The 72,089-nt window shown below is 37.9% G+C and overlaps 3 protein-coding genes across 3 annotated transcripts; 1 reads left to right on the top strand and 2 right to left on the bottom strand.

Annotated features, from left to right (window-relative positions):
* Positions 1-36,621: 36,621 nt before the first annotated feature.
* LOC586101 (serine/threonine-protein kinase ULK3) lies at positions 36,622-48,708 on the bottom strand. The gene is made up of 13 exons (XM_030976935.1): positions 48,565-48,708; positions 46,995-47,135; positions 45,859-45,979; positions 45,044-45,148; positions 44,445-44,588; positions 43,078-43,160; positions 42,086-42,241; positions 41,311-41,416; positions 40,808-41,002; positions 39,864-39,931; positions 39,023-39,098; positions 37,829-37,917; positions 36,622-36,750 (listed from the first exon to the last, which is right to left on the bottom strand). Exons 1-13 carry the CDS (start codon positions 48,667-48,669, stop codon positions 36,637-36,639), a joined length of 1,503 nt encoding a protein of 500 aa, XP_030832795.1. The 5' UTR covers positions 48,670-48,708; the 3' UTR covers positions 36,622-36,636.
* Positions 48,709-50,361: 1,653 nt separating this feature from the next.
* LOC115920661 (uncharacterized protein K02A2.6-like) lies at positions 50,362-54,327 on the top strand. The gene has a single exon (XM_030976995.1). The coding sequence runs from the start codon at positions 50,362-50,364 to the stop codon at positions 54,325-54,327; it is 3,966 nt and encodes a 1,321-aa protein (XP_030832855.1).
* A 6,380-nt stretch (positions 54,328-60,707) lies between these two features.
* LOC115918405 (G-protein coupled receptor 54-like) lies at positions 60,708-65,420 on the bottom strand. The gene is made up of 2 exons (XM_030977258.1): positions 65,278-65,420; positions 60,708-63,253 (listed from the first exon to the last, which is right to left on the bottom strand). The coding sequence occupies exons 1-2, from the start codon at positions 65,375-65,377 to the stop codon at positions 62,658-62,660; spliced, it is 696 nt and encodes a 231-aa protein (XP_030833118.1). The 5' UTR covers positions 65,378-65,420; the 3' UTR covers positions 60,708-62,657.
* Positions 65,421-72,089: the final 6,669 nt, after the last annotated feature.

The raw sequence follows: 72,089 nt of genomic DNA, 5'->3' as shown, positions 1-72,089 counted from the left end.
TGCCCGGACGGGCCCCTCACGATTTTGGGGGTCAATTTCCCATGAAAATCTTTACGGGCGCCTTGCGGTGCTCAAGGGTTCCGTAGGTGTACCCTACGGCGTCCTCACGGGCCCCTCAAGAGCCCCGGGTGATATGCACAACAACAGGCGTCTGCCGTCCGGGGGATATTTAAAATTAATATTGCCCGTGCGGGTCCCTCACGGCGGCATACCAGAGGACACTTACAGAGTGAGTCAGAAAAAAAGTCTCACCTTTTAAAAGTTGTATTGTTTGAAGTATGAAAATGCTTAAGGTCATCATGATAGAGACCATCGGTATTATCAACACTTGTGAGCTGGCTGCACCACAAACCCGTTTTTGTTCTTTTGATTTGTTTTTTGTTTTTATATATTATGTAACAAACGTATTATGTAAAGGGAACCTTAATTACAAGCATAATGCTTCAAAGGTTTCCTCCTCATTACTGCGGATTATGTTAGCATCATTTGTATTTAATGACTTGCCATTATTTTTTTGTTTATTACTGTTGTATCGAATATTATGTACATGTTTTTGTTACCTTTTATATGCCTCACTTTGTAAATTCCTTTCATATGCAGTTAATGTGGAAATAAAACCTTTAAAAAAAAAGGATGAATATTTAATCATGAGTTTCATGACATGTCTTAATAACTCTATCACGATATATCATGAAACCCATGATTAAATATTCATACTTCAAACAATACAACTTTTAAAAAGTGGGACATTTTTTCTGACTCACTCTGTAGTTCAGTGCACCGCACGGCACCCGGCCGGGCCCCGACAGGGCACCTTCCGGGAGCCATCGGTTCACCTGATCATCGGACGGAACCCGTAAGGTAACCGGCAGGCACTCGGCCGGCACCCTGCCGGCACCCTTACGGGCGCCGTGCATTTCACTTGACCAATTTTCCCCGGGCACCTCCCGGGCGCCGCAGAATATGTGACCACACATGCCGTAGAAATGACAATCGGACGGTTCCCGTACGGTCTCTAAATCCACGGCAAGCCGCCGGGTAGGAAAAATCGTACGGGGCCCGGTTTATATGTGACCTAGGCATAAGGGTTAAGTTTTACAGATAGGACATACATGACATATTCATAATTCCTGCAAAGTTCTACAGAATTAGATGTTGGCTGCAAAAGGGACATAGTATATTCAAGTAAATGTGTATTGCAAGATATAAATCTGATAGTCCAACCAATATTGAATGAATCACCAAAAGATACACCATCCTCCCAAAGCCAAAAATGTACCATTTGACTACAAAATGAAATTGGCATATCATCTGTTTGGTGCCAAAAGGGTATTTAGTCACATGACATGTACACTAACAGAGGGTTAACAACTTTGTGAAGTCAAACAGGGGATATATTTTTCCCTTCCAATTTGAGCTGCATTCCATCTTAGTAAGGAAGAGATTAATCCTTCAGTATACTAAGATAATGATCCCATTCCTCCTAACCATTTGATTGTGTGTTCACTGCTAATGATCCTAAATTAGGTTGTCTTGGAAATGAGAATGTTTATTCACCATGCAAGACATGTAATGAACTGTAATTGCATGACATTTACAAGTTCACTGGACTCAAGATCAACATTGGAGTTGTAACGTTTTTTTTTCTGATTTTCCTTTGCTCTATCAAGTCTGCTGGAATTCTTCATCAACAGAAGATCCAATAAGCAGATACAAAACACAGAATTGTTGTTTAAAAATTATTGCTGGAATTATTAAATCAAAAACTGAAAATGAGAGACAATGACTGTGAAGAATTTAAGACAAATTTTATCACCCAGGAGAAATTATAACTTGATTCTATAAGGTAGTTGGATTGTAATGTAAAAGAACGTGCTAAAAAAAAAAAAACCTTGCACTTGAGAGCTCATATTTCTTTCTTTCTTTCTTTCTTTCTTTCTTTATTTCTTTATTTGTCATGCACAAAATAAAAGGATGGTTTAAATATCGTCTTACAACTCACATTTGACAAATATAACAATACATCAACATACCATGGACAAATAGCTACAAATAACATAATCTCTCTGTTGAGTTGAATGTAATATTCAAAGCATATTATAAGAAAGTGTGGCTGGGCACTGTAAAAAGACAGTTTTCTAGCTCCTAAATACAAAAATGTGTTTGCCTGTCATTATCAAACCAATCAAATTCAAGTTTTAAAGTAGATATTCATTGATTTTAAAAACTAACTTTATTTTCATTATTGCAAAGTTGAAACTTTGATTCAACAAGGTTATCAAAATTCAATGCTTGGAAACATTCGAAGTAATGATTATTATAAATTACAAAACGCTTAAATACAGCCCGGCATAGCAACTGAAGAGCTCTCCGAACGCTGCTGAGATGTGTGAGGTCACAGTATGGACATGACTTGCACAAGCAGATGATGTCCCATGACATCTCACACATTTTCAGTGCCTGTGTTTTCATCTTCTCTTGATTTTTTTCTCTTACTTCACTACCGTCAGGCTAAATGTACAATCTATTGCCTCACTCTAAACCTCACGCATGGTTTTATTTTGATGACAAATAAAGCGATACAACAATAGAGGAATCTGTCGCTTGTAAACGAAAAAAGACGCCATTGTATAGCTCCAGCTGCACACACTGGGGTATGTTCGGCGTTTCAAGAGGGGGTTTTCAATTTGAAAGTCTGGTTTCTTTGATTGTTAATTAACCCCTATCCTGTGTATTTACAAGCAAAAGATTTTACTTATCAGAATCGGGTCATATCCCCTTTTGAGTGGTTTGACATGTCATTACATTTATATACACTAAACTCATTATAATTTGAGAAATAATAGCTTTGCAATTATGTTCATTCTCTATGGGATGTCGTCTGCTTGGGCGGTGTTGGTCCATATAGGGAGTCATTAAAACATCGTTATTTTTCCCGGCGAATCTTTCGTATATCCCAGCTGCTATGGAGGTGGTTGTATTTGTATTTTTATAAATCACCCGATATGTAGTTGACCTAAAACTTGTCCGATGGCCATCTGTTAGCTTACCAGTTTCTAGTGATACATTAGTTGACATATTTGTGATCTTCTTGGAATTTCAACTTTAAGGTTTCATAGCTACATGAGCTATTTTTCAATCAAAAGATTTAGAGGAACATGGAAATATGACTAAACCGATAGATCCTTAGATCCGTTAAAAAAAAAAAAAAAAACATGATCAAAATGCAGCAAATATTGACACAAAATAAAATTTCCACAGAATTTCTACAAGAAAGTTTACAATAAATTGAAAATAAGAAGCATACACAATTCTCTTGTAATGAACGTAAAACTTAATTTGCATGTAAGAGATGACATTTCAGAACTTTTCTAATATCTATATGAGCCAATTTGATATTGAGTTTCCAATAAAAGCAGTTAGTCAATATATATGTGCTATAAATATCCATTCAAGCTATCCCCAAGCTCTTCGTTGGTATAAGTTCCAATTTCAGGAGATAAAATTATTTTAGTAAAGATAGAAAGTGGGATGAAAAAAATATTTACAGATACAGTTTTAGGCAAATTGGGCGAATATTTAGTGCCAAACACAAATTTGAGGAAAATCTTTTACAGAAGAAAAAAAAAATGCTCTGTTGAACCTACATGAAACTAGGTGAGGGAGGGACATTAAGGAACGTCCCCCCCCCCCCCCCACACACACACATATGCACACACTACCCTTTTTCACATAAGATAATTATGAGGAATGGGAAAGAGAGAGAGAGAGAGAGAGATAGAGGGGAGAGAGAGAGAGAGAGAGAGAGAGAGAGGAGAGAGAGAGAGAGAGAGAGATAGAGGAGGGAGAGAGAGAGATGGGGAGAGAGATAGTTGGGAGAAAGAGAGAGAGAGAGAGAGATAGAGAGAGAGAGAGAGAGAGGAGAGAGAGAGAGGGGGGGGGGGGAGAGAAGGGGAAAGTGAGGTGAAATGCTATCTTGCATTCATTCAACACAATAAGAAATGCTCCCATCCCACTCTCTCTTGTTAGCTCACTAATGATTGACAGATGATGTCACAAGATGAATGAGGTCTGGAACATTTTATTAGGGTGGAGCTTGGCAGGCCTGAGAAAATTATTTTTAGAAATATCAAACAAATCTATGAAATATATTTCGATGTTTGAATAACAAAATATGAGTTATATGCAGCCCTGCACATAAACAGGAATCAACTTATATTTGGATTTCACCCGACCTATAAAACAAAGCGAAAAAAGTGCCTGAAAGAAATTTTTAAAGCCAGCTCACTCATCAAATTGAATTTACTGGATCAAATTTCTATTCCTCTATCAGTGATGTATGTAGCCAATCTGAAGTATTCAGCCAATATCATGTTTCACCCCATATTGGATTGAACCTAAATAAGAAGCCGGACATGGGAAGAAAGGAAAAGGAAAAGTCTGATACTAAAAATAAAAGATAGAAGAAAAAAAAGAGAAAACGAAGATAGATAGTTACAAATCTGCATATTATATCAATATTTAAAAATAATATACATTATGTGTGTTGGATGTGCGTTTGAATTTGGTGCATGAGGGATAAAACACAGAAACAGTGGTAAACTTTTTGTAGTTTTGTGTCATTTTATCACATATTGAGTGTTTTTTGTTGTTGTTGTTAGGTGTGAATGATCAATATACAGAACTCAGTACATAGCAATATGTATGGAGAAGGACAAGGAATAAGTGCACGAAAGGACAAGGACGAAGAGCGACAGAGATAGAGAGAGAGAGAGAGAGAGAGAGAGAGAGAGAGAGGGAGAGAGAGAGAGAGAGAGGGAGGGAGAGAGAGAGGTGGCCTTACAGCAAGGACCTCTTTGTCCTATGGAAACACCCTTCACAAGAAGAGTTTTTTACATGTGGACTTTTCATTCTATCAAGAAATATCAAGTTTGATACGATGGATCAAATGTCAGTTTCTATTCCCTGTATGAAAACTTTTTGAATGGCAATTTCTCATCGTATTTGTACGAAAGGACGAAAGGACAAGGACGAAGAGCGACAGAGATAGAGAGAGAGAGAGAGAGAGAGAGAGAGAGAGAGAGAGGTGGCCTTACAGCAAGAACCTCTTTGGCCTACGGAAAATACCCTTCACAAGAAGAGTGAATAACAGCAGGTTTTTACATGTGGACTTTTCATTCTATCAAGAAGTATCAAGTCTGATACAATGGATCAAAAGTCAGTTTCTATTCCCTGTAAGAAAACATTTCGAATGGCAATTTCTCATCGTATTTATACATAAAGAAATACAGCCCAGTTTGTAGCAAGAAACTTATATCTCAATATCTATTTTCGTAGCATAACACAAAGAACAACCTAAATTGAGGTGATTACCTACATGTAAAACTCTTCGGATAATTTCCCAAAGGCAACAAATCAATAATAGGCGCGTCTTCATCATCTCGAGATTGCCAAATAGCCCGCTATTTGGGTAATAATCCCGAAGTAACAAATCGCGTCTTCACTATCTCGAGATTCGACCTCGAAACTCGAAACTCGACCTTGAGAAATTAACTCGAGATATTTTGCTCAGCGTTAGCGTGTATTGCGAATCTTCGGTCTAGTGAAGATGCACGGAACAAATAGCTGGATATTTTGCCAATAAAAAGGATATTTTGCAAACTATCCCAAGATATCTTGGGATATTATCCCGACCAACTATCCAGCTAATTTGCTACTTCGATCTAATGAAGACGCAAATTAGCTGGATAGTTTGCGATCGGGATAGTTCAAATAGCTGGATATTTGGCAATCTCGAGATAGTGAAGATGGGCCTAATCATTACACGGTCTGCATGTACGTGAAAATGCAAACAAATAAAAAGGGAATAGAGAAGAAAATAACAATAATGCAGGCAGACACAAAATTATTTCAAGAAAAAGGTATGCTTCCTTTTTTGTCAACACCAAAATGATTGTCAAAAGTTATGGGTTCATTGAACAAAATAAAGATATAGATCCCATGCGACATAGGATTTTTTTTCTCCACTTCTTTGATAAAAATAAAACTCTCTCAATATGACCGTTGGCAAATTAATTTCCCCGGTTTTACTACAAAAGGTGAATAGTAATGCCACAGAGAATTTCAATACTTGAATGAAGTGAAAGGAATAAAAGGTCTTATGGTACACAATTCAGGGAATAGGCCACTTTCATAATGTAATACAGTTTCAATGCATACATCTTTGTTACAAATTATTTCATTCAACTGGTAAAAATAATTATACTTCAATAGTAAAAATTAATATGGCATATATTGTATGTTACTAAGTTAGAGAAGTCATAGTGTCTGTCTTACTTAGCAACAATGACCATATTTGTATTTTCATTTTGACGATTGGGATACAAAACTTGTGGGTGAACAAGTATACATTTGAATACATTTTGAAGAAACCTTTCTATAGCTCAACCATCAACGACAATGATACAAATGCAGCTTGCACTTTGAAAGTCATCTTATGAATAACATCACCAGCTCAAATTACCCGAGTTCTGCCAACATCCAGGACTATAACCTTAGATACTAGAATCTAGGATGAAGTTGAATAACCATAATTGAGAACAATTACCACAATCATAATACTGGTAGTTCAACTATTAATCACATTCTAGTCTGCCCGAATCATCTTCTCAATCCTGCCTATATAAAACCTTGTTCATACATGGCATGGTAAGGCATCTTGACAGAAACCACTATGGCAAAGATGAGAGAAGCATAGTGTACTTCACATGTGTGTATCTTATTGAAGGCAGTTACAAGTAAGTATGTTTATTAATACTATTAGCTACATTTGTATTGTGCACATGATATTCATCCCAAGGTATGTTCAAAGTGCCCACAATGTAGTCGTATTACCCTGGCTTACACAAGCTGCCCCAAGGTGCTTAAAGCATTCAAGGAATAAATTCCTACCAGGTTCCCACGAACTACACCTGACTGGAGAGTGGCATATGTAGATTTACATCTTGCCAAAGGACATTAGTCCTGAGACAAAAACCACAAACCATGTGATCCGCAGCCCAGTAATGTACACACTAGACCATGACACAACACAACCTACACCTCTACAAGGGGCCTTTGTTGAGAAGAGCTACTTTTTTAAAACCTTCATCTGCGGTTCATTTAAAGCCCCACTGCACTACTTATGGCTACTTGTTCCCTCTATACAACAAACAATGCCTAATGGGTTCCCCACTGTCCCCCTTTTCTTATGTTAATTGAGAGCTGATTTGATGAGATAACTACCTGTCAGTAACCATGCAGGGAGGTCTAATCCATCCTGGCCCAACTAGTACAAACAGGCTTAAGATTCAAATGTTATTATCTTGCTGTGACAGTTTCTTTGAGGCAGTTTACAACCTCATAATATGAACACGGCTTTATGCATTGGTTTCACGTCCCAATTAAGTCCCTTACAAATGTACTCCTCCATCTTCTGTTAACCCCGACCCCCATTCCCAGGGGCCCCCTCTTAGTTCATTAAATGGCAAATGCTTTGAGATACATACATTCTATGGAATGACCTGGAATGATATCCATTTTATATTGTTCTGTAGTTTCTGGATTCCATGCTAGCATCATAAAATGTATTTCTAAAATATCAGCTTTGGTAGATTTTTTGATAGAAAAATGTATCGCATGTATGAATACATACAATTTTGAAATCTGAGAGCCAAAGGGTAATAACACTATGTTAAGTTGTATAAATGTACATTGTAAGTAAATGCCCTTCTGCTTCTAAACTGATGACTGCACTTTGTAATAAAAGTGACCTGTGACTTGATTGGATGACACATTTCAATAAACCATGCTTGCTTATAAATTTACTCCAAGTTAACTTCTATGCAAGCCTCTCATTATTCAAAGCACCCCTTCTGCATTCTGCATTTTCAGAACAAATTATGTTGAAAGTATGAACACAGCTAGGCTGCAAAGAAGATTGAGTGTACTTGATGCTTCAATAGTGGTTTTTAGCCTCATCCCTGGGTAGATGCCTAGCGATTAATCTGGTCTTTTAGAAAGCATGTTACCTCATCACCCCTTTTATTCTGCATATTCTGAATGACATCCAGATTTGTTTTTGGAAGTATGAACACAGCTAGGCTGCAAAGAAGATGGATTGTTCAGTGTACTTGTTGCTTCAATAGGGGTTTGTAGAGCCTCGTGCCTGGATGGATGCTTGGTGATTAGTCTAGTCTCTTTGAAAGCTTTTTACCTCTTCACCCCCTTTATGTTGCATAATCTGAATGACATCCCAATTATGTTGAAAGTATGAACACAGCTAGGCTGCAAAGAAGATGGAGTGTACCTGTTGCCTCGATACTGGTTTGTAGCCTCGTGCCTGGATGGATGCCTAGCGATTAGTCTGGTCTCTTAGAGTGTGTGGGTATATCTATCTCCTTGGATGAAATTTATTGAGTCACCTCAAGAGGCACCCCCGCTGACCTGGCTTTTAGACCATTTACACTGCACTTTTAAACTGATATTCTTCTTTCATAGATGATCTAGCCACAGAGACAGGCACTCTTCCCCTGCTTTGGCCAGAACGGATTATATTTCCCTGCATGATCACTGACTGGTGGTTTTCTCATCAAATCAGCTCTCGTAAGAAAAAGGGGATCATAGGGGACCAATGGTCACCGATTAGGCATTGTTTTCTATATAGAGGGAGCAAGTAGCTACAAGTAGGACAGTGTGGCTTTAAAGACTATTCACACTGTAATATTAAACCCACATTCATTCTTTCAATGAAAGTCTATCTAGTCTGCACTGCCATAAGTATTGGCTGCAGCCAGGACTAGTGACTCAAGAGAAGGAGGCACTTTTCCCTTTTCCTGGCTGCTCACATTTAAAGACTATTCACATATTTTAACTCCAGAATTATATTTTTTAAATCAAAAGTATACATAGAATCACCCACAAGAATCATCTATAAAAAAACAGAAGTTTTGGGTAAGCTCAAATGAGCATGTACCCCTCTTCAGCTATTAGACTGCTCAGTTCAAAATGCATTTAGAAATAGACCTACCAAATAATCAAACTTTTACTAGGGATATGAGAGTTAAACTCACATATCCCTGCTTTTACTAACAAACTTATCTGCTCAGACACAATTAAAGTTTTAGCCCCAAGACTGCAACCCTCTGTGATATTAACTCTTTCAAAAGGACATCCACACTGGACTTTAAAACCTGCTTATTAAACTTTGAATGAATGGCTTATCTGCTCAGACACAATTAAAGGTAAGTCCCAAGATCACATCCTCTGTTTTATCAACCTCTTGTAAATAACATTCACACTGAACTTCCACGCCAAAAATCACACACTGCTTCTTGTCATAATACCCTAGTCAAGCAGCGTTGGGCTTGATATGAACTTGGATGAAAGACTGCCTGAGACTTTTAGACCCACAATATTAAACTGTGAATCAGAGGCTCAAATGCTAAGGCACAATTCAATCAGATAGCTCTCGATGTGCTCCCTTCCTCTTTTATTAGCTTTTCAGAAAGGGGCATTCACACTCAACAATTAAACCCAAATGATTAAATGTTGGACATTTCATACCTTGGAAGAGGGCATAACAGATTCAGCCATTTTTTTTTTTTTTGGGGGGGGGGGTTGAATTAGCTTCACAAACCAAACCAACTGCTCATATGGTGATTTTCTGTAATACATTTACACCACATAAATCCATATATATTTTTTGAATAAATATTCATCTATGCATAAGAAATTGTAATTGCCCCATCTTGAAGGATACTATTTCAAATCAGTAAGTTACACTAACGAAAATCAATAAAAAGAATAAATTGTTATCACATGATTAAAATTAATGATTTCAATCAACTTCAATTTTTTGGCCAGCCCTGGTGCACAGAAAAGAAAAAAATATACAATTTAATATACAAATGATGCATGCGCATGAGTTCATTATACGATCTATCCGCACTCGAGTTGAGGCTGTGTGTATCTATCGTACGAAGCCGTTAAGCTGAGTGCGATAGATACACACAGCATCAACGAGGGCAAATATATCGTATAATAATCGAATGAAAAAATGCATCATTTGTTTTATACAACGAAACTCCTAGATCCTTGTTGTTTGATGTAAAAAGAATTAATTGCAATGACGAACCTTCGTCATTGCCTTGTTTTCGTTCACATTCTTCTTATTAATTGCAATGACGACCTTCGTCATTGCCTTGTTTTCGTTCACATTCTGCCCCATTAATATACTTATCCTTATCCTTATCCTTATCGTCCGGAAATCCCATTCGTTTTGCACGTAGTGTTTGTTATTCCTAGTAAGGTGCTTTCCTCATGTCCTTTTCATTTCAAATTTCATAGGCATAGTCTCTAGCATCCCATCAAGGTCACCTACTTTTTGATTTTCGAAATCACTCGTGCATAACCGTCCAGGCGCCATTTTGTCCGTTTCTGGTCCATTTTAAGGCCTTTCTTTCTTCCTTCCTATCTCCACTATCCTAGATCCTACAAACTTCTAACAAATTCCTCTAGATAGTCTAAGAGATGTTCTTTTATCTGCGACGCATAACCTGACCTTCAAAATGCCATCTTTGTACTCAAAATTCAAATCTGAAACCGACTTCGTCAAAAATTTATCAAGTTCTTGAAAAATGGACCCCTAAATAATCTAAAACTGCCATAACTTTCTTATATGAATTTCGTTTTGTATTTAAATCTCACAGTATCTTTATCTTATAATTGCACATAGCCATGCAAAATTTTACGCTCCAATGGCTTTGCAAAACATAAATAGCGCCCTCTAAAGTTCTGGGAATTGGCTGTCTTTCTGTGGCCGTATCTCCATTATGGCTTGGCAAATCCGTACCCTTTTTTGGATTTAGATACTTGAAGATATGTCCTTTCCAGCCATATACAAAATTATATACCCTAACACTGAATGACTTTGAGAAAAATGCCCTCCAAATTCGCCATTTTCAAGAAAATTCCAAAATAACTTCAACTTGCTCTAAAATGGCGATCTTTATACCTACATCAATGAAACTTGGCACACATATGTATCCATATACGTGACAACTGTCTGCCAAGTTAAATAAATTGTAATGCCCTCGTCGCAAAGTTATCACCAAAAATGATGAATTTACTATGCATTACGTAATAGCGCGTTTAATGCGTGCAATACATTGCGCGCAAATAACAATGGTGTCAAACTGACTGCAATGAAGTGCTCTTTCGAATGATACCAAGTATGGTATATGTTCACACAGAAGATTGTGAGTAAATTGCATTTGAACATAGGTCACTATACGAATTCCGCCGAGTTTCCGCCCGAATCTAACACGTATCGGCTATGACGTCATTTTTTCAGACTGCTTTTCGCCCCTTAAACGTCCTTTTTTTTCCTTGAAAATTTGCAGTGACATGCCGAGTTCCAATACGCAGGGCACCTCTTGGCCGGATTTTTGAAATTGGTCAAGGGGGCCATTTAAGACGCCATTTTGCCCTATAAATCTATTTTACATCACGTGTTTCGAAAGGATTATCATAGAAAAAAAAGAGTGGTTTACAATAACAACCATGAAATTTTCTTTCTAATGATACCAAATACGGCCCATAAAGAGACGTAAAGAGAGAGAGAAAAAACAATTTAACTCCGGTCATAATACAGATCCTGTACGTTTTCCGCCCATTTATTACACGCATTGTCTATGGGGCATATCGGGTTCACGCTTTTGGCCCCCAGAACGATGTTTATTGCAATGACGAACATGCACCAAATCCCCTTGGTTTTTGCACGCAGTGCTTGCGAGCCCTTTCTAGGTTCTTTCCCCTATCCCAATTTCTTTCAAACTTCGTAGGCATAGTACCATCCCATCAAGGTCACTGTTGAGGCCTTTCTTTCGGCCACCCATCTCCAATATCACAGAAGCTATACAGACTTCGTGCAAATTGCTCTGGATAGTCCGAGAGAAGCTCTTTCGTTTGACACGTAGAAACATGGCGTCATTGCACGCACATCGTTGTGACACGATTGCATTTCTAGTTGCAATGACGACCTTCGTCATTGCCTTGTTTTCGTTCACATTCTGCCCCATTAATATTCTCCTTTTCCTCCTTTTCCTTATCCTTATCGTCAGGAAATCGCATTCGTTTTGCACGTAGTGTTTGTGATTCCTAGTTAGGTGCTTTTCTCATGTCCTTTTCCTTTCAAATTTCATAGGCATAGTCTCTACCATCTCATCAAGGTCACTACATTCTTCGATTTTGGAAATCACTCATGCATGACCGTCCAGGCGCCATTTTGTCCGTTTCTGGTCCATTTTAAGGCCTTTATATCTTCCTTCCTATCTCCACTATCCTAGATCCTACAAACTTCTAACAAATTCCTCTAGATAGTCTGAGAGATGTTCTTTCATCTGCGACATATGACTTGACCTTCAAAATGCCATCCTCATACTCGAAATTCAAATCTAAAACCGACTCCGTCAAAAATCTCTCAAGTTCTTGAAAAATGGACCCCTAAATAATCTAAAACTGCCATAACTTTCTCATATAAATTCCGTTTTGTATTTAAATCTCACAGTATCTTTATCTCATAATTGCACATAGCCATGCCAAATTTCACGCTCCAATGGCTTTGCACAACATAAATAGCGCCCTCTAAAGTTCTGGGAATTGGCTTTCTCTCTGTGGCCGTATCTCCATAATGGCTTAGCAAACCCGTACCCTTTTTTGGATTTAGATACTTGAAGATATGCCCTTTCCAGCCATATACAAAATTATATACCCTATCACTGACCAAATTTGAGAAAATTGCCCTCCAAATTCGCCATTTTCAAGAAAATTCCGAAATAACTTCAACTTGCTCTAAAATGGCGATCTTTATACCTACATCAATGAAACTTGGCAGACATATGTATCCATATACGTGACAACTGTTTACCAAGTTTGGTAGAATTCGAATATGTCAGCGCAAAGTAATCGCCAAAAATGATGAATTTACTATGCATTACGTAATAGCGCGTTTAATGCGTGCAATACATTGCGCGCAGATAACAATGGTGTCAAACTGACCGCAATGAAGTGCCCTTTCGAATGATACCAAGTATGGTATATGTTTACACAGAAAATTGTGAGTAAATCGCTTTTGAACAAGGGTCACTATACGAATTCCGCCCGATTATAACACTTATCGGCGTTGACGTCACTTTTTCAGACTACTTTTCGCCCCCTAAACATCCTTTTTTTTCGTTGAAAATTTGCAATGACATTCCGAGATGCAATACGCAGGGCACCTCGTGGCCGGATTTTTGAAAGTAGTCAAGGGGGCCATTTAAGACGCCATTTTGTCCTTTAAATCTATTTTACATCACATGTTTCGATAGGATTATCATAGAAAAAAAGAGAGTAGTTTACAATAACAACCATGAAATTTTCTTTCCAATGATACCAGATACGGCCCATAAAGAGACATAAAGAGAGAGAGAAAAAACAATTTAACTCCGGTCATAATACAGATCCTGTACGTTTTCCGCCCATGCATTACACGCATTGTCTATGGGGCAAATCGGGTTCACGCTTTTGACCCCTAGAACGATCTTGATTGATTTGACGAACATGCAACTAATCCCATTTGTTTTTGCACGCAGTGCTTGCGAGCCCTTTCTACGTTCTTTCCCTATCCCAATTTCTTTCAAACTTCGTAGGCATAGTCACTACCATCCCATGAAGGTCACTATTGAGGCCTTTCTTTCGCCCTACCTGTCTCCAATATTACAGAAGCTAAAGACTTCGTACAAATTGCTCTGGATAGTCCGAGAGAAGCTCTTTCGTTCGACACGTAGAAACACGGCGTCATTGCACGCACATCGTTGTGACACGATTGCATTTCTAGTATTCTTACTTCCTCTTCTTCTTCTTGTCGTCCGGATCCCCATTCGTTTTGCACGTAGTGCTTGTTATTCCTAGTTAGGTGCTTTCCTCATGTCCTTTTCCTTTCAAATTTCATAGGCATAGTCTCTAACATCTCATCAAGGTCACTACATTCTTCGTTTCTCAAAATCACTCATGCATAACCGTCCAGGCGCCATTTTGTCCGTTTCTGGTCCATTTTAAGGCCTTTCTTTCTTTCTTCCTGTCTCCACTATCCTAGATCCTACATCCTTCTAACATATTCCTCTAGATAGTCTAAGAAATGTTCTTTAATCTGCGACAGATAACCTGCCCTTCAAAATGCCATCTTCGTACTCAAAATTTAAATCTGAAACCGACTCCGTCAAAAATCTCTCAAATTCTTGAAAAATTGACCCCTAAATAATCTAAAACTGCCATAACTTTCACATATAAATTCCGTTTTGTATTTAAATCTTACAGTATCTTCATCTCACAATTGCACATAGCCATGCCAAATTTCACGCTCCAATGACTTTGCAAAACATAAATAGCGCCCTCTAAAGTTCTTGGAATTGGCTTTCTTTCTGTGGCCGTATCTCCATTATGGCTTGGCAGACCCGTACCCTTTTTTGGATTTAGATACTTGAAGATATGCCCTTTCCAGCCATATACAAAATTATATACCCTATCACTGACCAACTTTGCGAAAATTGCCCTCCAAATTCGCCATTTTCAAGAAAATTCCGAAATAACTTCAACTTGCTCTAAAATGGCGATCTTTATACCTACGTCGTCGAAACTTGGCAGACACATGTATCCATATACGTGACAACTGTCTGCCAAGTTTGGTAAATTTTAATAACGTCAGCGCAAAGTTATCGCCAAAAATGATGAATTTGCTATGCATTACGTAATAGCGCCTTTAATGCGTGCAGTACATTACGTGCAGATGACAATGGTGTCAAACTGACCGCAATGAAGTGCCCTTTCGAATGATACCAAGTATGGTATATGTTTACATAGAAAATTGTGAGTAAATCGCATTTGAACAAGGGTCACTATACGAATTCCGCCCGATTATAACACTTATCGGCGATGACGTCATTTTTTCAGACTACTTTTCGCCCCCTAAACATCCTTTTTTTTCGTTGAAAATTTGCAATGACATTCCGAGATGCAATACGCAGGGCACCTCGTGGCCGGATTTTTGAAAGTAGTCAAGGGGGCCATTTAAGACGCCATTTTGTCCTTTAAATCTATTTTACATCACATGTTTCGATAGGATTATCATAGAAAAAAAGAGAGTAGTTTACAATAACAACCATGAAATTCTCTTTCTAATGATACCCTATACGGCCCATAAAGAGACATAAAGAGAGAGAGAGAAAAAACAATTTAACTCCGGTCATAATACAGATCCTGTACGTTTTCCGCCCATGCATTACACGCATTGTCTATGGGGCAAATCGGGTTCACGCTTTTGACCCCTAGAACGAGCTTGATTGATTTGACGAACATGCAACTAATCCCATTTGTTTTTGCACGCAGTGCTTGCGAGCCCTTTCTAGGTTCTTTCCCCTATCCCAATTTCTTTCAAACATCGTAGGCATAGTCACTACCATCCAATCAAGGTCACTATTGAGGCCTTTCTTTCGCCCTACCTGTCTCCAATATTACAGAAGCTAAAGACTTCGTACACATTGCTCTGGATAGTCCGAGAGAAGCTCTTTCGTTCGACACGTAGAAACACGGCGTCATTGCACGCACATCGTTGTGACACGATTGCATTTCTAGTTCAAGATTTGTTTCGTGACAGTATATGGAACAGTATTTCGTGACGAATAAATCTCAATTGATATCACGTGACGTACTCTGGACCAATCACATCTCGGTATCTGTCTAAGCTATCTAATATAAATATATATATATATATATATATATATATATATATATATATAGCAAGCGCACTTACCTCTACACCCATTTACGCATAGTGCTGCGCAAGAATAGGCCCATGCACATGCAGTATTAAGCGCTCTAACCTCTACGCGCACTACTGCGCCCTCTGAAAACGAGTTCAATAGTACTGGAAAATATTGCACTCCTTTTCATGAAAACGAGTGCAATAGGCTCAGTACTTGAATCACACGTGACCGCACATGACCAATTATTTGATTAGGATCTGGGAGTGAGTTGTATAAAAGGTACTGTATCTAGTTTGTTGAAAATGAAATGAGTTTAAATCAGCAATTTGAAGTCAAAAATAATAAAAAATGAAATCACTATTAAAAATAAATTAGTCTTTTTATTTTAAAAGTCATGCTTAAATTCAGTGAATTAAGTCAATTTAGATGTTTTGTTTAACTATGTAAAACAGTAGGGAAGAAATATCAACAAATAATATACTTGAAAAAAGGGAAATTTTCAAATCTAGAAATAAATGTGCAATTTTCTGCACACTATCTGTCAGTTTTCAGTGGCACATTTGAAATCATATTTACAGGTTTACACACATAGGAATATGCCCCCAGACAGTATTTGTTATCTTTGAATGGAACCACCCACAAATGAAAACCACAATAAAAGATAGAAACGATTAACAGGACATTCACACTCACACAGGGAAATTCATAAGAATTGTAAAAAAAGAAATATTCCCCAAAGAAGCATCATATAGCAAAAGGGGAAAAGAGATAAAGGATAAGAAAATCCTATCAAGAGACGTCATATCAAAGTAACAAGGTTACGTGTACATGAAGATTATAAATGTCAGCTTATGTCATGGGTGTTGCTTGAGGGTTCGACAGGTATACAGATCTAACATGATCACATTAAGCCCTGCCCAGCTATTCTGTTATGGTTCAATACTATGTTGTAGTATGTTCACAACTTCACAGTCACTGTACCCTAATTATTGGTCTTTTTTACTTTAAAAAAAAAGATGCTCAAACTTTATTTCATTGACAATTTGTAATGCTATGCTCATCACATTGTGTTCAGACTGAAGAAAAAATAATCATTCATTATCGTACAACTGTAGAGTATTAAAGCCTATCTGCACTAGTTTGGCGAGGAGGGATAAGACCCCCCTGCGTGGTCACTGGCAGGTGTTTATATCCTCAAATCAGCTCTCAATTAACATAAGAAAAAGGGTACCATGGGGGATCAACGGGTACCGCCTAGGTATTGTTGGCTGTGTAGAGGGCGCAAGTAGCTACAAGTAGTGCAGTCCCGCTTTTATATAGATATACCATAGATTTTGCTTGTCTGAAGGAGGAAGCAGATGATCTCTTGGATCCCTTGGAGGTAAGCGAACCTACCCTCTGGTAATCTAATGAAATCTAATTGAATTAAACCCAAACGATATATTGAGATAGCTGAATGATGATACCTGTGCAAACCAAGCAGGACAGATGAAGACCAAAGGAGAGAGAGAGAGAGAGAGAGAGAGAGAGACAGAGATAAAAAAAAATTAAAAAAAGAGACAGAGATTAAAAAAAAAGAGACAGAGAGATGGAAATAGATAGTGATAGATATAAGGTGAGACGGAGATAGAGATAAATGAATATATAGAAATATAGAGAAAGAAAGAGAGACAGAGAGAGACAGAGAGAAACAGAGAGTGACAGAGAGAGATACATAGAGATGGAGAAAGAGATAGTGATGGAAATAGATTGAGAGGAGGATAGAGATAGAGACAAATGAATATAGAAACACAGATAAAGAAAGAGAAAGAGAAAGAGAGAGAGAAAGAGAGAGAGAGAGAAAGAGAGAGAGAGGGAGAGAGAGGGAGAGAGAGAGGGAGAGAGAGAGGGAGAGAGAGAGAGAGAGAGAGAGAGGAGGAGTGAGATAGAAAAGTAAGAGATAGAGTGTGATAAAGTAGAGATACATGTATGTCAAATTGTAAAAAGCGACGGACATCACTGTAGAGAAACTATAAAGAAAGACAGATATCGAGATGTGAGATATGTAGAGAGAAAAGAAAGAGGCAGGCAGATGAAGGAAGACAGACAGACAGACAGAGAGAGAGAGAGAGCAGGCAAGCGACCACAAATGCTGTCCATTATTGACAGGGAGCTGCTTGAGTACTATCTCTACCAATTACAGCCCTAACCTCCCAGGCCGCTGAATCCAAACGTTGCTCCAGGGAGGGTGACTCGCCCCCTGCAAGCATCAGGGTTGTAAAGCGTGAGCAAATTAAATTTAGTTGCTTCTCTCTGACCACCTGTATCCATTGCTCATTTTCTCTCCTTTTTGTTTCTTTTTGAGGGGGTTTAAAATACTATGGAGATTTAAAATACATGTATATGGGTCTACTCATTTAATGCCTGTCTGCACTAGTTTGGCCATGAGGGATAAGACCTCCCTGCATGGTCATTGGCAGGTGGTTATCTCATCAAATCAGCTCTCAATTAACATAAGAAAAAGAGGATCATGGGGGACCAACAGGCACCGATTAGGAATTGTTTGCTAGAGGGCGCAAGTAGCTATAAGTAGTGCAGTGGGGCTTTAAAGCTGCCAAAATTGATTCCATGTGCAGTCATATCCATGCCCGATTCAATTATATTTTGATTACCAAAAGAATACAGATTAATCCTAACAGCTACTTGAAAATGATATTTCTACACTCTAATCACTATCTTAGTTAGATGTGAAGTCACTATTTGATGAAAGGAACTTGCTTTTTAAAAAAAGTGTTTGTGTTTTTTTTAAAGTTTGATTGGTAATTACATAGGCTATGAAAATGTTCAAAAGATTTTGGAATATTTTGGGGGAAGGAGGTCTGCAGGGGAAAACCTGTGATACCCAAAAAGGGGGGTTTCTGCTGAAACATATACATGCTTTGGTACAAGTATGACAAGATAATATTCATCAATATGATATATAATGTGGGAACATAAATTGTGACAAAAAAAATATCAAGAAAGTGTGTCAGGCACAAGAAGGATAACTTAGAATAGCAGGCTGACAGATCCCTGTCTATATTTGAACAGGAATAGATGCTTGCGCCCTGCCCTGGTTACTATCCCAACAAACCAGGCAAAGAAACCTAGTCTTTGGTCAAAGACCCTCTTCAATGATTATTTACAATTCCAATTTGGAAGTGATTGTAGAAAGTACTTGTGTACTGATTGACATTACAGTTTATAGTCCATGCTTAAACTTTGATGAAGAAGGATGAGTTAGTCCATCAATTTATGAAGCACCAAGGGTCACCTACTTCATTCCATAAAGGATTTTACAAGTCACCTCTGCAAGAACATGTTCCCGAATTTTCCTCTCCAAAAGTCATTTGTTGAGGAACATAGAACGAGAAGCAATTCTGAGTCAATTAGCTGTCTGCATCTGATACCAAGGTCATATGCAAGGATAAATACTTGGACCCCAACATAGGCACTTACATTGCTTCTATTTCACTGGTATCTATCAAATGTACCCTAGGTACTTCTAAATCTGTACAATTTGAAGTTAATTGCAAGAAATGTTCCAGTCTGAAATGTACATTTAAAAATATCATTATTATGAATTAGCATAAAGGAAACTCCAGGAAACCGGCAAAGTAATACAGCTTTTTTAGGTTCAAGATTTACTGTATGAGCCTTAATACACAATACCAGAACCTGTATCCACCTGTTGTATTAATGTCTCTGTATCTCTTTCCCTCTCTCTCTCTCCGACTTTCACTGGCTTTTTTGTGTCCTGTATCCTGATCCATTGATATTAAACATATGTCATACAATAAATTATTACAAACTTTTCAATAATAATTTCATCAACTGCTACCATAAACATGTACTATAAGTTAGGGCAGTATCACCGACACGATAGTCAAGACGAGCCTGAACTAGCAGACTAGCCATCCATCCAGGGTCGAACAGATCTAAGACTGTGATTGGTTGCCTACATCAATCAGGACATGTGGGACTACCCTGCGAAAAATGAGAGAGAGAGGTAGAGGGGTCGTAGAAAGCCATCTACTCACTCCACCAATCAGATTAAAGGTGTCGGCTAATGATGCCTCAGTGGTCCCAAATTCCCAATCAGCGGGTCAATTGGGCGTGATCCTTTCCCCCTAATATGAGTGGATTGGGAATGAAAGTGCGCTGGTAGAACGCCAAGGTGAGGTTCAAGGGCAGAGCAGTTATGATGTGTTAAACCCATACCTTTACATGTAAATGATGCTTTCATTAGACTTTTAGGAGCCTAGATAGTGTATTGAATGCTGACAATAACAACAATAGGCTTAATTGTTGGTTCATGGGAGCGTATTGGATTTGAAATAGAACATGTTAAAGCCCCACTGTCCTACTTGTAGCTACTTGCTCCCTCTATATAAAAAAACTTCCTTAATCGGTGCCTGTTGGTCCCCCATGATCCTCTTTTTCTTATGTTAGTTGAGAGCTGAGTTAATGAGATAGCCACCTGTCAATGACCTCGCTGTGTGGTCTAATCCCTTCTGGCCCAGTAGTATTGACGGTCTTTAAGAAATAAATCCTTAGTGATGGTTATTGTACTTCCCTGATTTACCTGGGAGACACTACAGTGTATGTTGATTTAATCCAATGTCTAGTAACATTTACTAAGGGTTAAGGTTACAGAAGAGTTAAAACTGAGGTTTAAGGTTAGGGTTAGGCTTACGTTAAGCATTTGATCTATGGCTGAAGGTAAGAATTATATTAATGTAAAAGAAAAACGTCTGTAAGTTTAAAGCAATTGTATAGTGTAGAAGTGATATAACATCACTCTTTCCTAGAATATGAGCTTTATCTATTTCTCACTGAATCAGAAAACTGGACAAAGACTCTAGGGCTACTACTCCACTCTAATTAACATCATTATGCCAATATAATGAATCTGGGAAAGAGGTGCTGCATTAGAGAGAAAGGCAATCACCACGATACCTATTCATTCAGCAAATAACAAAGATCTAATCTCCATCAACGTCCTGAAAACAAAAAGAGCAACAGTTTTATTCCTGGTTATCCCATCAACACACTTCCACTTTGATTATCTTTACAACGGCCACAATTTCAGACTCTGCGACTTTCCTTAGAATCCTTGCCATTTTACGAGGATGCCAACTACGAACCCAACGCGCCAACCTGGGGCCTCCTAACCACGCATAATTGGTGGTGCTATGGGACGATCCACTTCTATTAATGCTTTTAAACATATTTCAATTTGAATTGGAAACCCTGAGTGGGACAGAGACCTTGCGTTTTCATTAAGACTGCAAATTGGATGCATGCAGGGCCGTGCTTGTTTAACGTTCTATGACCTTGTTCTAATGCATTTACTGGTGCCATGACTATACCTTTCTACATTTCAACTAGATTCTCTTTGCTCTTTTAGACATTATCCTCTCACCCTCCCCCCCCCCCCTTTCTGGTTTCAGAGGGGTTTTTCCATTCTTCAATCCATTTTATTATCCCAAACTTGGTCGTTTCCATTGATTTAATTCAAGTCTCCCTCTTTCTCTATTTGTTTGGCTGGAATCTAGATGTATTCCCCACTTTGTGTGACCAACAGACCATTCAATTTCTGGATCAATCAATCTCAAAAGTATCCTCCTCTTTCTTCCTCTGTCTGTCTGTTTGTCTGTCTGTCTGTATATATATATATATATCTCTTTCTCTCTCTCAACTCTCTTTCTTTCTCTCAAACCCTGTCAGTCTCTCTTTTCTTACTCTATCTCTCTCTCTCTCTCTCTCTCTCTCTCTCTCCGAGTATATCCATTCTTATTCTCTCTCCCCCCCCCCTCTCCCTCTCTCTCTCTCTCTGAGTATATCCATTCTTATTCTCTATCTCTCTATCTCTCTGAGTATATCCATTCATATTCTCTCTAACCCCCCCCCTCCCCCCCCCCTCCCCCCCCCCCCCCCCCCCCCCCCCCCCCCCCCCCCCCCCCCCTCTCTCTCTCTATCTCCCTTTTTTGTTGTTGCTAGAGGCCATCTTTTTAGAATATCCTGGAATAATCTCTTGGAAAATTCATTTTTCTAGCTACATGAATCATGCAAATACATCTCTTGAGTGATTCTGAGTCACTATAAATACTCAATAGTATATCAAGTTTCCTACCTGCTCTATGACCTACTTTACTGAATATTTTACCACAATAAAGTCCTAAACACATTTACCCCAGTCTCTCCTGTTTACCATTACTCTATTTCCCCTCTCTTTCACCCCATCTATATCATCTCATATTTGTGTGCCTCTCAACCCATTCTCTGCTAATACCTTTGAAGAGATAATGCTTCATTATTTCAGTGCTTTTGTGTACATGCCTACAAAAGTACGTTGCCCTTTTCAACCAGGGCATGGCGTGGGTAGGTAGGAGCTGCAATCAGATAAATTGCTTTGATGTGCACCCTAAAACATTCAGACCCAAATTACCATCGCTGGGATTAATCCTGCTCCAAATAAAGATAAAAGAATTAGGCGAAAAACAGTCGGTATATATTAAATGTATACCTTTTATTGCCTTCAATGTATAGGCATGTATTTTTCCCATATATCTCTTTATACCAGCAACTACCAAACAAATTGGAGACCTTAAGTCAGCGAGACGGGGGAGCCATTTTGTGTTTAGCAACAGGTTTGCTTTGCATGGAAACCAGGTACACAAGGCAGGTGTTGTTCACATTAAGCACCTGTCCTTCCATCCAATGTATTTCTAAACACATTGGCATGACTACGTGTAGCTCACAGAAGGACAATGACAATTAATCTGAGGAAAATGATTAACAGCGAAGGAGCAATGCCACTCCTATAAGCATCAGTCAGGAAGCTACTGGCATTACAGATATATTTCATACAATATTACGCATTACAATTTTTCTTAGTTTTAAATTAAAAAAAAACTAACTTGCGATTGCTACATAGAATAATGAGAATGACTTATCTTCACTGCTTTCACAGGTATTTACTAAAGATAATTCTAAATATTTCATTGGCATTGCCTCAAAAAAGAAATATGAAATTGAAGATTACTTTCTCAAGAGGATTGGCTAACAGGTATCAAGATAAATGTAAGTGAGATAGAAAGAGAACTTATTCATATGATTCAAACCTGTGCATTAATTAATTTGATCTCAAATTAATCACTAAGCCTAATCTATTTTTCAATTACTATAACTTTAATTTTCACTTTCTTCCTACAGAAATCCTTTCATTCCAACTTAAGAAGTAGAAATACCTTGTTTTTACTTTAATCCATTTAATCTCTGCATTTATTGTTATATTGAAGTGATTATACATGCAGGGGGGGGGGTCGTGCCCTGGTTACTATTTAAAGAGGGTGCAATAGAGAAGGGACGCAAAAAGAAGAGAAAAAAAATGGGAGAATAGGAATACAAAATTTCCAAAGGAACCATAATCCTTAGATACACCATTGCTTACTTAAATCTTGTACTCCAAAATTCAAATATTCTTTTTCATTAATGTCGCCATATTTTCTTTTCCACAATGGATAAAAAAAAATAGAACGGTAGAAGAAAAACTCATATGTGAAAGCACACAGTCCACCCCCGTGTACATTACACTGGCTTTGTGCCAACTCATGTCATGTACATATACGCCATCCACATGAGGAGATGATTTAACTGGTTTAAGCTTGGTCAAGTTCACGCATCGGTTACATGGTATTAGGTGTCCCAGGGCAGGGCATGATAGATAGAAATGGTCTGCTCCACATTACATGACAACCACCATCATTTCATTTCTCTCAATTTCTGTTTTCACTCTCTTTCTCTCTCATTTTCCTCCTTTTTATCCTCTCTCTTTTGTTCTCATATCGTATTCTCTCATTTTTGTTTGTTTTAATGAGTACTTTGTAGTTATTTTATTTTGTTTTCTCTCGTTTTCCTTTTCTTGTTCTTCTTTATAGTTTCCATCCATTCACTTTTGTTATCCTCTCTCTCTTCATCTCTCTCTCTCTCTCTCTCTCTCTTTCTCTCTCTCTCTCTCTCTCTCTCTCTCTCTCTCTCTCTCTCTCTCTCTCTATATATATATATCTCACTACCTCTCTCTCTCTCTTTTCTGTATCTCACTCTCTCTCTCATCACCATGCATCCTCTTGGGCTATTTTCCCAAAAGGTTTAATTTTGCTACCACCATGAGCTGGAAGATGATTTAACTGGTTTAAGCTTCGTCAAGTTGAAGTATAAATTACATGGTATTAGGTGTCCCAGGGCAAGATAGAAAACTGTCTATTGCGACATATATCACAGTTTCTCTCTCTCTCATTTTCCTCAACTCTTCTCTTTCTATTTCTCTTTTGTTCTCTGTGATTTTCACCCTTTCCAACAAGACTATTTTTCAGTTGCCTCTCATTTCCTTGTATTTTATTTCTTTCTTTCTTGATTTTATCTTACATCCCCCTCTCTCTCTCTCTCTCTCTCTCTCTCTCCCCCTCTATCTCCCCCCCCCTCTCTCTCTCTCTCTCTCTCTCTCTCTCTCTCTCTCTCTTATTCTCTCTTTCTTTCACTTTCAAGATACTGCACATCCTGGCTCTGTCTTTTTATCTTTTATTTTCTCATCTCATTCCTTTATCTGAAAGTTCACTTCTTTTTCATCCTTTTTCTGACGGCCAAATAATGCTGGAGTTACATGCAAGTTTGCCCCCTACCTCACCTAACAAACAAACTGCATAAATAATATGAAAGCACAGAAGTCAGCCTTTCCAATTTGTCTGTAATTCAACCTAGTTTAATGGCATCATCAATGATTCAATGAAATTGGCATAAAAACACAATCTCTTGCTCTTATTCTTTTCCATATAATACAAAATTGCATGTCAACCTAAGAAAGCAATAATTTGTCGTCTCTTGGAGATTTACAAAAAGATACCCGACTTATTGAGATATAAATTGAGGTATAGAAATGGGGCAGGTTGTCATAAATCATGGATAATTGGAACATGAATTGGGTTTCAATTTGAGTGAAGAAAATCAAGTTTGATGATGGTGCTGTATGATTGGGGAGCTTTGCTGGGTGCCGCCTAATAGCTGGATGATTTATGCATGTAGGTAGTTTGGCAGATTGAATCCTATCTAACATCGCGTGGGAGTGGGTCTGTGCTGACATGTCTATAGAAACAATACACCCACTTCTAAATTATCTTTTTACTACTTCTTTCTATTAAACTCTTAGAAGAAATTTATTTCACTATTGGCAAACTCATTAGGACATTGTATAAGTTAAGTCCGTTTATATAGGTTTGAAACTAAAATATGTAAGAGTTCCTTAAAAAGAGATTTTCAACTATTTATGCGTATATCACACAGAGTCTTTTGTACGTTACAGACCTCAATTGCTCTCTGCACCTAAGTATTTTCTTCTTTTTGCTGGAATAATTTTGAATGGAAAGGAAAAAGCCTCATTTGCCATTATCAGTGGACAAGGGGTTGCCAATTAGTTTCCTCACTTCAATATAAATGGAGCTTAGCATCTACACAGGTGTGGAGGAGTTCTAAACTCTCTTTATTTACGGAACATTGCAGCGCTTACAAAGGCCCACAAAGCATATGGGAAACAGTGAAATATAACAAAACACATTTCATATCACACACCTTTGGCTGATAGAGCCTTTTTATCAGTCAATTTTTAATTTTTTTCTTCATTCATTTACGTTCTCTTGTTTTTCCTTCCTTCTTCACTTAAAAGTTGCACTAATATATCTTTCTTTGTATTGGTCTTCAAATAATATCTTTATAGTTAGACAAAAATTTGAATGAAAAAAAATTGTTTGGATCAATATATGAGGGGAGGGAAAGAGATTCTCTTTATGATCCAGGCCAGTGGATACGCCATGCACCGACAGGCACTAACTGGGGACCCTGGCATGCAACCACCCACACACACACATATATCACCCAGCAACGGTATCCACCAATATTGAATGTTGTCTCCCCCAACTCAGCAAACAAATTAATAATTGACTTTGAGAGGGCCCCTCGAACATTTTTATTTGGCTGGAATCCAATGATGTTTTGCCTTCATTAATCAGGCTCGACTTTCCAATCTCCCATCTTGTCAAAGCAAGCAAACCTAAAATAAATTCTGAGAAATTCACCAGTTTTCATCCAGTAAAATGTACTCTCCTTGAATCTGTCTGTACTTTACATACTGCATCCTTCCAGGACCAACAAGTTCACAAAAATTGGTCACGAGATTCATGAAACAAACTGTGACAATTTATTTTTCTTTCAATTCAGTATTTAATTTTGATGAGAAATGTCTTCCAAAGTAGCCAACTTCAAAATATAGTTAAAGACCCCATTTTGAGTGTCAAGAAGGGAAACATGCTTACCTTATTCTGAGTAAACATTTTGATTGATTAAGATTAAGTCTAAATTCTCTCCATCTTATCTCCTTCCTCTTATTTTTATTTCCTCCCCTTCTTTTTCTCCTTCATCTTCTTCTTCTTTTTTGTCTTTTGTTTTATCCTTCTTCTTCTCTCTCTCTCTCTCTCTCTCTCTCTCTCTCCCTCTCTATCTCTCTTTCCTTTTCCCTCTCTCCTCCCCCTTTCTCCTCTTTCTCTCTCTCTCCCTCTCTTTCTCACTCTCTCTTTCTCTCTCTCTCACTCTCTCTTTCTCTCTCTCTCTCTCTCTCTTCCCCCTCTCTATGTGCATCACCTTCTCCCACTCTGTCTCAACATATCACCCCCTTGTCCACCCTTTCATCATCTATCCACACTGTCACTCTTCTCCAACTTTGCTTTATTTGCCAAATCACCCGGTAACACTCCCCTGGACGGGGGAACCCTGGGAAGCCGACCCGGCTGGCCCTGGAACCTCTCGGCTTGGTTACACACCATTCCAATTTGTTTCAAGAAGATTCCTACTCTTAATTCAATATTGGTACAGGGACACAGTTTTCCCCGGCAGAGCCAGAAGGGCATTACCACATATACTTTCAAACAAATTCAATGACTTTCTGGCTCTCAATATACAGTATTCTCTCTCTGCAACTAAGTTCACTGACCACATCAAAAGGAGGTTGCCATGGAACGGTAGAGGGTTGTGTAATATATCTTGAGAGTGGTACCTGGGAGCAGGAAGAAACATATTTCCGCTGCCAGTTATTACAAAATTAATCAAAGAGATTCTTGTCCTGTCCTTTGAAAAAAATTCATTAAACTTTAGTCACCTTCTAACTCGGCACATCTCAAGGAAGTATAGAAAGTATAGTATGGATTTCAAGGCTCTTGCTCCACCCCCCCCCCCCCCCCTCCACAACACAATTTGCTATTTTTCCCTAAGGAAGATACAAAATGCCTATCTACGATTTTATTCCCTCCCCCTTAGTTTCAGAATCCTGGATTTGCTCCTGGTATCTGTAATCCAATTTTAAGACACATCAGTAACATATACACAATCTTAATTTCTTCGATATCCAACATGCACGAAACTGGAGTAATCTGTTAACTATACATATGTGAAAAAGTATGACTGATGTTTAACAGAAACAGGAAAAGGTCTACTAGCAATTGTGTTTGCCAATAAGCATTTAGCTTTGCATTTCTACTTTGAGGTTCAGTAAAATACAATTTGCTTTAACATTCATTCACACTCACAAATGAGAACATTCATGTATTAAGTGCCATTAAGTGTGGTACAGAACTGTACCACAGATGAATGCCTTCATGAGGAAAACTGTTAATTGTGCTATAATCTCTAATTAATTTTCATCTTGACACAAATGCATTTTACTGCACTAACCATCATGAAAGTAAACTATTCAATTTCAAGACGAAGACAGGCTTGTCTCAGTCTAAACAAATTTGGGCTATTTAACCTGCCAAATCCACTCCAATGAGTCAGAGTGACCCTAAACACTTCAAAAAGAAAATGCTTCTTTCGCCTTAACAATTTTTCATTTAAATATTTTCATAATCTTTTTGTTTGTTTCAATTATATTACGTTAGAACATTTTTGACAGCATAGCTGGGGGTGTTTCACAAAGATCCTAAGTCGAACGTAACTCTAAGTTGGACTTAAAAATTATGGAGAGCCATTTGTAGCCTTAAAATAAAATATTTTCCAAAGCAAAAATTCAAGTATTTTAGACTTTTTATAAATTCCACATCAAAACATGAAATCTCCTTGAAAGTAAAAAATATGAATGATTTGAATCAACATTTTATGGCTTAGAAAATAACTTTTACAAAATATTTTCAAAGATGCTGACAGCTTTCCATAATTTTTAAGTCCAACTTAGAGATAAGTTCAACTTAGGATCTTTGTGAAACACCCCTGGAATACAAACATGTACTGGAGGGAATCCAATGCCAATGGGGCAGCTTTGAGAAGTGGTTAGCTTCTTAAGGCAGCTGTACAAGTATAATGTACACATGTAATCAAGAACAATCACAAGAGGGCCATTCTTAATTCACAAGTCAGTGGCACTGCCCAAAGTGGAAGCTAGGTACCTGGTAAAAAGCTGGGAAGCCCAAGCAAAACCAGTTCACTTCTACCCCTTTCACAATAAAGGTAAGTCGGTCAGTCCCGCAAAGACCGATTTTATTTTGCAAGTGTGAATGTGGTCTCTAGGAGGTGCCTGCTGTAACTGGAAGTTAAAGGTAGCTGGTAAAAAGATGGCAGGCCCATCAAAACCTTTACAATGTTATCTTTTTTACAATAAAGGTAATCTGAGTCACCAAAGATGGTCTAACAAAGAGCACTTTTATTTTGTAAGTGTGAATGTGGTCTTCGAGAAGCACCTGCAGTAACTGGAAGCTAAAGGTAGCTGGTAAAAAGCTGGCGGGCCCATCAAAACCTGTTCAATGTTATCTCTTTCACATTAAAGATAATTTGAGTCACTAAAGATGGTCCAACAAAGAACACTTTTATTTTGCAAGTGTGAATGTGGTCTCTAGGAGGTGCCTGCTGTAACTGGAAGTTAAAGGTAGCTGGTAAAAAGATGGCAGGCCCATCAAAACCTGTTCAATGTTATCTCTTTCACATTACAGGTAATTTGAATCACTAAAGATGGTCCAAAAAAGAACACTTTTATTTTGTAAGTGTGAAAGTGGTCTTCGAGAGGCACCTGCAGTACCTGGAAGCTAAAGGTAGCTGGTAAAAAGCTGGCAGGCCCATCAAAACCTGTCCAATGTTATCTCTTTCACATTAAAGGTAAACTAAGTCACCAAAGCTGGTCCAACAAAGAACACTTTTATTTTGTAAGTGTGAAAGTGGTCTTCGAGAGGCACCTGCAGTAACTGGAAGCTAAAGGTAGCTGGTAAAAAGCTGGCAGGCCCATCAAAACCTGTTCAATGTTATCTCTTTCACATTAAAGGTAATTTGAGCTGCCAAATTGGAGCAGGTCTAATTAAATAAGCACCTCTTCCAAGGCACCTCAAATGGGCCAAGATAGATACCCTGTGGCTGGTCATCCTCACCTTTCATATAAAGACTGTTCAGAGACAGAAGGGCACTAACAAAGCATTAAAGATAAGGACCAGCATCCTTCTAGTTCAGAGCACACAGTATATACCCTCACTCTATTAAAGATGAGGTGGAGAGAGAGGGAGTGAGGTGGAGGGGATAAAGACAAAGAAAGACCGTGTCCAAAGCCTCACTATATACCTCCAGGTGTCGGCACTTTGATGAACTCTACTGACAGCCGTCATGAACGACTAGAGTTATAATCATCACGTCTTCTTTTATAATTTCCTTCTATTAAAGATGTAGGACAGGACTAATTTGTATAACCTAACTGCAATACTCTGGCAAGGATCTATGGCAAATTGTATTTAAAAACGAATTAGAATCTGATACAAAATCAGCCACATTTATAACAAAAAATTGATAATTACAAATAAAAAATTAATTGCAGAGAGTCTCTAAATATACCACAAAATATTCAAAATGTCAGAATTTGCAAGTACACAAGCAAGTTGCATTCACCTAGATCTATCTAGGTCAAGGAAGAAAGAACTCCCTCACGACTCATTTGTTGCTTTGTTGGAATACTCTAAACTCCACTGCGACCCAATGATATCACCTTTTGAGAAGATAACTTGCCCGACCAGGGTACATAGAGAGCTCTTAGGGTTAAGTGGGGGTTTTGTCATGGAGAGGGGGGTGTGTGGGCTGACAAAGGTCATCCCAATTTGCCTCTGATTGAGCTCTTCAAGGGCGAACCCATTTTGGGTGAGAATTCGGTAAATACGGGATTGACAGATCCCGCTGAGCTTTAAAGGTCATCGTCTGAAGCCAGATATAGGGCACATCCATCATGCTTTAAAGAGACTGCGTAGGGGTTCGGAATGCTCGGATCGTGCGCAGTCAATGACTTAATTAATTGTTTCTACATTTGCAGGCACGTATCCAGGCACATTCATCACACTGATGTCGAAATTGGATGAAGATCTGCATCATTAGCATACAACGGAGGGTTTCAGTTGGTGGTATATATCATACCCATCTACACCAAAATATATTGTATGAGGACATGAGCATGCATATTTCACAATAGTGATCTTTTATTCTAAACTGAGGACCTGACAATATCAATATAAGTGATTAATTTAATAATTAAATTAAGATAAACCTCGTAACCAACAAGAGATAAAATTGAAGAAATGTATTCTGTTGGATGACTCCTAAAAAACAACTGCTATATAATTCTGAGATAATAGTTTAACAAATCCTGCATTCTTTTCTAATTGTCCTTGTATTTAAAGGACATTGATAATAAAATAATATTACAGAGGAACGAGATACAAGATTTTAGTGGAAAATTGTTTAAGGTAAATATTTAAAAATGAATGATACAGTAGTGGCAAGAATGGTTAAAATCATCCAATGTTCACACTGATTCAATTTATCAAATTCCCTATGTAGACATCATTATAATGATCTAGTAATATGTATGAACATGTATGAACAACTTTCTTGCTACCATATCAAAGATAAACAAAGAGAAATTTAAGATACTGGAATAGAGTTAAAATACGTTCACATCTTCATTAGATAGAACATGTCTTTAATCCTTCGACGAATAGCCGGGGAGTGCCTCAAGACTTTCAGTTCGCTTAAATTAAAGGCATTGTCTAACAATGTTAAATCTGAGATGCACGGCCCTACGTGTTACCAGTGTCTGTGATATGACTTAATATTGACACCATAAAAACAAATTGTGATTCAAAATGATCAAGAAGTGCCTCAAAAAAGTAAAAATCTTTGAATGATCAGTTTTACCATACTCGTTTCCCCCAATAGACTGTAGAGTTAAGAAAACCATTACGAAAATGCAAAATTTGGTTTAGATTTCCAATCATAAATATCTTGATAATCAGACAGGCGATCGGCTTGTAAAAGTCATGGGGTTCCTGACTGACCTAAAGGTTTATAATTATGATTGCAGCATGAGCTAAATCCAGGATTTTGTTTCAGAATCTGAGGCAATGTTACTGAGTCACTTTAAAAGTAGTGATGAAGCACATTGATTAGTGTGAACATGCTCCTTGTCATTCAAAGACGGATGGATGAGATTAAAGATCACACGTTTGGGAAGAAGCAGAAAGGCACGTCCACCTCTCGATTGTACAGAACATGCTTCACGACACCAAATCGGGACTCCCCCTTCCTGTTATTCTTTCCCTAATTCCCAACCCCCGTTCAGCAGCACAATTCAGCTACGCTTCCCATGATGAGACTCATACATTACATCTCAGACTTCTGCCAAGAAAGCTAAAAAAGTCCAGGATTATCATGATTACCTCAACAAAACCTTCTTGTTCATTTATTCCTTAGCTTCTTCTTTCTCCTGTAATCATCCATCTTCCCTTTTCCTGCTCTTGCAACACAAATCCCTCTCTGAAGTAACTGGTTGATGGATGTTGGGGGGCGGGGGTCACACCAGTCTGTACCCCTTTGGATGTACATTAATGTATTCATTTGGGATATCTTACATACAACAAAGAAAAGAGGTTTATTGAAAGCTCAGTGGGTTGATGTCCCCATTCATTTTTGAACCCCAAAGGTACCTACAAATCTGATTTATAATTTTTTTTTTTTTTTTTTTTTTTTTTGGGGGGGGGGGGGGTTGTTGTTTCTATCTCTATATTTTGTTTCTATTTTCTTGCGATGAATTTTATTTTGATATGGGTATTTTTTCTACAGACATGTTCACACAATCCAATAAGAAAACAAAGACAATGTACAATGTACAATCATTTCATATCATGAATATAAAGATGTCTTAGTCTTAATCATTCCAGTTTGTTTTCAACCAACTTAGGCGAGGTCTACCAAGAATATTTGAACCACTTTAATTCTGTATGTATGTAAGACGACCGTCCTTTAATCATGAAAGTAGTAATAGTTGTTGATATTGGGTAGGTAGGACTTGGCTGTAACCATTTCTTTAAAAACAAAATTCATTATCTGAAACTCTCAAAGAGATTTCCCAAAAGGACACGTCTTCCTCTGAGCCATTCTTCTCTCCACACATTGGCATAAAGTGAGATTAATATCCGCACGATAAAGGTATTTGATTGCACATTTACAGAAGAAAGGTCAGAAGCAATGACATTTTAAGGCTTGAAATATTTCTTAATCAGATATTGCTTTCCTCCTCCACATAGCTTCCAAAGTCTCCAGGCAACGTGGAAGGAAGGGTCCAAGACAATGATCTGCACATTGGTATGTTTATTTTGCTGTTATAAAGCATTACTGATCCCGGCACAGTATTCTTCAAACTAGTTTTGTTGTATAATGCAGCGGTTGATTTAAGAGGGAAAGGGGGGAGGGCACAGACAGCCTAGGACCCCTTTTTAAACGCAACCTGGAACAAAATAAATTGTTTGTCCTTTTAAGTTTTTGTGCAACCTTTTAGGTTTTACACCCCAAATCAAACCTGAAATTCTAAAAAACAGTTCCTTTGTCTTTCTTTCCTTCTCTCTTTTTTAAAATTCCTTTGTATTTTGCTCTGCCCCCCCCCCCCCCCCTGTTTATGCTTGTAGGAGAGGATTGGAGTACACATGCTACTGAAAAACACGATAACTGCCCCTTGGGGGAGAGGGGTGAAGGTGGGCTAGACAGAATGTGTTTTTCCGCGATTTCCCACCTTTTGCAGAATCTTGGATCTATCCAATTTTTGCTAAAATGCACCTTTTTAAAGTCTTTAGTTGCTCTATGCCCATCTGTTTCAAAATACTCAAATGATAGAGCTCAGTGAAAGAGCAGTTTTCTCGTAATGGGGAGTCTCAAGTTTGAAACCAAGTGGATTAGCAAGTGCCCTTTTGTAAGGCATCAATCCTCACGACCAAATCCCTCTGATAGGACTAAAAGCCATAGGTTACCTAGTTGCTTACATGTACTGATATTAAGCATACTAATGCTCTTAGCAGTCAGGTAAAACAAACCAACAAACCAAACCTACCCTGTACATCAAATAATAGTACATGTACATACCAATTTCAGGGGCAATCAGAAAACCTTTCTGTGAAGTGCATGTCCTCCCTAACAATACTCTCACATGAACGCAAGGTGCACATATATATCGTTATGGTAATTAATGAAGTGCCCTCGACTAAAATGCATATATATACATGTAGCCTTTCAATAAGCCTCCACTTGGGGAAAAAATCACATACTGGTATACAGTTAAGAACTGGATTATTCATGCTTTTACCAAGTTTTGTAACTTTTTAAGTATGTGAAAAATTGATTCGCCCCAATTTATGTTTCTTGAGATTGTAATATATGAAAAATTACATCTAAGAGTGTTCAATTAAGGCCATAATCAAACCAGTTACCAGTTCACCTCCCATTCTTAAGTTACAAGAAACAAATTGAAAAACATCAACTTTACAAGGAGTATGAATAATTGAGTTGTTAACTGTATATGCCCTATTTGTTTTGAGTGGATGACTTTATGAAGAAACGAAAAAGATGTCAATAACTCTTTCAAATGATAACATGATATGCCTTTATAGAGTCACTTTAAACACCTCCATGATGAATGAACAGCCTTCCAAAATAAACCTACCATTATAAGCGCTTACGGCATTGATTAACACAATTAATAATATAGTCTTTTAAATCAATCTCCAAAAAAGCAATATGCCCTCCTAGTATACAGAAAGCAATACAGAGAATTCCACAGACTATAAATATGCCCTTTCGGTATGAACTGGAACACCCTTCGGAGAAACGCACAGCTTTTCAAATAAACCCTTCCAAGAGAAAACTGTACATCACTCCCCCGCGATTTCTTCGAAAAAGACACAATATCACTGCAAGCATTAATTAAAATTGGTAACATCAACTCACAGAGCTTTCAATAAACCTCTCAACTAGCCATAGGCGAGTCAACCTTTGATATTAATGATTATTATCTCACTATAGCACTATTGTATCTCCCCCTATATAATAAAAAAGAATCGTGCCCCGTTCAACCCAATGCCATAGTAAAAACAAAGTAATATCTCGGAGCAATGAATGAGCAATGAACACACACGAACCAATATCATCTTTTTTCTCAATTTCTTCCTGTCACTCTCTTTTCATTTAGCAGAAGCAAGAGTTATCTACTGATTAAGGTCATTCAACCTATCAAGAATATGCACTCTTGCTATTCCGTTTTCTTCTCATTTCTCATTTGAAGCATACCTCTAGCTATCAATTCAACTCTCAACCAAGCCTTTGTTTTAGATGCTTTCCCTCTTTTATATTAAATCATTCTTGCTTGTAGATCCAGGCATCAATGAGTCTCTTTTATATTCTATAATACATTGAAACCTGTATATAAAGACTGCTAAATGTAGACAAGAAAAGTAGTCTATATGAATAGGCGGTCTTTAAGTACAGGTTCACTTCCATGTTTCAATGAGAAACAATTTCAAGGGAATAATAATAATAATAATAATCCGGTTTTTTATATAGCGCTCAATACACCGATCCAACGATGTACCTAAGCGCTTTACAGATATATTATTACCCCGGTCATCGGATTCAGGCTTACCCGCACACAATGTGTGCACATTTTCCACTCCCTGGGGAGCATTCCAGCCAGTCGCCATTTTACAGGCGCACACTTGCGAAACAGAAAGTGTGGTCTTCATAAACAGGTGGTGTTTCTATACAGGTGGTTGCTAAAGCAGGTTTCACTGTACTACATTTTGATTAAATATTTATCAAACCTACTGTCTATGAAGTTGTTAAAATTCAAGCAGTTTCCTTTTATATTTATTTGTTTCATATTGACATTGAAAAAAAAAAATGCATTTACACACTTGTATTTTAAAACTCACAGTAGGAATATTACCTAATCTATGACAGACTACTGATGCAAAATATATAATGTTGACAACCATAAGGGCACTAACTTTGCATGGTGTTGTGGTGAAGTTTAAATCCTTGACTAATGATGCAAAGGCATTTTATCAACATTGCTTCTCTCCATTCAAGTGTTAAATGGATACGGAGAAGAATGCAAAAGTCATGTATGGCTAAATTGTATATGATGTGTGCCTGTAACAGGGCCCCCCAGGCTGGAATGGTTCCAAATAGGTTTAATGATACGTGCATGTACTAACAGAGTAGAGTCATAATTGGATCTAATAAATGAACAGTAATTTATCAAAGTTCAAAACATCAAATAGATTTGAAACAACATACATGTTTAAGCACTCAATTAATATTGATAAATTCATTATGGTATCATTGATTTTTATTCGGCTTAACATATTCATCAATTTAATTTCATGAAATCTCAAATAAACAAATAACATCTTCTGCCAAATTGATTTACATTTCTGTATTGCAGTTAATTGAAGATAAAAATGTCAAGGATGAAATAACTCACTCAACGTGTTGCTAATATAGTTTCAAAGACTTTAAAGTCCCCTCTTTCTCTAGTTAGTAGTAGTAGTAGTTGTAGCAGAAGCAATAGTAGTAGTAGTAGTAGTAGCAGTAGACATAGTAGTAGTATTAGTTGGGGTATACTTTATTGGTTAACTAATTTGTAAAATGCTATATGTAATCTACCACAAGGTCAATTGATTTTCTATCCCCCTCTCTCTCTCTCCCTCTCTCTAAAATGTGCATCACATCAGCTGTTATAAGTTATATGTTTGTTCCCTAAGTTATACAGAATGGGTTACAAGATAAAATGATATTTTGGCCAACAGAGGGCACTCTTTGGTAATAAGTTATATCTTGAAGATCAAATGACATGTGTGATTCTTAGATTCCAAGTGACTCCGACAGAATTCTAAAAGTGTTAGAAAGGCAAACCTCAATATGTGATGACACAATTTCCTTTAATGTGACTTTTGAATAAATGAAAATGTAAATGAATGAAAGTTTCCACTTAACTGAAGAATTGAAGTGTTATTGAATTTACATCTACCTGGTGGGCATGCAATAGGTGAATGTCCTTTCAGATTAATGTACGCAACTATGATACCTACATTTTTACATCCTATCCATTGGACTCCATCTTAGAGGGGTAAACCCAATTTTACTGGCTATTCGACCTTTAGTATGTATGTCCTTTCAGATTCACATAAGCAACAAGGATTCCTACAGTTTTACATCCTATCCAGTGGACTTCATCTTAGAGTGTAAATCCCAGTATTGCAAACTATATGACCTGGATCTCCCAGTCCCGATCATCAAGCTGCCCTTACACTGAACTACAGCACCATCACACACACAGAACACAGGATATTATCATCTTTAAAAAAAAAATCCTAAATAATTTAAGCTATAAGCTGTAATGAAAAATGAAATGTTTGAATGACTTACAATCTTTGAAGGAGTCAGTTGCTTGTAAATGTCTGTCTAATGAAGACTGTCTTATTGGTTTCATCTTTTGAATCTAAAAAGGGAACAAACAAAGTGAAAGACAATACACAAAGGAACAAAATCAAGATATTTCTTAAATAAAAACAAGATAAAGTCATGATGAATTTCATTCCAGCTATACTTGGTTGCATTCAAGAACCGTCTACGAATCTATCAAATAAACTGTTCATTCAAGTTATCAGACTGTTAGAATAGGATTCTATTACAGTTCAAATCATAGAGATTGCAAGTAACAGTGATGAAATATAAACATAATCTTGTTCATCTTTTGGATACAGGCAATATAGGGGGGGATCCATTTAAGAGAAGTCCATTGCAAAATGGCTTTACTGCAGTTAAACCAAATTACAATGAAACAGTTCAGGAACATTCATGTAGTGCAGGTGGAATACAAAGCATTTACTCCTCACATTTTTCCACCAGAAGTCCACGATTGAAAAAAATATATAGAATGAATGGTTCACATACATTTACATCTTTGGTAATGCAGTGAACAAGGACACAATACAGTTGATTCACACAATCTAGCAAAGCTGTGGCTTTGTTATAAATACTAGCATACCGGTATCAGTGAATCTAATCCGAATTTTGGGTTTGGAAGATTTGAATAGCTTATCTCAGCAAAAGGTTTGCACCGATTTTAAAATGTTGGTTATATTAACCCTACTCACAACACTTTGGTCTCTTGTTGGCCCCAAATGACCATTTGTATTGATTTTTTTCCGAAATAGGGCAAAATGATTAGTCTGAATCAATAGTGGGTGGATTTTGGCATCCTAATTTTAAAAAAGATATGTGCGCTGATATCAGATCAATCCATCTCATTGAACGAGTTTACACAGTTTGGATCATTTTGGTCATTTCAATCAGTGGCTAGCGTTTTGCTACACTGCACTAGTTGAAAGATGTCGACCCATGAGCTGAAAAATTGGCCTGTCGCTGCCTAACTGTGGGGGCGCTGTTAATTGTGAAACCACGCTATTCCTTTATAATGATCCATTACTACAGCTCCTCAAATTTCTATTTCTGATCCCACAATACATGTCTAACTGCTACTTCTATAAAATCCCAGTGAATGGAATCTGACATACCTCTAAGTACTGTTTGAGAACCTCAGCTCTCGTCATACATTTCTCTGTCTCCTTCAAGAGCAGGTCTTTCCTTTTACCTTTTTGTTCAACTGTAACAAAATCATAATACAAGAGTTTAAATGTAGAGTATAGCAAAGACCTTCTGGGGAAGTGAACAAAGTATCATTCTGTAACCAGGAGGGTCCAGGTGTGAAACCATGTCCATGCGCTGTACCCTTTGGTAAGGCATTAATCCTCATTACCAAGTCCCTCGGAAAGGACTTAGAACCATCTGTCCCCTGGTAGGTTACCTACAAGCATACACATGCTTTCTTAGCAGTCGGGTAAAACAAACAAACAATCTTGTTGTAAGTAATGATGATTTGCAAATTTGTTTACACAATTTTAGAGAAAGAAACAATTATTCCTTACATTATTTCAAGTCGATAAAGCACTAAATCGATCATATCATTAAATTATTTTCAGCATTACCCTCAACCAGAATGGTAAATTTCAATGTTCTGTTAGAGAATCTTTTTCTTTTTCTCAGTACTTAAAGGGATCCGGTAACTTTGTCTCAGATTCTGAAAACACATTCTGGATTTAGCTCATGATGCAATGATAATTATAAACCTTTAGGTCAGTCAGGAACCCCGTGACTTTTACAAGCCGATCGCCTGTCTGATTATCAAGATATTTATGATTGGAATTACAAATTTTGAAAACCGTTCGCCTGACGGTTTTCATAACACTACAGTCTATTGGGGAAAACGAGTATGGTAAAACCGGTCACTCAAAGATTTTTACTTTTTTGAGGCACTTCTTGATCATTTTGAAGCGCAATTTTTGTAGGGCTTTAATATTACATCATATCACAGACACTGATAACACGTAGGGCCGTGTATCTCAGATTTAACATTGTTAAACGATCCCTTTAAGGAAAATCAACTGTTTTCTGACATAAAAAAGTGTGTTTTAAAGATATAAAACATTTTTTTTCCTTGGACATTATGTCCCATTGAGTTTTCCAACTTTATTACATTGTTCAACAAAATCAACCACAATATGATTAAACTCTTCATACTGTTTATAAAAACTGGAACTGTCTTAACCTTTTGCCTACTGATACAGGTTGGTCAATGTATCAAGCCTATGTGAATTAGAAAATATAGAAGAAACGGGTTAACAAAATCCAAAAATAACCTGGCAACTCACCTTGTAATATTGGCATTAGATGACTCAGGGCTTGTTCATACAGGTCTAGAGCTATCAGGTATTCTTCATTGTTATCCTGAATTACAAGAGAAAGGTAGATATTGATTTCAGCGAAGGATTAGTGAATAAAATATGCTGAATGTTCTATAAGGGAGTGGAGCCTTTTGTGTCTACAGTCAGCTAGAATTTATCATCAACGACATCAAGCACACATGTTTCTTTTTAAATCATCTATTCAAATATTCTAACTGCATATACTACTAAACTTTCACATCTCTGTTCTATATTGGTGTGTGTTGGGATTGGATTTATAGAGCACAGTTTACTTTCATAAGTATAGAGAGGTCAATCATGAGGAGCGGTGACACAAGTTAATAAGAAGATAAATCATAAAATTACGATGAGCTATAACAAGTCATAAAGATACAAAGACAATTATAACGATGAGTTAACATCTAGAGAAAGTCTGATTGTTCTGACTGTTTGGAATCTAATCTGAGTTAACTCTGACTCGAGTCCAAAACAAACTCCTTTATAATGGGTAGACCCTCTATTAGGAGTTGGTCAACCTTGAGTCCTTCATTAAATGACTATAAGTATGTCATAACTTTTACTCATTAGTGGGGAGTGGGTCTATTATCTGGAAGGAGTGATGTTGAGATTAAGAAGACCATAAAGTAACCAGTGCTAAGAGGTTGTACGAGTTATAGTTTTGAAGAAAGTGTGAAGTTTGTATTTACTACCTGTAAGTTTGTATTTACTACCTGTAGAGGTATTGATATAGTACGGATATATTATTGATGAATGATCACCTAACAATATTACAGTGTTTGCTTTATACCTCTCTTGATGCATCTTTGGCCAGCTTCACTGCAACTTTCATATCTGGGTTTCCATTAGCCATTTTATCTGGAGAGAAAGTAATGAGGATACCATGGGAAAAAAAATAACAAATGCAAACTAACAAGGAAGTTTATTTAGCTTCGAGGAATGAAATTAACTGCCATGATAATACTGGTCAATTTTTTTCAGATAAAATATTAAATATTTGTAAGAAAGTAGCAGACATACTACAATTCAGTATACATCATCTTGACAAGTCGTTTCTCTTCTGCAGTTAAACAGTTTGATTTACTGATCACTCTCAACTCAATTCTTAAGTATTTTTTTTCCTTTTGCCATGTTTCTTTTCAGTTCTTACTGCTGACATATCTTTACAGGCAGCATTAGTAAGATTGACCAAATAGTTACAACAGAAAATGCCTTCTATTTAAATGGCAAAGAGTGGATGGTATATGTGTATATCCTGTATCAAACATTTATTGGTGTTTGATTGGTTGAGAGCTCTTCACGGGACCAGAAATATTTCAATCATTTTAAGGTTGCTCTGAAAAAGTACTATTTAGGAGAACTATTTGAGTTTTGGTAGTTGACAATTCAGCTAGCATACAGGATTTGAAATGCCTCCAGCGGGCAAGTCCCATGGTTTCACAGCGCTCACGCGACGCAATCTATGCTGAGCCACAGTCTAATTGACTGCGCTGCACTACTGTTGGAAACCTCCAATATAAAGGTGAGTTATTCTGCTTGATGATACATTTTTGATGGAGGATATAAAACAAATACACCCTACCTTCTTTTCAAGGTACTGGTTAAAACTATGGGCCTTGGTGACTCGAACAGTACTATTAGAGTCAACTCTTGCCCATAGTTTTAATCAGAACCTCTCAAGTCAATGTATATTTGCATATTATATAAGTTCATTCTCCTAAATTCTCCTTTTACCTAAGAGATGAATATCATGCACGAGTCCCGAGTTGGTGGAGGATCTGCTTGCTTGCTCACTATCATCCTGGACAGATTCTGAGTTATTTAGAGGTGTTTTCTTGGGTTTTAATAATCCTTTCAGCTCCTCTGCTCTCCTCATGTACTCCATGCCTCGCACTTTCAGAGCTTCTTTCTTAGTGGAATCTCGCTCATCTAAAATGGAGAAAAAACAAACAAACAATACAAAAAATAAAAAAAGTAGTTAAGCAAGTCGTATGGAACAAGGAGCCATAAAATTTACAATCATTCACAAGTTTTAATCATCCTTCAAGCTCCTCTTGCGGTCACAATTCTCCATAGCTTTTAATCTTAGAGTTTCATCTTTGGATGCTTTTCACTCATCTTTTTTCTTCAAATACTTATCAAGAAGATGAATGGCCATTTAAATGACTTGCTGGTACAGAAAAAGACATGACATTTGCTGTTTTCATATGCACCGGCCTACTATATGAGAAACTTACATTGGATGGCTGGGATGAAGTATTCCATGGCTTTAAGATAAAGCCTGATTGCTTCTTTCCATTCTCCTTTCTGGTCAGACTTCACAGCTTCCATTACAGTTGTTCTCTAAAATGAAACATTGAAAGATGAAACGTATTCAGGAATGAATAATAATATATATGCGCCTTGTTTACCCAGGGTAGCTCCATAAGTATTAAAACTGTTCTCCATGACAGCCCTGTAATCATATTATGAACTCTGCTTTTGCCGAGCTACCATGGAAAGGTGCTCAAGCATTACAGGAATTTCTTCCTATTGGATACCTATTTACACTTGGTGGAGAGTGGCAAATGTAAATTAATGTCTTCGCAAAGGACATTAGTGCTGCGGTGGGACTCATACTCCAAACCGTGAGACCCACAGTCCGATGATATATACACTAGACTACGATGCCTCTGATAAACTTCTCTCTCGAATAATCTCTTGGAAATGTTTAAGTAGTGAGATGTACAGTCCGGTACATACTAAGTATTACATTATAAAACCATAAATAGAATTATAAGTGGCTTTTTTCTAGTCATACATGTAGAAGATGGTGATAAAAGTATCCAAGTTTTTTAAGGATAATTCTCAAGAAACACTGCTTGGAGAGTAAATAAACTCAAAGGATTTATTGATTCTACCTCTAAATGTCAGCAAAAGTATATGAGCTATAGATAATGATAATAATAATAAAAACGGTGCTTATAAAGTGCTTTCCCCCAAAGTCTCTAAGCGCTTGGTATTACTACTCACAGCTTTATCCAATGATTCTGAGCATGGAATATGTTCTAGATCGATGAAAGGGTGATGGAAGAAATCTTCAAACTCTATCCTCTCGCCTGGATCTCTCTTAAGAAGCCTTGAGAGAAGGTCTCGACAGGCAACAGACGACTCAACAAAGGTGGGGATCTGATGCAAACCGCAAGAAAAACAACATATAAGTATAAGGTAAACTATGAATTAGTGCAACAAGTAAGAGAGTTGGTGGACTGTACTCACAGAGAAGAAGAAGCCCCTTAAATTTTCCTCGATTTACTTTGCATAATTTTTTTTTTTAATAAGAAAAACAGTTAAATTGTTTACAGTATCATTGACATTCTTGTATAAGGGTAATTCCATAAATTAGGGACCCACTTTGTGACAGTTTTGGTGTCCCACTTACATAAGGAACCCACACATATTTGTGGCTCTGAGTAAAGACTTAAATAGTGGAGTGAGATTGTATAGTGATTTCTAAGCATAATATTGCATCCTCATACCTAGAATCACTTAACAATCTCACTCCGCTATTTAAGTCTTCACTCAGAGCCACAAATACGTGTGAGTTCCTTATGTAAGTGGGACACCAGAATTGTCACAAAGTGAGTCCCTAATTTATGGAATTACCCATAAAAAAGACTTACAATTTGACTGCAAAGACGTCCATGAAATCAAGTCAGGGGCAAATTCAATACCTCATTGTATTTCCCCCCCCCCCCCCCCCAAAAAAAAAAAAAAAAAAAAAAAAAATCATGTTAGGATTGTAATGTTAACCCCATACATATACGGTAAGCATATATTTTACGTCTCCCTAGCATCATTTCACGAAACCGTCATAAAGTACAAGTTCGCCGACATCTCATTGAAATGCGTCTATTACAATTACCAAGTGTTTCAATGGGATGCTGGCGAATTAGTCTTACAGCATATCATAGCTACAATCTGTATTTGCAGGCATAAAGGTAAATAAATGCTATCACACTAACCTCAATAGGTTTGGGGCTTCTAATCTTTTCAGCTAACTGTGCGTAGGAGCTTGAAGCTAAGGGTGGACCGCCAAAAAGACATTCTGAATCATGACAAAGAAGAGGTGACAGGTGGAAAGCCATGGGTTTATTTGGCAAAGGCATTGCCGGTTCCCATACAAATTCAATGGGTCAAGAACTGGAAAGTTCGACAGAAATTATAGATTTGGAACCGATAAAAAATAAGTAACATATTTTGAAGGTGACTACGTAGATCTCATCAAATCATCACGGGATTTCATAAAACCTGAATGATAGTTCAGTAAAATAAGAAAAGGGTTGACACTGCTGTACATTCTCTATGGAAGCCAGACTAAACTTTGTCTTATCGTCTTCCCCTGTATCGTATCTGTGCATGTGTCGACTCGCACAGTGCGGGAGGAAGGTCGCCATCTACTGTCGAACATCGTATTTGCAGTAGGACCAATTAGAAAAGCACTTTGCAATAGGATTTAGAATACTTGATCCAAATATGTGACATGGTTGATTTTTATAAACAAAATTTCTGCTCCAAATACGACGCTCTTCATAATATTCATAACCCTTCATCCACAGCATTGGATAACTTCATTTTACTACATGATAGTTGTACCAGAAAATTTGTATCTTGTTCAGAATTGTTTAAGTTGATGATCTGATTGTCACAAATACAATAGTTTACTTTTTCCTTTTTCATACTAGCTGTGCAGAAATGATCCTTTAAAGCCTATCTGCACTAGTTTGGCGAGGAGAGACTAGACCTCCCTGCATGGTCACCTCATCAAATCAGCTCTCAATTAACACAAGTAAAAGAGGATCATGGGGGACCAACGGGCACTGCTTAGGCATTGTTTTCTATGTAGAGGGAGCAAGTAGCTTAAAGTAGTACAGTGGGGTTTTACTGGATTGCCAACCTTTCATGCAGCTAATCTTACCAAACATGATGACCCCTACTGACCAGAGGTCAGCCTTAGCATTGTAGATCCCATCTGTGATGATCTTACCAAACATGATGACCCCTACTGACCAGAGGTCAGCCTTAGCGTTGTAGATCCTATCTGTGATGATCTTACCAAACATGATGACCCCTACTGACCAGAGATCAGCCTTAGCGTTGTAGATCCTATCTGTGATGATCTTACCAAACATGATGACCCCTACTGACCAGAGGTCAGCCTTAGCGTTGTAGATCCTATCTGTGATGATCTTACCAAACATGATGACCCCTACTGACCAGAGGTCGACCTTAGCATTGTAGATCCTTTCTGTGATGATCTTACCAAACATGATGACCCCTGCTGACCAGAGGTCAGCCTTAGCATTGTAGATCCTATCTGTGATGATCTTACCAAACATGATGACCCCTACTGACCAGAGATCAGCCTTAGCGTTGTAGATCCTATCTGTGATGATCTCAGGGGCCATATAGAGAGGTGATCCACGAAGCATGTCTGCTTGAATATCCTCTGTGATGTGCTGAGCAAATCCAAAATCTGCATGAAAAAAATACAAAGTCGTAGCTCATTTTGATTTGAATCTAGATTTAATGTTTTGCCACACAGCTTAACCCTTTTTCAATTTATTGTAATGGATTAAACATTAAATTGATGAAGAAGAAGACTGAATGAAACGTGGACAGAGATAATAATAACAACTTGATGAATTCAATCTGAATTAGTATGGCATACATCTCATGTGCAGGTCATTGATCTAATATTTTGACTATCCTCATCCACCTAACTCCAAAAGGTTCTTCTATTCAACATATCAACAAAATAAAACCATGTGGAGTGCAATTTAAAAAAAAACAATAATCTGTACTTTTTCTTGTGAAATTTCTAAGATAGATGGTTTTAAGAAAAAGTCAATTTCCGTTTAGACTTTTTTGTTGTTTAAAAAGCTCATAGTATTTCAAAGGAATAAATATAATAGATAGAAATATGATTACCTGCCACCTTAAGTACTGGGTTGTATGAATTTGAAAGCAGGAGGTTCTGAGGCTTGAGATCCATGTGTGTAATGTTTCTGGAATTGAGGAACATGAGTGCGCTGGCTGCAGAGACAAAAACAAGACTTAAAGATAAGATCACATATTTGTTCAAAATTTAGCATTTCTTCCTTAAACACAGTGACATGAATGATCAACAATAAACAATGACTAATCCATTAAACTGTTCATTCTGAATTAACAACACTGAATTTGTAATCCATCAGCATTTTTACTATACCCACATCCCGCAATGAATATGACTTTGTTATGAGTCAACATTTAATTCAACACATAATTTATGGTTCTTTCCATTTAAAGAAGTCTTGTACATTGCTATAGACATGTTGCTCTTGAGTTGAAGAACAGCATTAGCAATATCAATTCCATAGGAATATCAGAATATTTTCTTTAATAATAATAATAATAATAATAATAATAATAATAATCATTTAAAGTCCACTCCAAATTTTATTAAACCGAAAATGGAAATTCTTTTTGCCCAATTGATTGTGAGCTCGGCAGTCACTGAGCAGCGCCAGATCTTAACATATCTTTGTAGTAGGACAAAGTACACTGCTGATTGATAATCATAAACCGCATCACATCACAGTCAATACTGTTTAAAACATCAGTAATCATTAGAACTGTTACCCTTGCAGCATCATATATTTTGACATGTATACATATAGGTTGTATATTGCGTCTTGTCTATTAAACGCTGAAAGGGAGAGTCCTGTCATCTTCAGTTCAAGCTATGAAAATGAGAGAAGTACCTAGCTGTCTGAGAAATGTTTTGACAGTTGCCTCGGGAAGAGCTATTCTTTTGTGGATGGTCTGAGATAGATCCCCTCCACTGCAGAACTCCATTATGAGATAGATGTAATGTTGGTCCCACTGGAATAAAAGAAAACAGAAGAAATGGAGTGGTCATTGTTCACATATATCTGGAATCTATTAACCCACATCATCAATAAATAGATGCTCGTAAGGTTTCCTGGGGGGTTTTCACAAAGATCCTAAGTTGAACTTATCTCTAAGTTGGACTTAACAATTATGGAAAGCCATTAGCATCTATGAATATATATTTTGTAAAATTTAATTTAAAATGCATAAAATATTGATTCAAATCATTCATATTTTCTATCACCAAAGAGATTTCATGTTATTGATGTGGAATTTATAAAAAGTCAAATATACTTGAATTTTCACTTGTTAATATATTTTATTTTTAGGCTACAATGGCTCTCCATAATTTTAAAGTACAACATAGAGTTAAGTTCGACTTGGGATCTTTGTGAAACAGCCCCCTGGAGTCATCAAGGAACTCCATCTTGTGTGAGATGACGCCCTTACGGCTCTCCAACCTTGATTTGTCACTTTAGCTGGAAAATGTCATGAGAAAAAGAGAAAAATCACAGATGTTATCATCCACATGTATCAGTTTCATTCAAGTCTTAGTGAAATACAAAATGTATAATAAGCTAAAAAAGATTATATTATCCTTAAAATCTAATACACAACTGTGCAGTTGTTCTTGAACAGTAGAAAAAGTTTGTATGGAGAACACAGCCTTTGTGAGAAATGAAATGCTCACAGCATTGTAAGCAATTTAACCTACAGAATTCTTATATTTCATAAAGGAAAAAAGAGATTGGATGTCTTTCTATTTGAAATTCAAAGGGGGTTCACATGTTGCAAAGACAGATGTGTGTCTGATACCAGCTTGTAACAAGAAGAATACAAATACAAAAAAAAAGTTGTCTCGCAAAATTTTACTTATAGTAATGATTGCATGCGTGGCTACAGGTGAAGGTCAATGATAAAGAAGTTTGTGTAGAGCATGAAGTCCAAAGGAGATTACACTATTGACTATTGAACCTTGCAAATAATCATTGAAGTGTTGAGTTACCTGGAAGTCTTTGAGTTCCACAATGTATTCATGTTTGATCTTCTTGAGAATCTCAATTTCCTGAAGGAGGTTTTCTGTGGAGAGTTTGTTGAGGCTCTTCTTGGAGACACATTTGATTGCTACCACTTCTCTTTGTTGGCTCTAAGGGTTAAAAAAAAAGTAAAGAGAACATGACAATTATATGGCTCAGTAAAAAAATGAATTCTTGTTTCTCAGCCAGCTATTCCAGAAATAGGGAGGAGTTTCATCATCTTTTAAAAAAATAAATATTCAAAAATTCACTCCTTGGTCCTAATCAAATGATTGGTCTTCTTTTTCTTCTTAAAGATAATCTGCCTCCTTCAATACTGAAGATTCTTGCAGATGCCGTATATTCGGCCTGATCGGGTTGTGCAGGTGGACCATTACACCGGGGTTTCCCCCTACTCTTATACGAATAGTGCAATGGGTTCTTAACGTGCAAGGGTGGTGACTCTCCTGTACACGGGACCTCCATTTAACGTCCTATCCGAGGGATGGAGTGTTTTCCACTTGACATAACCTGGGTCTATGAACAAGGGAAGTGGCACGTTAACACACAACGCAGACTTCAGTCATCTGCCTGGGTGGGAGTCGAACCCGGGATCTTTGGTTCGACAGGCAGCACTTTACCGACTGAGCCAACTCGCCTCTAAAGTCGTGTGTGATTCATTTCATTCATTTAGGAGTGCCCTAAATTCAGTGAACTCTGTGCATGCAACTTATACTACAATTAACTAATCACCATCAGCATCATCGTAAAATAAGTATCCAAATGGTTATTCGCGTTTCCAGCAGAACCAGCATAACAAACTCTAGTGTAAATCGCATGTTACTTGTTAGCTCATTGTCATCAGGAAAATCTATATGGCAAGCAAATTGGTATCACTTCCGTATCACATTTTTTATTAAACTCTAGACCAATATCAAATACTTTGTACATGTATGAGTAGAAGAAGAGTCCACTATCAAACTCTGAAGGTAGTTTGCAAAGTCCTCGGATGTACATGTAGGACTCTTGGAGTAGGCGATTACAAAAGCATTAGGTTTATTTTACGGCACTATTCACGCTGGGCCTGGGTGCCAATTAAGGCTAATTAAGATGAGATCAGACATTACAGAATGCAACAGAAAAATTGTTGTCGATTTCAATGAAACACTGTTTGAACACTAACTTACTGACTAACAGCAGTTGAGTTAGGTGCGCAGTTAATGGTTATAGACCTAGGCCTACTAACAAGTTATAGCCCCACCATCACACAATTTAAAAAACTAATTAAATGAGCAGTGGCTCATTAACGAGAATGTTGGCAGACCAAAAAATAGTTCCACACAACATTCCAGTGCAAACTATGTGTGCTCATTCGCAGTCGCTTCAAGCTTCAATTAATCGAATCCAAATGACTAACACAAATTTGCTTATGTGGGACAATGCACGGAACAAGAAACAATGTAAACAAATCAACGTTAATAAGGGAAATGCGGTTTCCTGCTTATTAAATAACATGATTTTGAATTGACTATTTCATTAATAGTAACAGATGAAACATACCTTTCTGTATGCCTTGTAGACTGTAGCATAAGTGCCACTACCGAGTTTTTCTGTGAATACGAAACCCGGTAGTCGGGGAATTCCGTATGCATCGGGGGCTGCCATCTTGGATGACCGTACGAGTCTAATTTTGGATGAAACCAATGTTGTCATGCACGTGATGTGATTGGTACAAAGTTTAGGCGTTACAGTAACGAGACAAATATAGTTTCCAATTATTCTTTTTTCTTCTCCTCCATTTCATTTTTCTTCTTCTTCTTCTTCTTTTTCTTCTTCTTCTTCTTCTCAGTCTTCTTCTTCTTCTTCTTCTTTTTCTTTTTCTTCTTCTTCTTCTTCTTCTTCTTCTTCTTCTTCTTCTTCTTCTTCTTCTTCTTCTTCTTCTTCTTCTTCTTCTTCTTCTTCTTCTTCTTCTTCTTCACAAAACCGCCTTGAGCAATAGAAACTCAAAACTTTAGAATTTGCAACGCCCTTGATCTCTCTCTCTCTCTCTCTCTCTCTCTCACTCTCACCGTCCCTCCCTCTTTCTCTCTCACTCTCTCACTATCTTCCTCTTTCTCTAGCTCTTACCGTTGTTTCATCTCTCACTCTGTCATCATCATCATCATCATCATCATAATCATCATCATCATTGCCACCATCATCATTATTTATTTATTTATTTATTCAGTTTTATTTAAAAACAGGGTAGTCTTTTCAGTGCCAAATGCCTGGTTTACGAAAGAGCCCTGTACATACAAAGATTTACAAACAAATAGAATACTTTGTAGAAAACAAAGACATTATATAAACAACAAACCATAAGAGATTGAGAAGAAAAGAAAAGAAAAAAGGTTATTATCATCATCTTCATCAATTTATCATCATCATCATTACCATCATCATCATCATCATAATCATCATCATCATTACCATCATCATCACTTTCATTATCATCATCATCATCATCATCATCATCATCATCCTCCTCCTCCTCCTCCTCCTCCTCCTCATCATCGCCATCTACACCTCCTTCGTCGCCGTTGCACATCCTTCTTAATCTGTCGCTATACCGTGCCGAGTTGAAATCAAATCAAATCAAGCGTACTACAGTGGTACTATAGTTCAACATTGTGTTTACCGGATACTGGCATAGCGCCATCTCCTCTTCATTACCATGCTTTGAAGCCCCACTGCACTAGTTTGGCTAAGAGAGATTAGACCACCCTGCATGGTCACTGATGTGTGATTATCTCATCAAATCAACTTTTAATTAACATAAGAAAAGGGGGATTATAGGGGAACAATGGTCAGCGATTAGCTTGTTTGCTATAATAGAGGGCGCAAGTAGTTATAAGCAGTGCAGCTATTGGGGCTTAAAGCTACTCAGTGGAAATTTTATCTGATTTGGTGCAGATTTCTTTCAGATTGTCAAGGTCTCACCACGGTCCAATCATTGCTTTTTCATGAAAGAGCTGCGTAGTAAACCTAAATTTATAGATAGAATATTTAATGTCATTGGATAGAGAACACCTATGGTATTTTGATATTTTTATGATGGCTATTGTTTTTGACATTGGTGTCTCGGAAAGGGTGACCATAATAGACTATGAGAGAGGCTGGGGGGGGGGGGGGGTAACTGTGTATCATAGGTGTGGGAATATCTAATAACGTCTTTATACAAGACTATATATTTGCAACGTTGAAACGACGACACGAAGTGAAAGTAAAACATAACCAAATCGTACTACCCTTTTGTGTCCATTCTCCTTTTGTCGTCTGAATAATACTACATGGTGGCAGCGGTATAAGTGAAGAACCATGGAAAGTTCTCGTCTACCATTGCCAGAAAGCTTTGATAAAGTTGCAGGCTTAAATCAAGCCGAACAATGGCCAAAATGGTCACGGCGGTTCGAGAGATATCGCGTCGCATCGGGCCTCGCATCCAAGCCAGACAGTGAGCAGGTTAGTACGCTACTCTATGCTATGGGTGAATGTGCCGATGATATTATCGTGTCTCTCAATGTGAAAGAGGAGACAGCAAAGTATGATGACGTGATCGCAACATTGAAGAAGTATTTCAATGTACGGAAAAACATTATTGTTGAAAGGGCAAAATTCAACAAACGAACACAACGCCCGGGAGAAAGTGTGGACACATTTATCAATGATTTGTACAGGCTAGCAGAGGACTGTGACTACGATAGACTTAAGGAGGGCTTGATAAGAGACAGAATTGTAGTTGGGGTGCTTGATGACTCCCTATCTGATCAACTACAGTCTAGAGAAGACCTAACTCTCTCAAAAGCAGTTCAATTGAGTAGACAGTCAGAAGCCCGGAAACAAAACAAGTCTGTTGTGAGGGGAGGTGCAGAGAGTGAGAGCCCTAACTCGGCCGTAAACTACGTAAGGCCTAAGAGCAAGGGAACGTACTCGAAGAAAACATCTCAAACTCCGCAGGGTAACTGTAAGTGGTGTGGAAGGCAGAATCATGCACGTGCCAGCTGTCCCGCAAAAGATGCAAAGTGCCATCAATGTGGAAAGATGGGCCACTTCCAGTCTGTGTGTCAAGCCAAACAACCAGAACAGGGAAAACAAGAGGCAGCAAAGCTAAAATGGAAAGCTCGAGTCAGCGAGGTAGATGATTTCGATGACATTGATGTCCCCTTCCTTGGTGAAGTCAGCGAGAACGATCAGACGTACTGGAGTTCATCGATCCTCGTAGATGGGAATGAAACACACTTCAAGTTAGACACAGGAGCAGCCGTTACTGTGTTGTCTGATTCCACTCCATGGCTGAATAAACACATCATGAGACCAACAACCAAGAGGTTACGTGGTCCAGGAAGTACAGTCCTGACTGTAATAGGACAAATGACATCAACTCTCAGGCATAGAGATAAACAGATCAAGGAGACTCTCTATGTGGTCAAAGATCAGGAGTCTTCATTGCTGAGTAGGAAAGCGTGTAGAACCTTGAATCTAGTCCGCAGAGTGGAGGAAGTTGATTCTTGTGATGATGAAACTGCAAACTTCAAGGCTGAGTTCCCTCAACTTTTCACTGGTTTGGGGAAACTGAAGACAGCATACCACATCACGTTAACTTCAGATGCCAAGCCGATGTGCCTGTATACAGCCAGGAAAGTTCCTCATCCGCTTCTACCGAAGGTGAAGAAAGAACTAGAGTCCATGTTGGAGCAAAATGTGATCTCAAAAGTGACTGAGCCGACAAAGTGGTGTTCGGGGATGGTTCCAGTGTTGAAGCCCAGTGGTTCGGTGAGAATTTGTGTAGACCTTACATCTCTCAACAAGGCAGTTGAACGGGAGATTCATCCGATGTCTTCAGTCGATGAAAGTCTAGCAAAACTGGGAAAGAGCACAATCTTCACAAAACTGGACGCCAACAGCGGGTTTTGGCAAATTCCATTGGAGGATGAGTCAAAGCTACTGACAACCTTTGTCACTCCATTTGGGAGATTTTGCTTCAACCGATTGCCGTTCGGGATAACGTCAGCGCCAGAAGTCTTCCAGAGAGCGATGTCCACTATCCTCGAAGGACTTGACGGCGTGATTTGTCACATGGATGATGTGCTAGTCCATGGTGCAACACAAACAGAACATGACATCAGAGTACGAGCTGTTCTACAACGTCTGCAGGAAGCAGGTATCACACTAAATCAGGGAAAGTGTGAATTCTCCAAACAGAGTGTGAAGTTCTTAGGGCACTTCATCGACGACACTGGTGTCAAGGTCGATCCGAGCAAAACAAGAGCTATTCGAGATTTTCCAGTTCCTCGAAGCGTGAAAGAGCTACAGAGGTTCATGGGAATGGTGAACCAGGTGGGAAAGTTTCTCCCAGGATTAGCTGAGATCAACGAGCCCCTTCGTCAACTCCTGAAGAAAGACAATGTGTGGTGTTGGGGAGAAGCGCAGCAGAGATCTTTCACACAGATCAAAGAGATGATGGTCTCGACAGCAGTCTTAGCTCATTATGATCCAGAACTGCCAACAGTCATTGCAGCAGATGCATCCGGGACTGGAATGGGTGCAATCCTGTATCAAGTGCAGACTGATGGAAATCGTAGACCAGTGTGCTATGCATCTCGATCGCTTACCGAGACTGAGCAGAGGTATGCAGTGATTGAAAAAGAGGCACTGGCAGCTACTTGGGCGTGCGAGAGGTTCTCCGAGTATGTACTTGGTCTTCATTTCGAGGTGGAAACTGACCACAAGCCATTGGTCACACTTCTAAACTCGAAAGAACTTGTGAAAATGCCTCCACGACTCCAACGCTTCAGAATGAGAATGATGAGATTTGATGCAGAGACATTGTATGTTCCAGGAAAACAGCAGACATCCGCTGACGCCTTGTCACGAGCGCCAGTAGAGAGGCCAGGAATGGATGATGTCAACTTCGTAGATGAGGTTGAATCATATGCATCAACATCAGCCATCAACCTCCCAGTGACAATGCAGAGATTTGAGGAAATCAGAAATGCACAAAAAGCAGATGAAGTATGTGCAAAAATCAGAGACTACTGCGTTCAAGGATGGCCAGACTACATGCCACATAACCCGATCCTCAAACACTACTATGAGCAGAGAGGACACCTGAGTGTGGTAGAGGACTTGCTTATCTACGACGAGAGAATAGTCATTCCGAGAGCTCTGCGACTTGATATCCTTGAGAGGCTACATCAAGGACATCTGGGAATTACCAAATGCAGAGCCAGAGCCAGAGATTCAGTGTGGTGGCCAGGTCTATCAAAATCATTGGAGGAAATGATTTCAAGCTGCTTGACCTGTGCTATCCATCGCCAAGAGGTCCGCGAGCCTTTGATGAGCTCATCCTTTCCTTCAAGGCCATGGGAGCGTCTTGGAATGGACCTGTTCGAACTCAAAGGGAAATCGTTCCTGATAGTAGTTGACTACTACTCGAGGTGGATTGAGGTCAAACAACTCCAAGGTCAGTCAACAATGGCAGTGATTTCTTCGCTGAAGGAGATCTTTGCAGTCCATGGGATTCCAGACCTTGTGGTTTCAGACAATGGTCCACAGTTCGCCAACGAGAACTTCAGAAAGCTTGCTGAAGAGTATGGATTCGTCCATACAACCAGCTCTCCAAGATACCCACAAGCTAATGGTGAGGCTGAAAGAGGAGTTCGCACTGTGAAAGCGTTGCTGAAGAAGAACGACGACATCCAGTTAGCCCTTCTCAGCTATCGAGCGTCACCACTCCAAAACGGGTTAGCTCCTTGTGAACTTCTCATGGGGAGGAGATTGCAGACTCAGGTTCCTACTTTGCCGCACATGCTGCTGCCACGGGTACAACAGCCGGACCTGACGACTGTGAGAGAGAAAGAGGAGAAGTACAGGTCAGATCAAATGATGACCTACAACAGACGTCATGACTCACGTGAGCTTCCAGAGCTACAACCAGGAGATTCCGTGTGGATCCGTGATCAGTCTCGCTACGGGAAAGTCACCCAGAAAGCGCAACAACCACGGTCCTACCATGTCCAGACAGAACATGGGACAGTACGTCGTAATCGCCGTGCACTGATTGCTGTCCAAGGTCAACCCACCAAGACCAGAGTGCCGGAGTCATCCATGAGCAACGATCCAGAGAGACCTGACGATTCTGATGAAAGCGACTCAACCGGTTCCCAACGTAACCAGCAGATCAACCGGAAGCAGCCTGAGGGAGCCTCTACACCAACAGCTGCGACAGAGACGCGAACGCGATCTGGACGACTCGTGAAACCACCAAAGCGACTGTCCATGTAATGGGTTAAACTTAAATACCAAAATTGGGATTAACTTTGCAGGAACTGAAACTGAACAAGACTTTAAAGGTTTGGACAGTGTTTATTTGGGTTTAATAGTAAACTGGAATGGACTCGGGACTCGAAGAACACAATTAAGGAGAATATCCGTGAACTCTTAAACAGGATTATATTTCGGATTTTTATTGGATTTGAAACTATTTGGAAATCAATAAGAACTCTTGAACTGTTGATAATAAGCTTGGGGGGAGATGTGGGAATATCTAATAACGTCTTTATACAAGACTATATATTTGCAACGTTGAAACGACGACACGAAGTGAAAGTAAAACATAACCAAATCGTACTACCCTTTTGTGTCCATTCTCCTTTTGTCGTCTGAATAATACTACAATAGGAACTTTTTTTCTTGTCAAAGTGTGCCCCCTCCTGGTCCGTCAATAATGGGCGTTCGTGTCCATCATAGTGTCGTTTTCCAAATCCCCTGGAAAATGAGTGACAATCACAGGCCTGTGTTTATGTTATTTGTACTGTTTTCATGTAGCTGGGATTTTGAAACATTATTTTTGTTCAACTCTGTCAATTTTAGTCATATCCAAATCCATTGCTAGACGGGTTTTTTTTTCTTCATGAAAATTGATCTATTTTTATTTAAAGGTATAGACCAGTACTGTTCTGGTCATGCGATTGCATTGTGAAAGAAACGTTGTAGAATCGAACAGAAAAGGTTGATCATCTATACAGTATAGCATATTGGTGTATTACTGCAGGGTTCTGGAATCATCAAAATGATAAGAAATTTGGCCTAGTCTTGGTTAAGTTGACTTCCATCTACCAAAATTCACTAACTCATTTTTGCAAAATAAATCAATTAGATATCAAGGTCCTCACAAATGGAACTCCATGTCAAGTTATTTAAAGGGTATTAAGAACCAGAACGCATTTAAACTTAAACTGAAAAGAACAATACTTGCCACTTATTGATTTATTGAAATACATAATTGATTCATATATTCTGTTAGCATGTAACATTATTATTATTGTATTGTATTGTATTGTATCGTATTTCATCTTATTGTATTGTATAGTATCTGTATGTTTTTATGTTTGGGGTTGCTTGTTTACAAGTTTTTAACTTATTTTAGCAATCCCGGTATTTATAATGATTTCATTTGTAATGATTTCATTTTGATGTTTTTATCTTTGCCGAATAAATGTGAATAAATGTGAATTTGAAAGTTACAAGCACTGTACACAGAAAGATGTATTAGGGACTACGCGATATCTATCCAGTCCGGATAGATATAATAATTTACCAAATATATCAATTAGTAGGCGGTTTCCCGGCAAATTTGTATCATCACGTATTAGTCAAACATATTCTTTCACATGATTGGTAATAAGAGCTTCCATTTCATTTCTTGAGAGAGGGGCGTTTCCAAAACTGGTCTATACCTTTAAAGATATTCTCAATTTATGTAAATGTGTTGTCTTTTTATTTATGGGGAATGTTTAAATTCTACACAATGAAATAGAGTGTAAAAAGTACATGTATCTTACCTTACACTCATCAATTAACTTACTCATTCAATCAATCATTCAAATTGATTAAAAATCGAGTCATAAATCAATCAATCAATCAATTCAAGAAATCAAAACTCAAATCCATAAACAACAGTCTTCCAATTATACTTTCATTCGTTATCCATGCATCTCACACGGAGGCCATGTATTTGTCATAATTATTCTAAAAGGTTCATAATCATACTGTCTCTGAAAGGTTCGAGCAATTTTTTATCATTGCTTCAAGGATTTTTTCTGTAGAGAGTGTTTTTTTAATCTCGAAGTGGCATATACTCTTGATATAAATGAGATATATCTAAAAGGAAAAAATCATGGCCCGAAAAATCGTTAAAACATGTCTATGGAGAGAAAATAGGTGTAAAACAGAATCACATTTGTGATTTATATGGCATGATGTAGGTCACAACTAATAAGGTTAAATGTTGAACTGAATTTTCATTAATGATTAAAAATCAGCTGCATTAGCTGGAATAAGTGCATTTTTTCAGTTTCTTCAAAATGATTTCTACCTCTAATTTTTTTTTTAATTTGACAGAGTGGTTGAATCCATTAGTGCTATTAGGATTTCACATTAGCCGTTTTTTGACAGTTTGCAATGTAAGTACATCAATGTGTTATTATACAAATAATACATGTTTGTGAGTGCTTTAGTGAATATGCACTTCACGCTTAGGTCACAGTAGGATAATGAACGCGACTTGTCGAGTTGATTGTCCTTCTCATTGTGACTTAATCAAGAGCAGTGCATATCACTAATGCACTAGCAAAAATCATGTATTATTTGTTTTATAAGATGGGTCTACAATATGAGTATATAATATGGAAAAGTGGTGTCTTTTGGCGAGTCTCGAACGCATGCTCGCGCGCATGTATTATAACCAATGGGCACAAGCTTCAAAAACCGTTCTTTTGTCAAAGATATTGGTGTAACTTTGCAATGCTGCAAATGTGAGTGAAAGTTGAGAAATTGTTTTTTTTTTGCACGGTTGTTATCACCAAAATGCACTCCCCGTGCATATTATGGTTAAAAAAAATGATGCGCGCTCATCACCTGATCCATTTCCGATGCTTCTCATTGGCTACATTCTTGAACCCATAAATTGATATTACTCTGAACTCTAAAAGTACGCCACCATATCAGGATAATGAATGTAATATCTAGGTCAAGGTCGACTTCACTAGTTGAGAGTTGATTTTGAAAGTTTTGAAAAGCTCTTAAAGCCCGTCTGCACTAGTTTGGCCAGGGGGATATGACCTCCCTGCAAGGTCACTGGCAGGTGGTTATCTCATCAAATCAGCTCTCAATTAACATAATGAAAAGAGGATCATGTGGGACTAACAGGCACCGATTAGGCATTGTTTGCTATATAGAGGGCGTAAGTAACTATAAGTAGTGCAGTGGGGATTTAATCTCGGTAATGCCAATATTTTGAATCTAGAACATCGCCTTCGAGAAAATTTACGAATCTAAAGGTGAAACATGGATACATCGATCGTACTTCATAAACCAAGATGATAATCATGATCATGATCATTACGATCTACGAAATTGCACATCATTATAATGGGATATTAATGGCAAAATGGTGTCATTAATTATCAAACATCTCCCTTTGATCGTGCCGACACGTTATAAAATTTGTTTTATGTAACTATATGTAGCTCAAAGGCATCGTTAAACAATGTTAAATATGAGATGCATGGCCTTACGTGTTTTCAGTGTCTGTGATATATAGTGTAAAATTGATGCCCTAAAAAAATGTGCATCAAAATGATCATGAAGTGCCTCAAAAAAGTAAAAATCTTTGAGTGACCAGTTTTACCATACTCATTATTCCCAATAGACTGTAGTGTTATAAAAACAGTTAGGAAAACGAATTCTGGAATTTCAAATTCCAATTATAGATATCTTGATAATCAGACAGGTGGTTGGCTCGTACAAGTCATGGGATTCATGTATGACCTAAAGGTTTATCATTTTGATTGCAGCATGAGCTAAATTCAGGATTTTTTTTTTTAATCTGAGGCAAAGTTACCCAATCCCTTTAAAGGATGACTTATTGCATGTTTTCATATCAGACCGCTTCACTCAATATAGTCAGCACCAACTACATCGCTCAATACGCTATGGTCAGTACTATCGACACTTCACACACCCACCAAGACTCACAAGTCAAAAAAATGAGATATGAAAACAAATGATGTGTGTCATAATACAATATAATTACAACAGCAATCACACATTTTAAATGTTAAACTTCTCTGTTTACGTTGAATTACAAAACACATCTCAATCGCATTTCTTACGTGCACAAAACAAACACGAGAATGAGCGACGCTGTGCAAATACAATGCAGAACATAAGATGATGATAAAGAGTATATATTACATCTAACAGAATCATCTAGCTATGTATGTATGTTCAGGTCACAAACATTAAAATGATAACATTAAAACTGCGATTACATACAGACAAATGTGTCATAGAAATCCCACAAATAACCAGTGTAATGTCAAAACTGACAGTGGGATCTAAAAACAAACTTTCAGGACGGATGTTTTGCAAAATAGCATATCTGTAAATTCATTTGTAGTTTGTTTGTAAAAAGAGCTGGCTCACATGACCTGAATAAATACGTATAGTGATAAATGAGTCTGACAAGCGTTTGAAAATAGCGTTACTTTTCGTACAATCTCAACACATGAATCATTTTTATATAGTAAATTTACATGATTTACATGTATACGAAATGACCACACAATCGGCGTACTGGAAATACATTTTTAAAAGAATGATAAAAGACCCAACGCTTACACTTGCAGATCTACATTTCTGTTTTCAAGAGGCATATCTCCACGAATGAGAAGAAAGCGGTAACAAAAACGTGAATTAATTTGAAATGAAATTCGAACAAAGAGGAAAAAAGATTAATCAACAGAAAGATAAATACAGGAAAATTAAAATTACCCTCCCTGAAATAAAGGCAGTAGTAGGCAACATTCCAAGCCATGACATACTAATGTATTACACAAATAATCTCATCACATATCCTGCCCCAATTCCCAGTGCAGCAGCAGGAAGTTGAAATCCATTAAATAGCAAAATGATGTTAAGAAACGAATGCGTTGCAATCAAACATTTATGTTTCTCATGTTTCATCATGTAATATCATTAAATTTGATGAATTTACATCGGAATCATATCTTAAAATATCAGATTCAACGGAAGAATTTGCCCTCGTCATCTTCCAGAAATGTCACGTGATGGCAGGAAGCCTGAAACTTAGTTTAGATACTACAGAAACTAATTAAGCAATGCAAGACCATGCTTTCATAGAAACTATTATTAGTTTATACAGCACACAAAAATGAGGTACAATTTACAATATGTACAAACTCTAAATAACAAAGATACAGTCAAAGTCATGCACAGTCACTTCTGCGAACAAGGTTGATTTGTTTTCATGATACATGATAGATTAATTTATAATACACAGTCGATTGATAAATGTGAATCTGAATACGAAATTTCCATCGTCAGATAGGTTTGAACAGTCGAACCTAAACGATGGTGTTTTCCAGCAATGAAGGGTCTGATTTGGTAGACATGAAATCAATCGGAGCCTCACTAATAATATTCAAAATACAATGCCTTTCCCATCCAGCGGGTACCCATTACACACTTGGGTGGGGAGTGGTAAAAGCAGATTAATGATTAAAGATTGGTCCCAGACTGGGATTGGAACCCTCAACCCTTGGATTGAGAGTCAAGTGAATGCACCACTCATTTCTCCCTATACAATTTATTCTAAGGCCTCAAAAGTGTATAAGAGTAGAGCAGAAGTAAGCATATACACGATGAATATGACGGACAAAGAAAGAGGACAAAATATACAGTTCCTCAGGTAGACAAAGGAACATCCTTCTCTGCTGTTATGTGAAAATATGTAGAACAGGTGAATATGCATGTGACTCCTGTTCTACACATTTTACATAGGGTCTATACTCTTACTAGCAGTGAATGAAGGGATGTTCCTTTGTCTACTTGAGGAACTGTATATTTTGTCCTCTTTCTTTGGCCGTCATGTTCATAGTGATATGTAATAGCAGTGATGTAGCGCGGAGCCAGCCACTAATAGACAATGTGAGGTGAGAGAGAGAGAGGGGGGGGGGGGGACACTGGTCTACAGGTGGAACAAATTATGTGAGAAGAGAATAATGATAATGAATGGGACATATCCAACATACGAGGTAGTCATGGCGCTTCAACAATATCCCAGCTCTAGCTAGACTACCAATAGGCCAGTTTCGTAATGTAACCAAATTTAATGTATACGTCTTTGTGAAGTGCCTCAATACAAATTATTTCATTCACCTGATAGGAATAATAGAATTTCAATAGTCAAAATGCAACTGCATATATTAAGTGTTGCTAGGTAGGTCAAGCCATAATGTTTGTCCAACCTGGCAACAACTCATGTATGCAGTTCGGATTCTGTCTATTGAAATACTATTATTCTTATCAGGTGAATAAAATAATTTGTATTAAATTGCATTGAATTGCATTAAATTGGGTCACATTACGAAAGTGGCCTATTTTGGTACTACATGAAACAGGATTCGATGAAATCCTTCCTGCCAGTACCCATTAACACCTGGAAATTAGTGCGGCGCCGTGGCTCGAATCCACAACCTTCGCCACATCTTCTGATTACATTGCCTCTCTCTCTCTCCCTCTCTCTCTCTCTCTCCTCTCTCTCTCTCTCTCTCTGTATCTGTCTCTCCGTCTTTCTCGCTCCCTCTCTTCATCATCCTCGCTCCTTTTAATTCCTCTCTCTCTCTTGCTTTCCTTTTTTCAAAATATCAGATTACCACTTTTATCATGCTAGATTCAACTTTTACAGTGTTGGATCCAGCATGTCAATCAAAGGGTTAATCTACCATTTTGAAAAAGTGGTCACATTTTGGCCACTTTTGAATGGTCTTTATAGTGTACTGTCTACTGCAGAATCGTAATTGAATCCATTGACCGGGTTAATAATAATAATAATGTTAGCGCTTTGGTCGATTAAAAGGTAACGTGTCTAATAATGTAACTGACCCTATAACAATCACTTTTTAGCTGATTCCCACCGCTGCCATCGTGTTATGAGACGGTGCTCGGTAATGCCAGATATGCGCATGCGTGGGCCTTATTAATCATTCACCACAATAGCGATAAATATACTCACCATATACGCGCACACACGTACACCCACACGCACATCCACACGTTCATCCACACAAACCACAGACTTAGATATATACCATACCTCGCACCTAACAGAATTTTATCGAAATAGGTTTTATCCTTAAAAATCTCTTCCACTACCTTTAAATCCGTTGATGATTTTGGAAATAAGAATAAACACAAATGTCAATAGATATGTGAATTCCAGGGTAAAATGTATATATTGAACCCATCCACGGATAAATGATATTCAAGTTACCCGGTTCGATTCCATTAGGCATTGCAAAGAACAATAATTGTGATCTTTTGTGACGAGAAAACACTTAAATCAAGTCAATCCTTCAACTGCTAAAAACAGTCTATCCATCGATGAGTCATTCCCTCGAATTTATGTGTCTATAACATTGTATGGGCTTCGTAAATACAGCTAACTCCCGTTGCACATTAGGCCTAATTTAGCTAACGTAGATCTACGTTAACAACTGGCGTCATCTTTGCGATAATACCATTGTGAAACAAAATGTACCATCCAAACACTGCGTTGATCTATCATTGACTTATGGGCTAATTTCCTCTATAGTCTTGATTAGAGCAGGTAATAACGCAACCGAAATCATGCATCGGTACAAACGTGCTTTACAGTAATTTCAAAACCACTTCCAGACGATAATCACCATCATCACCATCATCATCATTATCATCATCATCATCTTCATTATCATCTTCATCATCATCAATATCACCATCATTCCCATCAGTACTGTTATCGAGATCATTAAAACTATTATTATTTTATTTTTTAAAATGTATTATTACGGGCCGAACTTGATAGAGCAGTCTATAAGAATACAATAATTCTCCGCATAAACGAGCTACTGTTGCAGCAAAAAGAGCTTACATTATCGAAACGAACACCAAAAATGTATCTTTTCAAATTTGTAACAATCATTATACAAAATATATCTGTCTGGAATGCAAGAACCTATGATTTCATAACATGGGTTCTCAATTCTCAAATAAGCATCCCTTGTTGCTATCTTCAGCCGTTCTCACACGAAACGATTATTCCACTGCGCTAAAGAAAAATTTCTAGGCACATGCGCAGCGTCTAAACACGGAGTTTGAAGCCCGTAGCACACGAGGCGTTATGTACTGACGTAGGCCTACGTCAATGACTGGCGCTTTCTTTTGCGCAAAATGCAACATGAATAGGGCAAATATTGCGTAGAATTACTAGCGTCTTGGGCTAATTGACTTCAAGGGCTTGATTTGTGTAACTAAAAACGCACCAGAAATGATACCTCGTGAGCAACAGACTGTAGGTTCGTCATAAAAATTCGGAAAACATACTGAAATAATCGTCGAATTTCCACAGGTACTTATCAAACAAAAGGCGTCTCCATTCTCCGCCTGTTGAATATGGCTTGATTTTTCATCTACTGTATAAGAAGAATCGATTAGCGCAGTGGTTTGACGCTTCAAGTGAGACGGCCCTATATTTTTCGCTATGCTACCTATTATATTGAGGAATCTTCTCTAGTTTGCGATGTAGTAAGTCGTTCGGTTTTTGTCTTCATACTGATACTAACCGACACGTTTTCGCGTGGTGTCTTACCACTCCATCCAGATGAGAAAAACTTTTTGAAGTATTTTTTAAAACTGGTTGTAGTAAAGGCATAAACAAATGGATTAACGCAGGAATTGGCGTAAGCTAGACACAGACAAAATGTGTAAAATTCTGTGCTAACAACACTCTCGAAATTAGGGGCTACTTGGAGCCCGAGGTTGACTGCATGCAGTGGGGCCCAGCACAAGGCAAAGAGTGTGACGACAATGAAGACCATGCGTGTTATCTTCTTCTTGCGGCGGAGTGCCCTTGCGTTGGCCTGCGCTGACTCTGTCCCGGCGGATGTCTTATGCCATACTTGATAGAGGATCTGGACGTAGCAAAACATGATGACCGACAGCGGGACGCCATATGTGGCAAGGAGAATGAAAAGGTAGAATACGAGTTCGCCGTGCGCCCAGGGGAAATCGCGAGAGCAATACAGATATCCACCTTCTAGCACCGTCTTGTTAAACACCAGTACCGGGGCATATAACACGCCTGAAACTGTAACGAAAATAAGGAAAGAGAACAAAAGGATGGTTATTAAAAGGTAGGTCAGCTGTGCACGGCACAAATGGGGTTACAAGCAGGCCTACATCTTAAAAGATTGCTGTAGACGAGTTGGAATCGAGATTTCATTCTGTAACTCTTTAACATGAGGATCTTGATTAGCAAACGATAAACAAATACTGCAATATACTGCAACCTGAAAGTTCGTTTTAAAGTGATGAAAAGATTGTTGAAGACGGATTGAAATGCAGGCTTGTTCTTTCCCAATATCGAACAACTAGAAAATTTGATAACACTTATCCAACAATTGAATGGTATTTTAGGGAATAGAAAATATTGACTAGACGATTGTTTTGCTGTGACACGCACTTTCACGAAAACAAACATCATGGATACCATCTTGGGAATAATAGAGATGACTCATCTGTGTTGTTCTGCAGTAAAAAACAAAATACCTTAAACTGAAGAAAAAAAATATGAAAAGATTGAACGGTACCTCTTCATTTTTCGAATGTTTTTGATAAGTAAAATCAGAACAAACGATATACCCATGGTTATACATTATCAACAATTGTCAGACACTTTACATTAAATTTAGGTTGGGACAAACAACTCTAAAGAAATCAAGTTCATGTTTATCATGCTGACCTTATGACCTCATGAATTTAATCCGTCTCAAGCATATGTATGACTCATTGCACTGTAACGTAATCACTCTAAACTAAAGTTCTAAAAATTCAAATGGCACCAGTTTATCTTTTCAAAGTGATTCTATGATTCGAATTCATTGACATTTAGTACAGAATATGACTATGATTTGTTTGTCAGAGATAGGGAGGATACAGGAATATCAGAGAGGGGATGGGCAGGCCTATATGGCCGAAAAATTAGTGGCAATAATTGTTTCCAGGAATATGATTTTCTAATTTCGGAAATCCCGAAGTCTCTCCCCAGGATACCATGGGAAAAGCCGGTAAAAGAGTTCCCGACATGAACATTTTTTTCTCAGCAATCTGAAATGGACATCCCATGAGTATATATATTTGACCCCAAAAGTAGGACTGAGTTTTCCTGTCTAAGTTTCTTGTCTAAATCTCTCAATGTCAGGGAGAAGGGGGGGGGGGGGGTATCCCCCACGATCCGCCGTTGAAAAAAAAACTCATTTAAAGGGATAGTTGAGTTATGTTTTCAGACCGCAAATGCCTTCAAAGTGCATGGTTATTGCTCGTATTCTTATCTATGACCTTTATAGTGCCCTTTTAGAACCTAAAATTGCTATGAAGGTAATTTTAGACCCCAAAATGTGTGAAAATTAGCCAATACGATCATACCAATTCAGCTCCACTTTAAAAAAAAATCATGGTGACCGTTAATTAATTATTTAATTAAAAATAACGATACATGAGCCGGATATTCGTGGGTAATATAAGCAACACGAAAATGCCAACAAAAAAGCCAACATCAACATTGGCTGAAATACGACGTAAAAGGCGTTATTTCATTTTTTTTCAACGGTTTTTTTCAAATTTTTCAAAATTTCTAATATCTGTTGTGGTACACAAGTATTAGAAATCGTTACATTTTAGCTGTCTCTAAACCGATTTTGATCAAAGATGATTTTGTCATTTAAATATTATGTTCTTTCAAATTTGACACTCAGTTTTTCATTATGTCTCAAAAAAATATTTTGTGTAGCGCCCTCTGCAACAGAACTCAACTATCCCTTTAAGAAATACATTACTCTGCTATTTCAGAGAATTAATATCAAAATATATGTGTGTCCAAGGCTTATGCAGATGCAGGATCAGGGTACGGGTTGCAATTTAAACTTGTGGACTGTTTGAATTGGGCCTTTGTTGAATAAATATACAATCGTAGATGTAAGCTTCAATATGTCAGATTCGCAAGAACATCATTCGGGACAAATCAGTGTTTCACATATTTAACAAATTACAAAATTTGGTAATGGAATATGAATAATTAAGTTGTTAACTGTATCTCGTAGAACTTATACTTACAAAACCATATGCCAACGTTGATCAGTATTGCTCTGCGTGTTGTCCTAGTGTTTCGTGATCGTACGGCATGTACGATCAGGAAGTATCGATCGATTGTCATGGCGGTAAGCGTTAGACATGTTGCCTGGACTGTAACCTGTCATATGCATGGAGAAGAAGAAAAAAAATAAGAAATTTGGAAAATATTGTTTGAAAAAATGAGAAATATTGCGACTTTTAAGCCCATACACACTAATGTATACATTTTCTATATCCCAGATACAAGAATGCAATACAACAGTTTACCCAATTTGTTCTTGTGAATATACCTGGATGATGGCAAGTTGTCATTGAGGATGACTATGAACATGACGTCACTTTGTTCTTAGATTAACTCCTTTTTAATAAATACAATGAGCTCTTTTGTTCTTTTTCATGTCAGTTCAGAAGAATATCCAAAGAAGAAATGTCTCCTCAAAATGGTTGCTCTCTTATTCAAAATATAACGAGATATACCTGAAAGGTTTGTACCCCAAACTCAGGCCACATTTGTGTGTGTAGTCCCATAAACCAATTTCTGAGTGCATTGCATTTGATTTCCAGCAAGATTGGGTCAAGACATTTTCATTTTGATATTTCACTAAAACCACACAAAAAACATCAATTTGTAGGTACTGCATAACAATTCCAACTGCTTCTAGCCAATTGTCTTCACAATAACACCGCATGACCAGCACTCATCTCATTCTATAAAGACTGCCTTTCTGTTATTATAAGATGACGAACAGTGGTACCAGTGGTCCATCCCAGTTTAGCCGTATGATAAGCTGCCATTGGAAATATTTCTACATGGTTACAAGGTATCTTTAGACGGACAGTCAACCTGTCCGAAACGTCGAGTCTACTCTCCTGCTCCTGCTCTACAACTCTACTCAACTCTCCAAACTCAATCCAGTCTTCTACTCAAACCTCTCATCCTATCTACAACTTTCTGGTTTACAGTCCTTTTCAGGACTATACTCACTTCCGAAAGATACTCTTCCTTCCAACCTCCACTTTCTCGCCTTTCTATTTCACTTCTATTTTCTATCCACTTTCCTTGGTCCTTCTAGGACTTTACACATGGTATACCGTAAACCTTTACCGTGAAGGTACCTTTAATTAAATGGGTAGTTCATGTAGGGCGCGGTAAACCGTATCATAAATTTTGTTTAAGGTGTAAATAAATGACAACCGCGCGCAACAAAGGACTTAAATCTGCGTTTAAGAAACATAAATATCTCATCAAAACAATTATATATCAAAAATTAATAGTAAGTAAATAAATTGTCGCGGTTTTGCCGAACGAAACATTGAAGACTATCCCACCCTATGGTTTTAGTAAAACACACAAATCAATAAAACCAGCTGGCTGTCAAAGCACCGAAAGGCGCCACAACTATTATTACAGGGACTTGCGTGGTTGGTAGCGCTGTGCTACCCTTGCACATCTTAGCAGTGAGGTTTGAAATATTGATTATCGACCATTATGTCATATTTTCATTAGAAATTAAACGGACATGGTTTTTCTGTACTTGTGTATACTATACACTGAAAGATGCCATCAATTTATATCTTCATTCAGATTAGTTGTTGAACTGTAACGTTACGTGTGCGCATTGTTTTTCCATTGTGTTGTAATACTGTTATTGATGTTGTTGCTTTGCTTGGTAGTTTATCTTCCCTATATTTTTCTCCCTACCTCCCATTCCTTATTTTGTTACATGCAGCTGTTTTAACCTTGAAAATTTGTACAGATATACATTATGCATAGGGTAAACTTGATCCGTTATAGTGTACATTGTTGGTGGCATAATTGTATCAGTAAAGATCAGCTGCAGAGTACCCTAACATACTATTTTTGTTTTCTATTTCCTCAAAAATTAATTAAATATCTTTGCAGATGGGCTTGAAATTAAGCTTGATTCAAATGGTTACTTTGAAGATACATCTTAGTGTCTTTAAAGTGCGACACTAAGGACAGTACCACTCTTACTAGATTCAGACTCCTGTGTAAATCATATCTGTTAGATAGATTGAAATAGATTGCCGCTATTACTGACTGTACTATATTATAGCAAGGATTAGCCAGTCAGCCTCTGTATGCATGTGTGTGTGTGTGTGTGTGTGTGTGTGTGTGAACTTAATGCGTACAGCATGATAAGCCGGTATACGGCTGGGGGGGGGGGTTGGGGGTTAAGGGTGTTCATGATGTTGTCAGTGATTCAGCTTTTTTCCTTGTAAATGTTTTAAATTTATATAACCTTGTCATCAGTTATTGTTAATACATGCTTTTTTCCTTGTAAATATGTGTTTAAGTTACACAACCTTGCCATTTCCTTGTAATAATTTGTGTACATTACCATGTTTTTTTGTTGTTGTAAATGAACTTCTTGATCTCAGTTGGCGGACTCTGGGACCTGCTTGTTTTGGGGGCTCTGCGCGCGTGAGACTGTATCGTATCCATACCATCTTTCATGTTTTGAATTACGCAGATCCTTGAAACACGTTGGTCTCTTTGCCAATCCGCTGGGATTGAGATGTCCATCCTCCACAGGGGCCCCACTCACAAGCATTGCTTTTGGGGTCTCAATTTTGATCATGTTTGTTCGTCATGATTACTATGCCATGTGTTTTTTAATAAACTGAAACTGAAACTGAGCTGAAATTATTGAAATGAAGTTACACAAGAAGTCTCAAGAGAGAGGAATATTGTTTTTAATTTGAGTTTAATCTTTTGCTTATTGAAGAAGACCAGAGGCGATTCGTCCTCTTTTAATGCCCCCTTCACATACTCGGATTTTTCTTTCGAGTATTTACGGATCGCACAAATTCACGGATCCTTACGATTTGGCGACTTTTACGACCAATTTAAGAGTTGTTATGAGTTATTACGAGTTAGTACGAGCTATTTACGGTTTATTACGGATTAGTACGGGTTATTACGATGTATTAACGGAAAATTCAACGAGTTGTTACGAGTTGTCACGGATAAATGCAAGCAAGCTACGTGCATTTTACGTCCTTTTTACGGATTGTTACGAGTTAGTTACGAATATTCACGATTTGGTGCGCTTGGATGCGATATGGTCACGATTGGTCAATTTCAGGTGACACGATCTGTCACAATCTGGTCTCCCGTTCAAATACGATCATATACGTTCCGATAGGATTGTCCCAATTGAGTTCACGAGTCGGTCTTGATGTCGATGTCATCACAATCGGGGTTCCCGATTTGGGACGATCGGGTACTTGCAGATACGTTCAAATACCCTTCCGATACGTTCATCACGAACCGATGCGCTCTGTTGCGATAGGATACGAATGTGGTCGCGATGTCTTTCACGATATATATACAGGCCGACTGACCATGGACTTTATTATTTCTTGAACTTCTACAGCGTGAACACTACAACCCACAACCAGTTATAATGGCAGGAGTTTAATATAATGACAACGTGACATTTGCGACACGACATCTAGATAAACTAAAATAGTTAATGAGGCTCAAATCTTATTCTTTTTCTTTTTTGCGTCTTTTCAAACTTCAAAATATTATTATAGCATCACATCATTAGAAAAACACAAGATGATAGGAATTTCCTTTAGCGAACACTTGTCTATATGCGTATTTTACCCTGAATAGGGGGGGGGGATCTTTTACCGTTTCAGAGGGTATCATTTTTTTAAATCAATAGTGAAAAAATATTCCCGGGGTGATTGTTTTCTCCTACATCTCACATGTGGAGCAAAGTTCGTATGGATTTTTTTTTTCAGAAGCCCCCAATTATATAATTGGGGTAGAGACGCTAGAATTTCAGTTTTAGTTTGAAAGAACACTCCATTGGGGGTAAGGAATGCCAATCATTGTCCAAACTCTCCCATGATGTTATCAAATCTTATTGCATTTTGTAATCCATTTGTCTGACAATACCTCCAGGCAACGTGTCTAAATGCCGTTTTTAGAGGTTCCTGAAAAAGTCCAACTCCAAAAATACCCGCCTTAAGGTTATGAAAGTGTCTCTAGTGTAGGCACAATTTCCTAATCGAAGAGCGCCAAATAATTACAAGAGATATACGGTCAGGGAGCAAATCTGTTTTCCTCTTTCGCTCTTTTACCTTCTCCGTTTCTCCGTAAGATATATTGGCTGCCATCTCTGTCTGAGCACCTATTCTTCATTATGGGCTAGTAAGACTCAGAGCGTCACCGCAGTTATTCCTAGGGAGAAGAAAGGATAGCAGAGGATATTTTCCTCTACAGTTGTCCGTTGAGATTATTCTGCGAATGAAACGCGATATAGGAAAATCCCTTACGCCCACAAGAGGGGAGGAGAAATGTACGTCTCTTAAGGAATCAAAGATACGCGCTACCACTATCATCTTACAATATAAACAGCCCATCGGAAAATGGACATTTAATTCCAACTTGATAAATGACCGTTCTCTTATATTGTGCAGCTAAAAAGAAATAAAATCAGAAGCGGTTGTGAAGGCAAACACGTCCGTCCCTCTTTTTACTGTAGCCTCGTGAGCCTATGGAGCCTGGAGTGTGATTCGATATCTGGAGGCCATCCTTAATGAAGACAAACAAACAGAGGGAGGAAGATGAGAAGCGAAACTAGACAAAAGAAAGACTTTCTCATCGAAAAAGACAAGACAATAACATCAAATGATGTATTTTCTCGCGTCAATGCAACGTCACCTCATATTGTAAATCTTTTGTTTTCATTTTGGCGGATTTGATCCGATGTTTCCGCGCAGAATTGAATACTTAGCACAGATATTGTTGTATGCTAGCCGAGGTCTCATGACGTTATTTAATGGGATGAGGGTTACTGATACTCAAAGCAAGCTTTTACATTATAGTTCAAGATACCATTCCCTTCCCTAGAGTGAATATTGAAGTTCCTTCTCAAAGGTTATATCAGTCTCAAGGAGGCTGACTGTGCACAAAGAACTTCAATTTCGAACACTGAAATTGTCCACAAGGCACATTAGAGGTACAATATATTATGTCTTAATCGAGGGTAGATCCATCACTTTTCCACCCTTAAATTTGTGCTACACATTAATTGCCTTGGCACATGAGGGGTTTTCACGTTATTACATGTTCCTACCCTAATTTAAATAGCATTATCACGCTAATAAAGCCTATGAAGTAAATTTGTGGATACAGCAGTAGTTCATACCAAATGTATCCCTAGAGCATTTTGCATTTACATGTGTAAGACGTAGCTCTCACTTGGCGCCTCACTGTGCCAGTCGCTGACCCGCAGTCAACGAAATAACGCCTCGTGTGAAACTCGCATCATAGTCCTATATTTGCATCTTTCCCAAATAAATCAATGATGCACGTCTGCCATGTTCGATTACCAAAGTTTTCTAGAAAGTATTGCTATATATTTTAGCACTTAGAGCCCGAGAGAACTGAGGCAAGTCTATAAGAGGCTTTAAAAAGCAAGGAAGAAAAAAAAAGAAGCAGATTTCACGTTGAGTTTCCACGACTTGGCAGTGTGAAATGGTTGTCTTGTTATACAATACCATATGTGCGGTCCCTTGGGGCACATTCTGTCAGTTCTTTTAATCGCTTTTAATCGCAAAATATCAACATACACGATAAAGGCGAAATTATCAAGAAAATAAAAGTAAATAGGAGAGAGAGAGAAAAAAAAGGTATGCATAGTATTACATGAAGTGTGGAAGAAAAAGGTATGTCTGTATAAATACGAAAGAGGTAAGAGGAGTAGAGAGAGAAAGGGAGAGAGAAACGAGAGAGAGAGAGAGAGAGAGAAATAGGGGATAGAGAGTGTGGTGGTGTGTGTGTGTGTGTGTGTGTGTGTGTGCGTGAGCGTGTGTGTGATCTGTATGAAAGAGAAGAAGGGCGAGGGAGAACCGATAGTGACCATTTGGAAAAGCATTAACAGGATAATTATCTTTAAATCTAGTTATCTGGTTATTAGGACATTTTTCCTGTTTCACTTATTTCTATTAAAACCTGCCGAGTCAAAATATCCTGAAGCGGCCAAGATTAAATATAAGATTTGATTTGCTTGATTGAATTGAAATGGTTGTAAGATTAGGAAAACTCGATCTTTCTTAAATGTTCTCTTTTCTTATATTATAAAATCTGAAAATGTACACCCGCCTGATAAGGAGGAGGAGATCAGCTGCTACGGATGAAGTTACACTTTCCAGTGTTAAGCCTTCTTTTTAAAGTGAGAAACATTAGATTGGCATCTCATTTGGGCTTATCACGTTAGAATACGATTCCTTTACGTCAAACACCAGCAAGGATTTCAATTATGACACGTTAGAGATAGAAACTGATTAGACAGGGCACGACACTCAATAGTGTTCATCGAGAGCCTGAAGACCTCTGGATTTCAGAACTCCTCTTAGGTTGTATTTTTTTTATTGAGGTCGTAGCTCAACGTTTTAGCCTCTTTCCCTCTCCTTCTTTCTTTCAACTTTGTGTAAAAAAAAACGTAGTCATGAAAAATTGAATTAGAAAGCTAGCATATTGATAATTAGATCACAACACGACATTTTGTGTCAATGGTAATGAAATTGGAGGAGCGGAGATTTTCTCATCACCATCTGAAGCAACGTGTTAGCATGATGCAAACAGAGCGAAAGACCATCTTGTGTTCCGGGATAGGGTTTATGTATTTTTAATTCAGTAATGTGATGTGCTTTGCTTCCCCACCCCTCTCTCCCTCCCTCCATCTCTCTTTCTCTCTCTCACTATCTAACCATCGCCTCCTGAATCATGTTTTCTATGGCTGTCAATGTCT

The sequence above is a fragment of the Strongylocentrotus purpuratus genome, unplaced genomic scaffold (genome assembly GCF_000002235.5).
Source record: "Strongylocentrotus purpuratus isolate Spur 01 unplaced genomic scaffold, Spur_5.0 spur5_scaffold_9, whole genome shotgun sequence".
NCBI lineage: Eukaryota > Metazoa > Echinodermata > Echinoidea > Camarodonta > Strongylocentrotidae > Strongylocentrotus > Strongylocentrotus purpuratus.
This window is presented reverse-complemented; position numbering and strand designations above follow the sequence as displayed.

What these genes read in the sequence shown, in the direction of transcription:
- LOC586101 (XM_030976935.1), bottom strand. Translation starts at nt 48,669, where the DNA reads ATGGCAGCCCCCGATGCATACGGAATTCCCCGACTACCGGGTTTCGTA. An exon ending in AACATTTCTCAGACAGCTAG is followed by an intron (nt 45,149 to 45,858) that starts GTACTTCTCTCA and finishes TTGTCTCTGCAG; the next exon opens with CCAGCGCACTCATGTTCCTC. An exon ending in CTTCATCCCAGCCATCCAAT is followed by an intron (nt 41,003 to 41,310) that starts GTAAGTTTCTCA and finishes TCTCCATTTTAG; the next exon opens with ATGAGCGAGATTCCACTAAG.
- LOC115920661 (XM_030976995.1), top strand. Translation starts at nt 50,362, where the DNA reads ATGGAAAGTTCTCGTCTACCATTGCCAGAAAGCTTTGATAAAGTTGCA.
- LOC115918405 (XM_030977258.1), bottom strand. Translation starts at nt 65,377, where the DNA reads ATGACAATCGATCGATACTTCCTGATCGTACATGCCGTACGATCACGA. An exon ending in CAACGTTGGCATATGGTTTT is followed by an intron (nt 63,254 to 65,277) that starts GTAAGTATAAGT and finishes TTTTCGTTACAG; the next exon opens with TTTCAGGCGTGTTATATGCC.